Source organism: Prunus persica, chromosome G2 (assembly GCF_000346465.2).
Source record: "Prunus persica cultivar Lovell chromosome G2, Prunus_persica_NCBIv2, whole genome shotgun sequence".
In the NCBI taxonomy this organism is placed as follows: domain Eukaryota; kingdom Viridiplantae; phylum Streptophyta; class Magnoliopsida; order Rosales; family Rosaceae; genus Prunus; species Prunus persica.
The window spans coordinates 5,441,858-5,511,463 of NC_034010.1; the positions used below are offsets into that span (position 1 = coordinate 5,441,858).

The window sequence follows — 69,606 nt, forward strand, 5'->3', positions numbered from 1 at the left end:
AAAGATTACTTCTAAATAACTTGTATGCAAGCATAATCGATGAAAATAAAATATAAAATCTTACAAAATAATTAAAATCAATTGACTAACATGACTAATAATGCTCAATTTTTAAAAAACAATGAATTAGAGGAGTTTTTATACCTCGAAAATGACAGCAGAATGCAAATGTCTAGTCCCTTGCTTTTTGGTGTATTCAAGCTGTGAAATAAACAAATAATTGAATTATATTTGGATCGAATCACATTTTTAGAGAAATATAGGTTATCACAGGATGAGAAAAAGATGACAAAATTTTCATCACTATATGAAATCCTGCTTATATTTTTAACACCAACATAAATTTAGTTTTGTGTAAACAACTTCACAATTACAAATATCTATTATTATATCAAAGAATTAACTGAATTCTATAACGATCAAACAATATGCATATATTAATATCAAGCCTAGTTAAACAGATATGCACAGTGAGCACATTTGACTCAAAACTCATAATCAATCAAGGCCACCAAGTCAAGAAATCAAGTGAAATGTTTCCTGAGAACCCTAAAGAAAACCAATAGAGGTTAAGATAAAATCATTGCCAATTTCTATTTTGTTGAAACCTGATTGGTTTTGTTCAAGCATTTTATGGAATTTTAATGAGAGAAGAATAAGGTAACTTTTGGCTACGACACAAACACAACTAAAAAAGAATAGTATAATGATTTAGACCCAACAAAACAAAAGTACAATGCCGAGATAGACCCAACAAAAGAAAAGTACAATGTTGTCGTACTCATCACCTCTTGACCCATCTCTCCAGCTCACTCTATGTTGTGTGCACAGAAACAAAACTCAAAAGTCTCTTACACGCCTCTCTCTCTCTCTCTCTCTCTCTCTCTCTCACACACACACACACACACAGGCACACATAAACAGAGAGACCCATGCGCTTCACTTCTCTCTATAAAATCTCTTTCTTTCTAATTGGGTTTGTTGAGCTGAGGCATGGTTGCTGGCCAAATCTGGAATAGCCTATTTCATGGTTGTCTACCATTTGAAGGAAATCTTCTTCTTTGGGCAGAGCCCTTCCCGTCCACCAGCTATACCAGTGTCTAGCTCAACACACGGTGCTTTGTTTAAGGAGGTTAGTCGATAAAACCCATTTGATCAGTGACAGTGGAAGAGGCTTCAAATTAGTTGATGGATTTCGTTTTCAGAAATAAATTCTCTGCTCTTGTTTTTGTGAAAAAACTTGGTTTTTATGCTTTGACTGATCTGTTTATGTCACCAATGTTAGCTGTAAGTTTGGTTTGTGTTACCAATTTAATGGGCTTTGCATCATCTCTCACAAACTACACTCTGTTTTTCTCATACCAGTGGTGATATATTGCTTTGGTGGGAGAACAGAGAAGTCAAAAAAATTAATTGACAATTGAGTAGAAAAATTAATTGACAATTGAGTAAAAAAATTAAGAATAACAACGCTGGAAATACCTCAGCGAATCTGTAAGATTTAATCCCCTTCCTGATAGAACCCAAGGGAGCTGGAAAGTGAGCACTTTGGAAGAGCAGAGGAAGATGAGAAGAATGGAAACGAAGAAGGCAAGCAATTCGGTGGGAAAAAAGGTGGTTTTGTAAAACAGTGGAACCCTCCAGATTTAAACAGTGAAGAACCAACAGCTCTCCCATTTTACCCCTGTAGCTCTCCAACCAGCTAGTTGAAATCCCACCAGACACCTCTCAGCCCTAAACAACAGCTAGTTACATCCCAAGGAAAGAGAGGGCAAAACGGGAAAAATACAGAACAATCAGTCAAGGGCAAAATGGCAATTTTACTGTGCAAAAGGAGAGGAAAAGCTGGCTGCACAGTTTTAAATGGAGGCATTTTCGTAATTTTACTGTGCTTAGCTACAGTATTTAGTTGCATTGGGTTTTAGTATATATAGAATTTTGTTTTTCAATTTATAAAATTAGATCCAAATAAGATACCAAACATGTCATAAGGTTTTTTTTTTTTTTTGGGAACAAAAGGAGAGTTTTTTTTTTTTTTTTTTGGCTGCTTACCAAGGTCTTAAATATCGATAGTTTCGGAAATATCGGTGGTTCAAAAACACGGAAATATCGATGGAAATATCGGGAAAATATCGATATCGATAAAAATTGGATAAAAACCACGGAAATTATGATAAATACTTGGAAATTTTTAATGAAACTTTAGAAGAAGTTTATTTAGTCAATCATCTATTATTTTGACACAAAAAATTGGAAGAAAATGCATTGCATAGTGGGTTTGTGTGATTTAAGTTGATTATATTGCGACCTGACAAACTCTGTGACTTAGAAAATCTGAAGTAATTAATGAAAGAGAATTAAACACTCCTTAGTAATTTATTTATCATTTTTTAGTACAATATTTTACTCTTTATAAATTGCATGATAAGATACATGAGTAAACTTATTTCACGTTATTCACTGGACATGGTACACGTTGTTATATCTATTGAAAATTAGGCACTTTAATAGTGAAGATTGAAAATTAACTAAGAACATAAATAAATTTATCCAGTGAAGAATTAAATAGGAAATAATGAAAATGATTATAGAAATTTAAGTAATTAAGCAACAATTTATTTCACGTTATTCATTGGACATGGTACACGTTCTTATATTTATTATTTATCAAAAATTGAAAAATAATTAAAGATGTAAACCAATTTGATTTTTCATGAAAATTAGGCACTTTATCAGGCTTAAAAAATAATAGTGAAGATTAAAAATTAACTAAGAACATAAATAAATTTATCCAAGGAAGAATTAAATAGCAAATAATGAAAATGATTATAAAGATTTAAGTAATTAAGTAACAATTTGAAGGATAATTTAGTAATGTAAGTACTTATAATGAATAATAAAATAATCAATAACATTAAATGAATTAAATAGAAAAAAAAATAAATTATATTAAGTAATTAAGTCACATTTCCCACTTCCCAATTACTTTCACGTTTTCCTGCCTCCCTCTTCCACTTCCCAAGGTTTTTTTAACCTTTTTTTTTGTTTGAACTTCCCAAGGTTGCAGATACATGCAACCTGCCTTCTCTCTCTCTTTTGGGCATTCACCCATCTCTCCCTTTTTATTCTTTTTATTTATTCTTCTTCCTCTTCCGTTTCACACTCCCACTCTCTCTCTCTCTCCCCTTCTTCTTCTATCTCTCCGTCTCTTTCTCTTCTTCATCTTCCCTCTTCTCTCTCCTCCATCACAATCCAAAACACTTAAACATAAAGACCAACTCCACACATTTTTTCCCTCTTCTTCCCTTCTCTCTCTCGCTCTTCTCTATCTGCTTTTTTTTTTTTTTCTTTCTTCTTCTATCTCTCCGTCTCTTTCCTTGCTTCCTCTTCCCTCTTCTCTATCGCTTCATCACAATCCAAAATAGCAAAACATAAAAACCCACTCCATAATTTTTTTTTTCCTCTTCTTCCCTTCTCTCTCGCTCTCCTCTTTCTGCTTTTTTTTTTCCTGAGTTGAGAGACAGAGAAAGGCTGAGTTTCAGAGGCTGAGGGGTTCATCTGAAGGCTGAGTTTAATTTTGTAAGTTCATATCGCGATATTATCGATAATATCGCGATATATTGTCCATTTAAAGCTACAACTTGAACGAAAATATCGTTATTGAAATATCGGCGAAATTATCGAGGAAATTATCGATAAATTGACGATATATATATGGAAATGTGCTAAAATATCGTAGCCCCAAAAAAACGATAATTTCGCCGAAATATCGGCGAAATTATCGATATTTTGTTCTATGCTGCTTACAGACTACGCTTGAAAAGAAAAGTAGAAAAAAGGAAACAACCGACTAAGCAAAGATAGATACTTAAAGCGACACGTGTATGACACGTATACAAGAAGACTCCGAGCAGCGAAAGAGATAAATTCCCATCTGTCCTACAAGTGTCCTCCGCCGAAATTGAAATCGAAATCATCTTCTTCTTCCTCCTTGCGTCTGTTTATGCAACTCAACCTCTTCGTCTTCTTACCTTTCCTCGCATTCTCATCCTTGGCAGAAGAATCAAATCCCTCCCAACTCCAAAACATGGCCACTCTCGGCGGAGTCCACGAATCCCATGCCTCCCAGAACAGCCTCGAAAACCAAGACCTCGCTCGCTTCGCCGTCCAAGACCATAACAACACGGAGGTCTTTACTCTTTTTTGCCTTTTAATTTCTTCAATATTATGCTGGAATTTTAATTAATTAGATTATTAAGCAATTAATTGAAATTCTTACAGAATGCTCTGCTTGAGTTTGCTGGAACTTGCTCGTGTGAGTCTGCATGAAACTATAAATCAATGTTACATCTTTGTAAACAAAAATATAAAAGACATGTTCAGTCAAATTTCATTCAGTACTAAGGAGTACCAGTATGATTTCATTGAAAGTGCTGCACTATTACTTTAAGACTTGTTTTTTTTTTTAATAACATTTATAGCCCTCCTCCTGTGTTTCAATTTGGTACAAACTGTGCCAAAGAACTGTATTTTCTATCCACGAGATGGATTCATGCCGCCCTACGAATTAACTGTTAATAACATAACTGAATGTTGGTTGTGGCTTAAATGGAAAACAAGAAGCATCTGCATGCTGCAATTGGATATGAAACAATATTTATCCAAGAAGAGAAGAAATTGTGATGTTACTTCACAGCTCGTTTTTGTAAATCGGGACAGCTGAAATAATGAGGAAGCAGAAAAGTCTGTGTTGTGGATAAAATGTTTTGTTTCTGTCATATGTTTTTGCATTCCGCCACGGTCACTTACAGGATGAGATGATGTTAGAGAGTGAGTTTTATGGCTCGTGTTTTTTTCTCTGTTTTAAAAAATAGCCCAGGTGCTGGTTTTAAATATAAATAAAAGGAAGAACTTGAAACCATGAACATATAAAAATAAAAGCTTTATTATCAATTCCTCCCTAAATTCTACTCCCATAATTTATTGAGAATGTAATTTCATACCAATTTACAAATTCTACTTCCACAATCATCAGCCTGCTATAATCACTTTTGATAAAGCCCACCGACACAAAAAAGATCTTGAAACCATGATCATATAAAAATAAAAGCTTTATTTACCAATATAAAATCTTCTAACACAATAAGTCCGCCGACACTAAAGACAATGTGAGGAAGAACTTGAAGTGAGGAAGAACTTGAAACCATTACCATATAAAAATAAAAGCTTTATTTACCAATATAAAATCTTCTAACACAATAATGGAGGACAGCTGTATGACGAGTCTAATCGTGTGGGTTCCCCACGTTATTACAAACGCACTTGTCTTTTTGCAATAATATTCTCACTCGAAGACTCCAAGTCAATGATACTGAGAGCAACAGCCAAATCCTTTGCTGCAAAACTTGCTTCAAATCTTAACTCAAGTCCAAATCCTTTGCAAAGAATCGAAACATGGCTGGAGCTTTGGTTGGAGAGGCTATTCTCTCTGCCTCCGTGCAGGTGCTGTTTGACAAGATTGGTTCCAGCGAGTTCGTGGACTTGTTCCGGAGAAAGAAACTGGACGAGTCGCTTGTTAAGAAACTGGAGATAACGTTGTTGAGCCTTAATGCGGTGCTTAATGACGCGGAGGAGAAGCAATTCCTGAACAGCTACGTGAAAGAGTGGCTTGATAAGCTTCAAGATGCTGTCTTTGATGCGGATGACCTTCTGGATGAGATCAATGCTGAAGTTTTGCGATGCAAGGTGGAAGCTGAATATCGAACCGTCAAAACTCAGGTGTGGAACTTCCTCTCTACTTCTCTTAATCCTTTTTATCAAGGCATGAATGGTAGGATTCAAGAGTTGTTTGATAGATTAGAACACCTCGCAAAACAAAAGGATTTCCTTGGGCTGAGAGAAGGTGTTGTTGGGGGGAAGGTTTCTCAAAGAACTCCAACAACTTCCTTGGTGGATGAATCTTGTGTGTACGGTAGGGATGGAGATAAAGAAAAGCTGATGAAACTGTTGTTATCTGATGATGCAAGCGACAAGGATGTCTCCGTCATCACCATAGTGGGAATGGGCGGGGTTGGCAAGACAACCCTCGCTCAGCTCCTTTATAATGATGAAAAAGTGAAAGAGCATTTTAATCTTAGAACCTGGGCTTATGTTTCGGAAGCTTTTGATGTTACTAGGGTAACTAAGTCCCTACTTGAGTCAGTCAGTTCAAAAGCTTACGATAATAAAGACCTGAGTTTTCTTCAAGTTGAGCTAGGACAACAAATAAAGGGCAAGAAATTTCTGTTTGTGTTGGATGACCTTTGGAATGAGAACTATGGTGATTTGAGTCTCTTGCAACGTCCTTTTGCATCCGGGGCAAAGGGAAGTTGGGTCATCGTGACAACACGTAACGAAAGTGTTGCATCTCTCGTGCGCACCATTCCGATTCACTTTTTGAAACAGTTGTCTAATGAGGATTGCTGGTTGTTACTTTCAAAACACGCCTTCGAAAATGGAAACTCAAGTGCACATCTAGAGCTGGAAGAAGTTGGTAAGAAAATTGCTTCTGCGTGCAATGGTTTACCTTTAGCAGCAGAAACCCTTGGAGGCCTCTTGCGTTTCAACACAAATTATGAGCAATGGAATAGCATACTAAATAGCAATATTTGGGAGCTGCCTCCTGAAAAATGTAATACAATTCCAGCTCTAAGATTGAGTTACCATTATCTCCCAACTGATTTAAAACGATGTTTTGCTTATTGCTCAATTTTTCCGAAGGGCTTTGAATTCCGAAAGGAAGATATTGTTCTACTGTGGGTGGCAGAAAGTTTAATTCCACAAGCTGAGAGTGAGAAAAGTATGGAAGAGCTCACTAAGAAATACTTTGATGACTTATTGTCACGATCATTTTTTCAAAGATCAAGAAATGAGAAGTTCACAATGCATGATCTCATCAATGACTTGGCCATGTCTGTGTCAAGGGAATCCTGTTTGAGATGGGAAGGGGGCGAATCACATGAAGTTTTGAAAAAAGTTCGGCATTTGTCGTATGCTATAGGCCAATTTGATTGTGCTGCGAAATTTGAGCCATTATATCAGGTTAAGCATTTGCGAACCTTCCTACCTCTAAGAAGCAAAGAATGGTGGTTTGAGCATTATGTAATAAGTAAAAGGGTTTTACCTGAGTTATTGCCAAATTTAACATGTTTACGGGTGCTAACATTGTCAGAATATGATAATATTGTTGAGTTACCCAATTCTATTGGTAACCTCATTCATTTGCGCTACTTGGATCTCTCTAATACCGGAATCAAAAGGTTACCTTCTATAGTTTGCACTCTTTATAGTCTACAAACATTACTATTGGCAAGTTGTCGGTCTCTTTTTGAATTGCCTGCAGACATGAGAAAATTGATTAACTTGAGGCATCTTGATTGTAGTGGAACTCAAATTGAAGAGATGCCGGTGCAAATGGGTAGACTAAAAAGTTTGAGAACATTGACTACTTTTGTTGTGGGGAAATCTACTGGGTTGACTATTGGCGAATTGGGGGAGTTATCCCATCTTGGAGGAAAGCTTTCAATTTTGAAGCTTAATAATGTGGTTGATGGTAGGGATGCATTGCAAGCTAATTTGAAGAACAAACAAGATCTCAAGGAGTTAGAGTTGGCATGGGGCTCCAAAGATGCCGATCATTCCGAAAAGGTGAGAGATGTGCTTGACAACCTCCAACCTTGCATGAATTTGGAGAAATTGACCATCAAACGTTATGGCGGGACCAGCTTCCCAAACTGGTTGGGAGACTCTGCCCTCAATAAAATAAAAGTTTTGCTTCTCGAAGATTGTCGTTATTGTTTCGAGTTGCCACCGCTTGGACAGCTACCTTCTCTTAAGGAGCTCAACATATGTAGGATGAAATTTCTTAGGACGTTAGGTCCTGAGTTCTATGGTCAGCCATTTCAGCCATTTCAATCGCTGGAGATGCTGGGGTTTAGGGAGATGGCAGAGTGGGAGGAATGGGTACCAAGTGGAAGTGAAGGTCCAAACTTTCCTCGTCTGCGGAGGTTGATTCTAAGTTGGTGTCCAAAGCTGATAGGAAGCTTGCCTTGTGATCTGCCTTGCTTGAAGAAGCTTAGCGTGAAAGGGTGTGGGGTTTTACATGATCAAAGGGCCACTGCTACTACTAGTACTAGTACTAGTCTCAACTACAATTGTCTTGAAGAATTGGAAATAGAAGATGGATGCCAAACAGGTCTGTTATCATTACTAGAGACAAAGCTCCTGTCCCGACTTTATGTTACACGTTTTAATGACATACAGTGCTTGCCCAACATCAATCGTCTTCAAAGGTTGAGTCTCTCGAAGTGTCCAACCCTGTCGTCGTTCCCTGAAGATGGCCTACCCACTTCGTTGACTTCACTTAACATATACAGTTGTAGGAGATTAGAATTCCTACCTCATGAGATGTTGGCCCAATTAACATCGCTTTCCTCTTTGATTCTAGAGAATAGCTGTGATTCAATGAGGTCCTTCCCCTTGGGCATTTTTCCCAAATTGACGACACTTGATATTCGCAATTGTGAGAATCTGGAATCGCTTTGCTTGATTGAAGAAGAAGGAGCGGTCGAGAATCTCAGTCATCTCAATAATTTGAGAATCTCAAGCTGTCCAAATCTGGAGTGTTTTCCCCAGGGAGGATTGCCCACTCCCAACCTGACTTGTTTGGTATTCCGGAGATGCAAGAAGTTGAAGTCATTACCTGAACGCATTCACACCCTCACAGCCCTTGAAAGATTGAGTATAAGCGACGTTCCAAATCTGGAGTCAATTGCAGAGGATGGGGGTTTGCCTCCCAACCTCCGATATTTTAGCATTGAGAATTGTGTGAGACTGAGGGCTTCATCTTCATCAGTGGGAGACTACTGTAACTGGGGTTTGCAAGCAGTTGAAGAATTTACAATTGGTGGCAGGGGAAGTGATGAAATCTTGGAGACGTTGCTCAAGCAACAGCTGCTCCCTACCACTCTTCACACTCTCTGGATCTCTTCATTATCAACTCTGAAATATTTGGATGGAAAGGGACTTGCACACCTTACTTCTCTTCAAGAACTATTTATTGCTGGGTGTGACAGTCTGGAATTCCTGCCAGGAGAGGCACTTCAACACCTCACTTCTCTTCAAAAGCTAAATATTTGTAACTGTCCGAGTCTCCAATTCCTGCCAGAAGAGGGTCTGCCGCCATCTCTTTCTTATCTGAAGATCGTCGGCTGTTCTGCCCTGGAGAAAAGATATCAGAATAAAACGGGACAAGATTGGGCCAGCATATCTCACATTCCATACATCAGGATAAATGGTGAAGTCATCATATGATGATATGACCTCTCTCTCTCTCTCTCTCTCTCTCACACATTGAGGCAAACAAACTCTGGTCATGTATCTACGTCAAATAACCGCTTTAACTGCTTTTCTTCTAATTCAATACAAAAACTGAAATTCACTATTCAAATAACCGCTTTGACGTTTGTAAGATTGTTCTTCTATTTTGTTGTACTTTCTGAATCAGTAGTAACAAAAACAATTTCTTACCAGCGGTTATTGTATTATCTTACATAGTGCCATGTACATGCATACCAAATGGTTTTGTTCAACTGAAAAGATTGACATGGTAAATTTATTCAAGTAGTATAAAAACCTACATATGCCATCTTCTTTCATTCAATTTTCGAAAAGTGTTCATTCATCCCGTTCTTCTTCAAAAATTAATGGAGGAAGTTATACTAGTCGCATGGTTTGAAGAAGGCAACTTTCCTTTTCCCTGTCTCCCTGGTCCAGCTGCTACTTCATTACCTAGTAGCTTTATCTATATGATTGTGTGGATATGCATATAATCTCTTATCTGCAAATGATTTTTTTTTTCCGTCCCACGAATCATTCCTTCAGCTACAAAGTTCTATTTGATGAGACTTGAAATGTTGGATGTGTACTTGCAGACTTGAGAAACTTTCCCATGTTTGGAGGTCAAAGCAACTTGTATAGGCAACCATGCCCGAGGAGAGTTTACCATTGTATATGGATTTTTGTTTTTCTACAAACAAATTGCGGCAAAGAAGGGGAAGGAAATGTTCTCAAAGCAGAGCTCTAGAAAGAGACCAGCATTTGGACAATGTCGTAAACGGATCTCAATCTAACATAACAAGCATCACTTTCCATTCATGATTAGGTAATCTTTCATCATAAAATTCCTTTCCCTACGTAATAACTTGAAGACGTCATTTATGAGAGCTCAAGTTCTGGGACATACGACATTGAGGAAACTCCATGCTTGGTCTTGAACAATACTATGATTTTCCTCCGGTAGGGAATCACATAAGTGTTCCTTATGCAACGAATATTAATGCTGCACACTTCATTAATGACTTGTTTATTTAGAAGAAACATTTTTTAGTGAAAAAGATAGTAACATAAACGAGTACTCGTCCATCACAGAACAGGAACAGAGCTGATCTTAAGAGAAATACAACTGTAAGAGCTTTAACAGGAACAGAGCTGCCTTCCATCCTTGAATTGTGATTAAACCAATGCTCAAGGTGAAGATAGGAACCTCACCCTATTCGGAAGCTCTTGTTGGCGAGTCCTTACTTAGTTAGGATTTTGGTTCCTTATTTTATTAGAATTTTGGTTACTTACCAATCATTATTTAGTCCTATTGTAGTAGAGATTTACTTCCTATTGTAATTTAGATATATTTCCTATTTTATTTAAGGTTAACATATCTTTGTACTCGTATAAATACCTCTATATTGGAGAAGAATAATAATATGAGTGAATATGAGCATAATTGAATATTTTACGCTTCTTTGTTTAGCATGGTATCAGAGCGGCGATCTTGGAATTGCTGACTCTAGTTTCAAATCCCCGCCGCCGCTATGAGGGTTGATGATTTTTTCAACCCTCATGGAGGTAGCACCACTGACTTCTTCTCTTATTCTCAACCAACCATCGTTGAGTTGAGTGCCCAGATGGCTCAGCTCCTACAGATGCAGACTTTGACCCCGAACCCGATCCAGAATCAGGATCCTCTTTTGACGACCCCGACCCCGACCCCGACTATGACGACGACGACCCTGACCCCGACTCCGATGATGACCCCGACCCCGAATTTGGCTCTAATTCAGACCCCGATCCCGAATTTGACTCCGACTCCGGCCCTAACTCAGGCTCAGATTCCGATCCAAATTCCTACTCAACGTGTATTTTATGCATCTTCCGCTGCACAGATTATGACTTCTCGACTAACGACCCCGACACATAGACCAGATTGCGCATATTGTGGTGATCCGAGACACACTTGTGAGACTTGTTTTACATTGCCTAGCTATCCCAATTGGTGGGCTACTCTTACAGATCGAGGACAATGCAATATGGCCAGTAATGATACTGGTTATGGATTCCATACTTTCAATAAGATTGATTCCAGGAGCTGGATAATTGATTCTGGTGCAACTGATCATATGACGTTTGATCCTGATGATTTTCTGAATACTACACAACCTCGACGAACTTGTATTGCAAATGCCAATGGTGTCACTTATCCTGTGACAGGGGCTGGCACTGTTGCACTCTCATCCTCTCTCACACTGTCTAATACTTTACTTGTTCCATCTTTATCCACTAAATTGTTGTCAGTTAGTCAACTTACTAAACAATTGAATTGTTGTGTACTCATTTACCCGAGTTTTTGTTTGCTTCAGGATATTCACACTAAGGAGATTCTTGGTCGTGGTACTAAGAGAGGGAGGCTATATTATGTCGATGACTTCAGTCCCGGCGTGGCTAACTGTGTGACACATCCCTTTGATAGCAAACAAAAGCAAATCTGGTTGTGGCACCGTCAATTGGGACATCCGTCTTTTAATTATATGAAGCATCTTATATTTTGGCTAAGAGTCACCTTGTGCCCTACCCGTTGAGTACGAACAAGTGTACTACTCCATTTACGTTAATTCACTCTGATGTCTGGGGACCTTCGCCTACCACTGCTCCTTCTGGTGTTCGATGGTTTGTCACATTCATCGATGATTGTACACAGATGACATGGCTTTATTTGCTGAAGAATAAAAACGAAGTGTTTTCCTGTTTTCAGTCCTTCCACAAACAGATGAAAACTCAGTTTAATGCTCAAATCCAGATTCTTCGCTCAGACAATGGTGGAGAATTTGTCAATCATGACTTTCAGACTTACTTCCAACAACATGGAATTATCCATGAGACGACTTGTCCTCAGGCACCGCAACAAAATGGTGTTGCTGAACGAAAGAGTAGACATCTTCTTGAAACTGCTCGAGCACTTCTGATTGGTGCTCATGTTCCTCGCCATCACTGGGATGATGCTATTGTCACCGCAATTCACCTGATCAACCGCATGCCTTCTGGTGTATTGACCTTTAAAACTCCCTTACAGGTGCTTGCGCAACACAGAAAATTCTCACAAACAAATATTCTCTCATAGTTTTCATATTTTAGCATGGTATAAGAGCCTGGTTCCTAACCTGTGATAACCTCTGACAAATTGAGAGTCGTTGGCATTCCTCATTCCTAACCCATCATGGGTCTTCACCTTGCTGTAAATCCTCGTTTCTCCTTTCCTTAATAATCAACATATATTTCTTCTGCCTTAGCCATAACCGCACCTTTCTGCAATTTTACCCTTGTCTTTGTCCTTGCGGTGTTTATTTGAGTCATTACTGCTAAAATATGAAACCTAATACGAGAATATTTGTTTGTGGGAATTTTCTGTGTATTCTTCTCCTTGTAGGAGGTCATATTTATAATACAACAAAACCTGAATGGGCAAGTAAATAATAAATTCCTAAATCCATTTACAGTAGGAAATCAGGAATTAAAGTAAATCAATTACAATTATAATAGGAATTCTTGGTGTGTAAGGAAAGTAAGTCAATACCCACAAGTCACGCCAACACTCCCCTCACGTTGGTGCATAGATGTCGCCAATGCTCAACTGATCCAGTGAATTGTGGAATGCTTTACTGGAAATTGCCTTTGTCAAAATATCCGCCAATTGATCATCGGATTTCACAAAAGGAAACTGAAACACTTTAGCCTCAAGCTTCTGTTTGATGAAGTGTCGATCCACCTCAACATGTTTAGTATGATCATGTTGAACCGGATTTTGTGCAATGGCTATAGCAGCCTTGTTGTCACAAAAGAGATTCATTGTGGATGTAGGTTTATACCCAAGTTCAGTAAGCAGCTTTCTTAACTAAAGAAGTTCACAAATCCCTTTAGTCATGCCTCTGAACTCGGCTTCTGCACTGGATAAAGCTACTACATTCTGTTTCTTACTCCTCCATGTCACCAAATTACCTCCCACGAATGTGAAGTAACCCGATGTGGATTTTCTATCTGTTACATTACCTGCCCAATCTGCATCTGAATAACCATCAATATTTAGATGACCATGCTTTGAGAACATAAGTCCTTTTCCAGGTGCAGACTTCAAATATCTAAGTATCCGAAGAACTGCATTCATGTGGTCTTCACTTGGAGAGTGCATAAATTGACTGACAACACTCACCACATAAGCAATGTCTGGTCGAGTATGTGACAAATAGATCAATCTTCCCACTAACCTTTGGTATCTTTCTTTGTTAGTTGGAACTTGATCCGGATATTCTCCAAGATGATGATTCTGAACAATAGGAGTGTCCGCAGGTTTGCAATCTAGCATTCCTATGTCCGTCAACAAGTCCAAGACATATTTCCTTTGAGAGAGAAATATGCATTGCTGCGATCGAGCCACTTCAATTCCCAAGAAATACTTGAGTCCACCTAGATCCTTCATCTCAAACTCAGTAGCCAAATAGTCTTGTAGCTGTGATATTTCCTGTTTATCATTCCCAGTAATAATCATATTATCAACATAGATTATTAATGATGTTACCTTCCCTTTTCGATGTTTCAAGAATAAAGTATGATCTGAGTTGCACTGTTTGAAACCATTGTTCTTCATTGCCATGGTGAACCGTCCAAACCATGCACGTGGTGACTGTTTTAATCCATACAATGCTTTTCGTAACCTGCAAACTGTTCCACTCTGAGTAGTATTACATCCAGGAGGAATGTCCATGTACACCTCCTCCGTGAGTTCGCCATGTAGAAAAGCATTCTTTACATCAAACTGGTGTAGTGGCCAATCCAAATTAGCTGCAATGGACAATAAGACTCTGACGGTGTTTAACTTTGCAACTGGTGCAAAAGTTTCTTCATAGTCTATACCATAGGTCTGTGTGTACCCTTTTGCCACAAGTCTTGCCTTGTATCGCTCTATAGATCCATCTGCATTATGTTTTATAGTGAACACCCATCTACATTCGATAGTCTTTTTTTCTCGTGGTATAGTCTCCAATGTTCAAGTCTGATTTTTCTCAAGAGCTTTCATCTCCTCTTTTATAGCTTGGACCCACTTAGGATCTTTCAATGCTTCAGAGACCTTGGTTCGAATATGGATAGCAGACAATTGATGCACAAAAGCCTTGAGTGGTTCAGACAACTTCTCAGTGGATACATGATTTGCAATTGGATACTTGGATGTCTTGCCAATATCAGGTGAATAACGGTTTGGTGGCTTCCCACGATTTTGCCTGAAAGGTAATTGATATCCAATAGTTTTATCCTCTAAATGCACAAGTCTAGTAGGAGTATTTACCTCAAAGATATTCTCAGGAGATTGGTTCGTTGGTACTGTTGAATGAGAGGGGGGGTCTTCATCTTGTTGTTCTGAGTTATCTGTAAGAGTATGACTCGCATCAAAAACATCTTCGCAAGGGTTAGGCGATCGATCGTTGTTTGGCAGAGAGCATTCGCACGTGCCAGACTCGGGACGATCGATTGTTATTGTTTCTTGGCCGAGAGCAATCTTCGTGCATAGATGAATATCCTCATGTTCCAAGCTGCTCCAATTGAGCTCTTCACTCGGTATCTCCCCCTGAAGAGTAGAATTGGATGCTGGGTCATAGAAGAACATATATGATTCTAGAAAGGTAACATCCAAAGTGACATAGGTTCGCCGGGTAGGAGGGTGATAACATTGGTAGCCTTTCTGATGAGTGGCATAACCCAAAAAAACACAACGAAGCGCACATGGATCAAGTTTGCTTCGTTGATTTTTGTGGAGATGAACGAAGGTCACACAGCCAAAAATGCGACGGGTAAGTACCAAAACAGAGGGCAAAGGCCCGTGTTGCGCGAGCACTTGTAATGGAGTTTTGAAGTTCAAGACCCCAGATGGCATGCGGTTGATAAGGTGGACAGCAGTGACGACAGCATCATCCCAGTGATGACGAGGAACATGGCCACCAATGAGAAGAGCACGGGCTGTTTCAAGGAGATGACGATTCTTCCGTTCGGCAACACCATTTTTTTGTGGTGTCTGGGGGCAAGTTGTCTCATGAATAATGCCATGTGTCTGGAAGTAAGTCTGAAAATCATGATTAACAAATTCTCCACCGTTGTCAGAACGAAAAATCTGGATTCGAGCATTGAACTGTGTTTCCATCTGTTTGTGAAAGGATTGGAACACGGAAAATACTTCATTCTTATTTTTCATCAAATAAAGCCATGTCATCCGTGTACAATCATCTATGAATGTGACAAACCAACGAATACCGGAATGAGTAGAAATAGGTGAGGGTCCCCAAACATCAAAATGAATTAAAGCAAAAGGAATAGTACTTTTATTCATACTTAAAGGATAGGATGCTCTATGACTCTTAGCTAGAATACAAGTGTCACATTTAAAATCTGAGTCCTTAAATACAGAAAACAATTCGGGCAATAAGTGTCTCATATAACCAAAAGATGGATGCCCCAAACGTCGATGCCAGAGCCAAATTTGTCGGTGCTTGTCATCAGACGGATGCTTCACACTATTGGCACGTCCCATACTGAAGTCATCCACATAGTACAGCCCCCCTCTTTTAGTACCACGCCCAATGATCTCCTTGGTGAGAATATCCTGTAGTAAACAAAAATTGGGATAAATTAGTGCACAACAATTTAGTTGTTCAGTTGCCTGACTCACAGACATTAATTTATTGGACAAAGATGGAACGAGTAGAGTATTAGAAAGGGACAGAGAAGGTGAAAGGGCAACAGTGCCGGCCCCTGTCACAGGATAGGTAACTCCATTTGCATTGGCAGTACTTGTGCGGCGGGGTGTAGTGGTGTGTAAAAAATCATTCGGATCAAAGGTAATATGATCAGTGGCGCCAGAATCAATTATCCAACCAGTAGTATCTCGTAGATCAGAAGTATGAAATGCATAACCACAGTTACCTGAGACATCCGGAAGCGCGGGACTATCAGGAGGATCTACCTGCAGGAACAAGGCTAATGGGGGTTCGGTAGAGACAAGAGCAGCACGGCCAGAATTACTAGCAGTTTCTCTGAACTTGCGAGCGCGGAGGTCCTCCCACCAATCAGGATAACCATTTAGCTTAAAACAGGTGTCACGGGCATGTTTGACGTTGCCACAGTGCGTGCAACCACTTCTATCAGTCGGAGCCTTGGGACGGGAAGGTGGGATGGTTTTAGGAAGTGGCGCACCAGCAGCAGTAGCATATGACTGGATCTGAAGATGGGCTGCAGTAGAGGAATTATGGGGCTGTCCGGCACGAGTAGGGGGACCTGATCGAGGGGCACTCTTGGCCGCGAAGCCAGCACCAGTGGCTCGATCGGATGAACCCATCATCACTGCTTGTCGAACATCTTCACGGTGAACATAGGCATAAGCTTGGTCAACAGTAGGGAATGGAGTCATGTGAAGAACATCACTTCGGGCCTTATCAAGACGATCATCAAGGCCATCCAAAAATATGTAAACTCGATCTTCCTGCAGAATATCATTATAGCGCTTGATATCACTTTCATACTCCATCATATTTGGACGACGAAAATCAATTTCTCTCCATAAGCTTTGGAGAGTATTGTAATAGGTTTCAATGGAGCCACCAGCTTGCCGCATACGAGAGACTCGTCGTTTCAGATCATAAACCTGAGAAGTGTCAGTGCCATCATAGTAAGTTGTGGCAATTGCATCCCACATTGCTTTTGCCGTTGAAAATCGAATGAAATTGCCAATCAAGCTCTGCTCCAGAGAATTGATAAGCCATCCCTTCACAATAGAGTTCTCGGTGCGCCAGCGAGGAAACGTTGGAGCAGTCGAAGGGGGTTGCGGAAGATCGCCATTAATATATCTCAATTTGTCTTTGTCGGAGATATACAACTCTACAACTTGGGACCATAGGGCATAGCTGGTGCCATCCAACTTTATGCAAATCTGTGCAGCGAAAGCTTCATAGGTAATTGTCGTCGAAATCGTTGTCTGATTCGGGTTCAAGGTCGTCGTCTGATTCGAGGTCGGGGTTGTCGTCTGAGTCGAGGTCGGGGTCGTCTTGGTAGGATCCTGATTTAGGATCAATTTCGAGGTCTGAGTCTGCATCTGCATTAGTTGAGCCACCTGGGCACTCAACTCGGCTATGGTTGGTTGAGAAGGAGAGGAGGAAGCAGTGGTGCTACCGCCATGAGGATTAGAAGAGTCATCCTCCCCTATGGTGGCGGCTAGGGTTTAGAAACTAGAGTCAGCAATCCCAAGATCGCCGCTCTGATACCATGCTAAAATATGAAACCTAATACGAGAATATTTGTTTGTGGGAATTTTCTGTGTATTCTTCTCCTTGTAGGAGGTCATATTTATAATACAACAAAATCTGAATGGGCAAGTAAATAATAAATTCCTAAATCCATTTACAGTAGGAAATCAAGAATTAAAGTAAATCAATTACAATTATAATAGGAATTCTTGGTGTGTAAGGAAAGTAAGTCAATATCCACAAGTCACGCCAACAATTACCTTTCTTTTTCTCTACCTATGCCTGCTGCTGCCTTTTTTCTCTTACTTTTCATCTCTCTATGAGCTTGCTTTCTGCTAAAATCATATTGAGCCCATGTTAGTTTCAGTCTCTTGCGTTCACAGCCGAGCCTCTCTTTTAAATGTATACCATATGGGCAACACGCCCCTTGGTCATTGATGGCCTGATCTCTTTCCTCCGTGAGCCTCGTCACCGTTCACCTAGCCATCTCAAACCTCCGCAAGCCTCGTCACCGCTTGCCGAGCCTTCTCCTAGCTGGCCTTTGTCTCTCTGTTTATTTGGGTGTTACTTTCTCCAAATCTTGACTCTCATACATCATCAGATTTGAGGGGGAGTGACACTACTGCTCATCTATTCCATTGCAATTCACCTACCTATCTACCATGGCTAATTGTCCGTGCCTGTTTCTCAAGTACCATTGATCATATGGCTCTATCGACCCATTCTCTTCAGGGGGAGAGGGAGAGTGAAGAGAAGTTGTCTTTGTTGTTGCTGCTGCCACAGTTGTTTGCCCTGCCTTGTCTTGCTGGTGCCAGTGCCTTATATTGCTCTTGCTGGTGCCAGTGCATTGTGTTGCTCTTGCTGCTGTCAATATTGTTGTCTCTTGCTGGGGACATTGTTGTTGTTGCTTCTATTATGTTCTGCCTTATAAACTGCCGTGCTCACAGGGTTTCTGTGTTCTGCCTTATCTACTGCCGTGCTCACAGGATTTCTGTGTTCTGCCTTACCTACTACCGTGCTCACAGGGTTTCTGTGTTCTGCTATGTGCCCTATTTTTAGGGTTTGCTATTGTGTTTCCGCTGCGAACTTTGCTTTAGTTTGTCACTTGTTTCACTCGTGGTTGACGAAAAGACCTTCTCTACAATTGGTGCTTCTCAAGTATGGTGTTCTGTGACTCGCTTGTTAAGTTGGGCGTGCGAAATATCTTTGCCCAACTTGAGGGGGAGTGTTGGCGAGTCCTTACTTAGTTAAGATTTTGGTTCCTTATTTTATTAGAATTTTGGTTACTTACCAATTATTATTTAGTCCTATTGTAGTAGAGATTTACTTCCTATTGTAATTTAGATATATTTCCTATTTTATTTAAGGTTAACATATCTTTGTACTTGTATAAATACCTCTATATTGGAGAAGAATAATAATATGAGTGAATATGAGCATAATTGAATATTTTACGCTTCTTTGACAGCTCTTCCATCCCCAACCCCTTATAATTGTCGAAAACCCTCCTATTCCTCCCCTTCTGATGTTAGCCAACTCACTCCAGCCTTCCTGAATAACACATACCACAAATTTGAGATAACATCCATGATCTATTGTATTTCCCCATTGTTGTAATAGATAACATCCATGCCTTCTCATCTGATTTACTCATTTGCCAGAGTGGGAGGAATGAAGACCAGAAAGCCGGTGTCCAGATTTTCCTCATCTCAAGGACCTGACTTTAGACAAGAGTCTGAAGCTAAGAGGAAGCTTGCCTTCTCATCTCACTTGCTTGAAAGACTTAGCTTGTCGTCTGGGTGTGGGGTTCTACATGATGAAAGGGCCAGTACTACTTGTAACATGGAATAATGTCTTCGAAGAATTAGAAATATATGATGGATGCCCTATTTGATACGATGCCATTTCCAATTCAAAAACTTTTCAGGTATGTTAAGAAAGTATTACACAACTAGATGTTTATGATTCAAATTCAAAACAAAGCACAAATTGGATTCATATAAATCTACCTAATTGCCGCGCCATTGATTGTAACAATTGATAATTGAATATGCATCTTTCAGTGTCGTCCCCTTTAAGTTTTTAGCGTATCAATTAGTCTCTATCATCTCTATTTTCTTGTACATTACATACTTGTTGGTTGGAAATTAGTTTTCAGAAGCTACATGAGTTGGGGTTAACTAGAGAAATTAGTTTGTTCATATTCTAAGACGAATCTAACGATCCAAGTCTTAATGTCTTGAACTTAGGAGTGTCTTGTTGAGCTGAGATATGCATGAAAATGGAAAGCAATCGAGTTGAAATCCTCACTGGCTTTTCAAAATCTGATGAGGAAAAGTATGAGAAAACACATGAAGGTAAAATTCTGTTGGTCCTTTTCTGTGCCTTTCACATCCGAAAGGTTTGCTTGCTGCAATTATTCGAACTACAGTTCCATTTCATTAGAATTATTATTATTTTTGGTTGTATCTCTAGACTCTCTGCGTAAGATTCCCAATGGGAACTACCCCAACTTGACCCAATTTGGCATGGATTGTGTATTTTGAGATTTCAAGGTAACTGCTGCTAATGGAAGCCCTCCTTGTTTCACTTGTTAATTCTTAGGGAATAACAATTTTACCAACAAACTCAAGAAATGCATGCTCTGATGTGTTGAAGTTGAAGATTTTGAGAAAGAATGAAAGCTGTAGCAGAAAATGTCACATCCCGGGATCGGCTCCGCCGTAGCACGATATTGTCCACTTTGGGCCCCCCTCTCTGCCCTCACGGTTTTGTTTCTGGGAACTCACGAGCAACTTCTCAGTGGGTCACCCATCCTGAGATTGCTCTAGCCCCAACTCACTTAACTTCGGATTTCCTATGACTCCGAAGCCAAAAAAGAAAAGTAAGTTTGCTTTTTTATAATTGAAAGTTGGCATCTTAATCTTTCTGATAATTTACAAGGTCCCTTGATGGCTGTGGAAGGGCCACATGTTTTTTACTAAACGGATACTTAACGACAGCAATAAACTTAACATCCTTATTATATGCAGATAGTTCATTTGTGTTTGGAGGGGCGGCCTTCATCTGATCTGACCACATGGAAAAGCTCTCTTTGTGTTGATGAAGAATTCTTCATCTCAAACAAGATAGAACTGATGTTAAACCCTTGGGGCCACGTCTTCGTTTGGTTTTCTTGCAAGAAACTGATGATAAACTGATGTTAGTGCTCGTATTGTTGAAGTTCAATTTGCTCTTGTCCCGCATTGAAAGATTATAGCTTTGTCTATGAATTCTTCAAGGACAGCCAGTCCGATACTGATTGTTGTTTCCAACAAAAGCTCTGTCTCTACACATTATAGCTTATTCCTTGAATGTTACATATATTCAATGTTTCCATACATTTCAAGAATTTTGACAAGCAAACGGTCATTCATTGAAGTTCAATATGAAATCTTGTGAGGTTGTCTAAGCTATGGGATGAGCTGCTCATGTTATGACCCTTCTCTTCCTTGTTCCCATGACAATCACAATATTATGCCTCCACCTAAGCAAATTAGAAGACAATTTGGAGTTGTGATATTAAAAGTAGAATGTTACATGCACAACTGATCATAACATCTCTTAAAATTTTTGAGCGTTAACAAGTAAATAAACATGCACTTAAAAATTAAAGTAGTTGTGCATGGAAATATATTGACACTGATTTTATTTTGTACCTTCTCTTTCTTATTTCCATGAGTGAATGTATGTTTTGCTTGCTAATGCTCAACAATTTTAAGACAAATGCTAATCATACGTCAGTTCGATTTGTAGAATGGTTAGCTGAACTTATACATCAGTTTCAATTTGTCATCTTAAAGAAAAATTTAAGAGAAATTTCATTTTAATTTTTCAAAATTCATGATTTGTTGTTTGACTTTAACATTATCCAATTTTTCATATATTTTAAGGGTATTTTAGTCTTTCTATTTTCAAGGGTATTTTAAACATAGAAAATTCATTATAAAAAAAATGTATATCTTTTAAACAATTAAAATTGAAAAAAATAAATAAATAACCTTCCTCGATCCCTGTGTGCCATCAACAGCTCCAACCAACTTTGTCCACCTTGAAATCCATTCCCCCTTCCCTCTTCACAGACCCTCCATTTCCCCTTCCCTTCCCTCTACCCCTTCCTCCTCTCTCTACTATGGCACACCTAGCTTCCACATACAAATTCCCTCAGCCCATCCAAACCGAGTACACCTTCTTCTTTTTTCTAATTAAAAATTTTAGACATCCTCAATGAACACCATAAAAAAATTTAGACATGCTTAGAGAGAGAGAGAGAGAGAGAGAGAGAGAGAGAGTGGAAGGAGAATGATAGAAATGGGAGAGGGAGGAGAGAGATGGAGAGACGGGGGAGGGGAGAGATTGAGAAAGACGAGAGAGGGAGGAGATAGAGAGCGTGGAGAGAGGGGGAGGAGAGATAAAAAAAAAAAACTATAAATTATATATGATTTTTTGTTTTTAATAATGATGGTGTTTTTGAGTTTTTCTTGAATTTGAGTTTTTAAAAATGAGTCTACAAAAGAGTATTTTTTTCCTCCGTTAGTTTGGGTTTTTGTTTTTGTTTTTGTTTTTGTTTGCTTGGAAACGACGCTTGAATTAAAGAAAAAGAAAAGATTAAATAGAAAAAGGAAAACAAAAGCTTACCGACTAAGCAAAGAAAGATACTCAAAGCGACACGTGTATGACACGTATACAAAAAGACTCCGAGCAGCGAAAGAGATAAATTCCTGTCTGTCTTACAAAGTGTCAGAAACCCAAACACAAAACAAAAGCAGATGAAATTGAAATCGAAATCTTCTTCTTCTTCTTCCTCCTCCTTGTGTGTGTTTATGCAACTCATCTTCTTCGTCCTCTTACCTTTCCTCGCATTCTCATCCTTCGCAGAAGAATCAAATCCCTCCCATTTCCAAAACATGGCCACTCTCGGCGGAGTCCACGAATCCCATGCCTCCCAGAACAGCCTCGAAACCGAAGACCTTGCTCGCTTCGCTGTCCAAGATCACAACAACAAGGAGGTCTTTATTCTTTTTTGCCTTTTAATTTCTACAATTTTGTGCTGGAATTTCAATTAATTGAAAATTTTGCAGAATGCTCTGCTTGAGTTTGTGAGGGTGGTGAAGGCAAAGGAGCAGGTGGTGGCTGGCACTCTGCACCATCTGACGATCGAGGCCATCGATGCTGGAAAGAAGAAGCTTTACGAAGCCAAAGTCTGGGTGAAGCCTTGGTTGGGTTTTAAGGAAGTACAGGAGTTCAAGCACGCCGGTGACTGTAATGAAACGCCGTCGTTTACCCCTTCTGATCTTGGTGTTAAGGAAGGTGGGCATGGTCCCGGGTGGCAATCTGTGCCGCCACACGATCCTCAGGTTCAGGATGCTGCAAATCATGCTGTTAAGAGCCTCCAGCAAAGGTCTAATTCTCTGTTTCCTTATGAGCTTCAAGAAGTTGTTCACGCAAAGGCTGAGGTTTGTGCTTTTTCACTTCGTATTGGGTTTTTGGGGTAGTGTTTGGTTGTGCTGAATTGGGTGTTAAAAATAAATTTAAAATGCATATTGGAGAATTGGGGTTTGGTGGGTAAAATTTGGTTGTTTTCAATTGGGTGGCAAGGAGAATTGGGTATTGGAGGGTAGGTAATATTTGGTTGAATTGAATTGGTATTGGGGTAGTCTTTAGATAGTTCAGAAGATTGAAATGCATTTTGTTGTTTTTAAATGTGCATTTGAACTCAAATTGTGCTGTATAGTGCACAGGAATATTCTAATTTCTTCTTTTCTTCATTTGTTTCTGCTTTGAGATCAATGGGTTTGTACTGATTTGCATATGTTTGAACTATCTGTGTGAGAGCAGGTGATTGAAGAACATGCCAAGTTTAACATGCTTCTGAAGTTGAAGAGGGGAGACAAAGAAGAGAAGTTTAAAGTTGAAGTGCATAAGAACAATGAAGGCACCTTCAAACTGAACCAGATGGAGGCAGATCACTCCTAGTTAAGATATAGCAAGTTTGTAGCAAGCAAATGTTCTGGAACTAACGGAGTGTACAAATTGCTTTGGTTGCTGTTTGTATAACTTTTTATGTCCTGATACCAACACTTTGGTGTGTGGTTGTGTTTCCGAACTGTATGCGTATGTATAATAATGCTATTGCTACTTATCTTTTCTTTCAATTCCCCTCACTCCTGGAATGGGTTCGATTTGCCCATCGCATTCTCGCCCCTACGAAAATCCTAATCTGGCTCTGGTCCCTGCCAACCATAACAAAGTCCTCTATCCCTATTCCTGCCTCAGAAAGCGCGAGGGATTCTTACTCCCTTTCCTGGGTAACCTTCCGACTGCTGTCGACCATTTCGACACTAGATTTTTTTTGGTTTTTTGGTCAGAACCCACAGCCAAGCCCTTTCTGTTCCTAGCTACAACCGCAGCTTCCGCCTACTGTTGTCGATGTCAGTATGAGAGTTGGACGAAGACAAACTAAAAAATTAGTTGGAATTGCGGTTAAAAATCCTTTTTATTGTTTATTTAAATGATTATTTTTAACATAAATTTTTATGTATTTTACTTTTGAGACATACGGCTCCCACTATACTTCTATACGGAGAATAGAAGGATAAAGCAACAGAATAAAAGTTGGAACGAAGATAATTGGGTTCTAGGCAAAGAAATCGAAAAGAAAAATTCTGAATAAAATTGAGAAAAAAGACTACAAGTATTGCAAGGATACGTGCCATCTGAACCTTGTCAACTAGTAAACCTAAGTGACTTGAGGTTGGATGCTAATCAACTCTCTGGAAAATTAAACCAGAACAGGAAATTCAAAGAAAACCTAGTAAAAGAATAGACTAACGGGCCCAAGTACTCTTGGAGAGCCTTGTAGATGCTCCTGCATCAGAATAGCAACTAGCGGATGTCACCTCAGAACTCTCCACAACATCATCAGCAAACACAGGGATATGTTCCTTGGTTATATCGGATAAAATGATGAGCACATGCTGCTCAACCTTAACAACCATACCAGTTGCACCTTCCAGAGTACCAGATACAACTTTCACATGATTCCCAGGTTCGAAGTATTTGCAAAGCTCTTTTTCGTTTAAGGCAAGAGTTTTTGGAAGTTGTTTAATTTCGGGCCTGATATGAACAATCTCTCCCTCAACTTTCTCAACCCATCCTTTCAAATTTTTAAGATCTCCCTTGACAACAATAACTGTATCACCCTTCACAAAGGGTCCCTTCTTTCTGTTTGAAAATAAAGTTGACAAACGGGCACCATTCTCCCCGGGTTTCCGGAATTTTTCAAGTTCATCCAAAGTGGGACGTATGTTTTGAGAGCTAATTGATTTCATCGATACTGCCTTGTACAGGAAACCATCTTTAAACAGCATGCCATCAATACTCTCAAAGTAATCACCAGTCACCGGATCTCGTCTACGCTCTACACGAATATGCAGTTGTTTTGCTTCATCAATATTCATAAAGCGTGGAGGAGGAACAAATGCCTTCTTTTTCACAACTTGTCTGCCCTCCAGTTTATTTGCAATAGCTTGTAAATCAATCCTTGGAATTAATTTTACCCTGACTCTCTGCCGCACATCATCGACACCGACAACCTTGGCAAGGTCTCCTTTATAGGTCCCCATCTTCATTCTGACCCATGTGCCCCTAGAAACATCAATTGCCTTGCTTTCAACCGAAAGAACGTCAGTCATTTCTCCGATCGGAACACGGTTTACCTTATGTAGGGCAAGTATATTGCGCAGACCTTTGCAAGCCTCCCTCACATGGGCTTCGTTGTCGGCTTCAATGTATATAAAGCTTTTGAGGTGGTCTAGGGCAACAGCAGACTTGATGTTCAGTTTAGGTTTATCAATATACTTTTGCATTAAGCAAACAACTGCCTCTCGCTCACGACCGATCGCGCATTTCACCATCCACAACTTTGGGTCCCTAACACAAGGTAAAAGAGCTTGCTGATTCACCACCAAATCAGTTGTCTCCTCCTCGTCGTATTCTGCACGACTAGGTGATGACCTTGCATACCGCGCTTGAATTCTTCTCTCAAGCGCTTCAACATCTTCTTCTTGCTCATCTTCTTGCGGCCGCAATGGACGATGACGATGCATCCTTCTACCATCATGTTCTTCTTCAGGGAGATCAGCTCCAGTATCAACAATGAAGTCGTCCTCGCCCTCATCTTCCTCTTCCTCCTCCTCATCGTTATCGACCTCGGCCTCGATATCAAAAAACTTTGACCCAATAGGCCTCTTATTCCTCCGTTTACGACTCACACCACCACCATAAGCCTCATCATCGTCTCTGAAATCCGATCTCCTCCGCTTCTGTCTGGATATTTGTCCTCCCTGCTCCTCCTCATGTTCCTCTTCTTCATCCCCATCTAGAACTTGGTCTGGTTCGTAGTCATCTTCATCTCTGTGACGAGCCATAGCTGTCTGTGTGCTGATGGGATCAAGTTTGGGGTTCTAGGGTTTTTGTTGGGTAGTAAGAGCGTAGTGGTGCTTTTTATGACATAAGTCTCCTGTTGAATTGACAAAATTGGACTAGGAAACTGCTTTCCTCCTTGCCCAAGGAAGGAGGCATTCCTATCTCCTCTAATTCACAGATTTACAAATATTATGTAAAAATAATTTATAAAAAAATATACGAAGAAGAAATCTTGACATACATGTCACACGGCATGAAATTAAGAATTCCTACTTCTTAAAAAAAAAAAAGGCAAGTATTTTCGATTAAACTAGGAGGACGTTATCGAAATCCCACCTAAACTAAGTGGTGCACTATTCTCGCAATTTTGCTACAACAAAAAAGTCTTCCCAAAACTTACGGACTAAGTTATTTCATATAAAAAATAAAATTCAAACAAATAAAAAATCTTACAGACTAAACAAAGAGAATCGTACACGTGTCCCAAATTCGATGGGCGATATAGCGAAGTTTCCGTGCACACAGCATGTCGAAGAGTCAACAGAATTGAAATCGAAATTTTCATCTTCCTTCCTCCTGTGTGTATTGATAGCCATACAACTCTCTATCTCAAATCCAAAAGCCTCAGCTCGCAAAAACCAATTCTCACCCAAAAATGGCAGCAGTTGGCACAGTACGCGAATCTCAAGGTTCCGAGAACAGCGTCGAAACCGAAAGCCTGGCTCGTTTCGCCGTCGAAGAATACAACAAGAAAGAGGTAAACAAAAAGCCCTTTTTCTATTTGTGTGAAGCAAATATTGTGGGTGGGTTTTTGGTTAATTGATTGATTGAATAACTAATTGTGCAGAATGCTCTGCTTGAGTTTGTGAGGGTGGTGAATGAGAAGGTGCAGGTGGTTTCGGGCACTCTGCACTATCTGACGATTGAGGTCACCGACGCGGGGAAGAAGAAGCTCTTTGAAGCCAAGGTCTGGGTGAAGCCTTGGGCCAACTTCAAGGAAGTGCAGGAGTTCAAGCCTGTTGCTGACTCTTAGTTTGTCTTGAGAGGTTTGTGGGCTTTCATTTGGTTTTTTATTTATTTATTGCTTTTTTCTAATTACCTGGTAATTTGTTTGGAGAATTGGGTATTGGAGTAGGATTTGGTTGTGTTGATCTGTATCTTGTAATTTTGTGTCAACATGTATGGAAGTATATGAAATTGTAGATTTGCATTTCTTGTTAATGTAAATTTCTCAACTGAGCTTAAGAGTTTAAGATTTTGAAATTCAATTGAAAGCAATTTACACAAAAAAATTCACTCATTGTAGACGACTTGGATCCTCTCCTTGGCATTAGTTTTCCTGCCTCCTTGTTTTCTAATGAAAGAGAAACCGAAGATTAAAAATATGCATGCTAGTTTATGAAATTCTAGGTTGTTTTTTAGCCTTCATTTCATGTCCTTTTTCCTCACTCCTCTTTCAGAAGATCAGCCCTGTTTCCTTTCATTTTTCTCTTCCACTCCTTGGAAGAAAATAGATGATTCATGTATGTTTTCAGAATTATTCTTACCACGCCATTGAGCTTTGCAAATAAATTTGGTCTTAAAAATGGTTAAATCAAGCTCAAATGAAGTACATTAAGACCTTTTAGCCAAGCTCTGCAAGAACATCATTCAGTCTGGTAGGCACAGTCTAGGTGTCTCTGCTTGTTGGGTGCTCTTGATCTTTCCTGGGTAATCCAACTGCTCAAAAGAACGTAATCACTGAAGTTATAATCTCAATGGAAAACATAAATTTTTGTTTAGTAAAAGGATGATAAAGAAATCAACAAGGTAATGGTAGTTATGAACTCATATTGCTAATGTTTTGGAGTATATTTCAGTTCCTTGAATGGCTCCTTTTCTTCTTGGGATGCAACCATAAGTGATTGAATATACTTCTTTTCTTTCTTGAGTGTTTCCCACTTACACAATTTGGAGCCACACTTGTTAGGTTCTTTATAGTAGTGCGTGAAGATGATAAAGAAAAAAATTTGTTATGCATTTTTCTTCTTTTCATACTTGGGTAGGATAGGAAGGAGACTGTTCATCTTCTTCTTGTTCAGAGAGAAGGATAGGAATATGTCAATATAGTAATAAAACCATTTAAAAACTTATGGTCTAACTTGTCATATTTTTAACCTTCGGATACGATTGGTCTATATTAGAACCAATTGGTAATTTATACTTATTTCTATGTGTTTAAACTGTGAGAGCAGGTGATCGAAGATAATGGAAGTGTAACATGCTTCTGAAGGTGGGGGAGGCAAAGAAGATAAGTTTAAAGTTTAAGTGCAAGAATAATGAAGGTAAAGTCTGAATCAGATGGAGCTACACCACTGTTAATATATGAGTCTGTAGCATGCCAATCTTCTACAAATTGGGGTGTATACATGCTTCCGTTGTAGTATTTATCTTGTGTCCTAATTAATACCAACCCTAATCACTCGGTATTGTTGTGTACTTATTTTTCCAATTTGAATGCAATGTGTTATAATTCTATTCCCTAATCTTTGTCCCAATATCTCCCCACTCCCTCGACATGTAATGTGTTTAAACTTAGTAACAAGTGAACAAAGTGACTTAAGAGTGGCCATTATTTTGTTATAATTCCAGTTCTTAGTCTTGTTTTTTTTTAATAATCCTCAAAACTTCCACAAGTAGTGAGACTGAGAATGAGTGCAACTGTCATCTTTTTACCAAAACTCAAGAATTTGTTTGAAACGTCATCATTTTCACTCTGTTTACTAGCAATCCTACACATGCACAAATATTACTGGAGAAATAAGAGAAGAAAGATGAAAAAGTAGTGAGAGAAAACATTGGTGAATTTATTTTATTTCTATTTTTTGAAAAACTAATTTATAATTACTGTGGTACCCCTAATATATTAGGCTTTTCATTATTTGTGATTGTAAATAGGGACACAATTGGAACATTACTAGTATGGGTCAATTTCATTTAGTAACATTATTTGATTTGATATTTGTTACAACACCAAAGCAACCCTAGTTACATTATTTCCTTTTGAAGCGCTAGAGGTAAAAGGGATTAGAAGGCGTGGTTAAATTCCCCTTCCTTTCAAGGCTTGAAGGGCTTTCATGGAGAGACGATCTATTTTCTTAGCAATTTGATCACCATTTCCTTGATGATCAAGAGTGCGTTTGTCTTCCCCCTGTTCCTTGATCCATTTTGTGAAGTCAAACATGGATGGTATTCTCCTGTGTGACGCGAATGTTTTTCCTGCCTCCAACCATTTCAAGTAACAGCATTCCAAACTGTGAATATCTAAACAATGGTCCCACCCTGGCAGACTAGCAGTGGTCATGGAAACTGCAGTTTGATCCTCAAATCAGAATTTTTTTGAATTTTAATTTGTAGAAGTTGTCTTTCAACAAAACATTATGAGGTTTGATATAAAAAATGAAGGGTTCGTTGGTCACATCCGTGCCTCAATTCCTTTGGCTATGATGAGAGTAATATGCTGCAGCTTCTCCCAGCCAAGGAGATTGTTCTTGGTGTCTGCTAATGATCATTTACAAAAGCCAACCAGGTCGGTGAACTAAAGCTCTCCTAAATCCATCAGCGCAACCAGATCAGTGCATTGGTTCGTCACAATGTTCCCATTTTATTAATAAACTCTTTTCCAGTTCCTTTGCAATTGTTGAGGATCTTTGTTGCAACAAGGATCGAATTGGAAAGGTTTCCTTTGAACACTGTCCCAAAGGTACCTTGTCCCAACTTGTGTTCTTATTGGTAATAAGAGTACCTTGTGGGCTTGAGAGCTCTGTTATTTTCCAAACATTTCTTCAATTATGGCTCGATTTTCTGTTCTGTCAAAAGTATATACATGACAGAGTGCAACAAATGCAGGCACAGGTGAAAATAGACTAAGGACTAGAGTTGCTTAAATTTTGCCTCAACTCCCCTGTAACACCTAGTTTTTTTTGTTTTTTGTTTTGTTTTGTTTTTTTTTTTTTTTTGAGGTACCTGCAAAAGATCTGAACACCAGCACTTTTTCATGTCCACAGTGAATCATTATGTAGTGCTGGGAGAAAGTTCTCATACTTTTGGCTATCTATTCATTTTCTCTTCTTCTTTTCCTTTTCTCGAAAATTCAAAATTTATTATTGCTGAAGTTCAGCTATTGCAGAGAATGTGGTGATGCTTAAATAGTTTGGTACATGATTATTTGAAAACTGTGACAGAAAATATGTAAAATTGCATGTGGATGAAATACCAAACCTTGATAGAAACACTCACTCGTTTCCAATTCTCTATTATTCAGATTTTTCTATATTATTCAAGATACAAGTGTGCATTAATTTTAATTTAACAGATATAAAGAAATTTTGTGGGCAGGAATTTATTTGTCAACATGGAATTTTTTTAATGTATTGTTAACTTCATTTTCCACAAGGTAGAGTTGATTTGTCAACACGGAAATGAGATTTTATTTGTCTTAACTTGTGGAATAATGTTGCCAGTGGATAAAAAAGAGTCATAGGAGGATAAGGTTTAGACCAATTCTGCTGCTTTCAAAAAGATGTATAGAAAAACTGGTTGGTGGAAGTCAACAGTCAAGACCACATGATACCTTATTTTAGATAACATGCTGTGAGTATGATTAGATGTTCAAGGTGCAGAGAAAAGCTGAGTATTTCGTCAGAGATGACAATTTCTTTCTTCATCCTGTTGTTCATGGTAGGCTTCAAAGTTAATACTGGAGCATGCCAAAATGAGTGCTCAGAATTACGCTGTGGAGACATACCTATCAAATTCCCTTTTCGACTCAAAGACAAGCAGCCTGATCACTGTGGCTACCCCGGATTTGATTTATCCTGCAATGGAAGCAACAATATGGTGCTTGAGCTGCCAATTTCAGTGAAGTTCATCGTCACTGATATCAACTACAAATCTCAGGTAATTCAAGTGGTTGATCCAGATGGTTGTGTTCCCAGGCAGCTTCATAAACTTAATCTGTCTGCCTCTGCCTTCCAATTCAAAGACGAAGGGAACTACTATACTTTATTCAATTGTTCACCAGCAGATAGAAATTTATTGACGAAGCCACCAATTTTTTACTATCAAATTCCCTGCCTTAGTGAGACTAGCCACCAAATGTTGGCTATATTTTCAGATTCTTCCATTGACGAAGCTCCCATTTCTTCTTGTACCAAACTGTATAACCTTCCAAGTGTTCCATATGGTATATTATTCGAGTCAGAGCATGTTAGTTTGGAATGGTTCAAACCAGCATGTAAACAATGTGAGAAGAAAGGTAGAAAATGTAGACTGAAGAACAACAATCACACTGAATCAGAAACGGAGTGCTTCAAAGTGGACAAACAAGGTATAGTCTTTCATCCATATCACTATACAAGTCAGGCATCACCCCTTTGCTCCCCATCAAGAATTTATTCAATTAAATATCATATGTCGCATTAGCTACAAAGAATTAGATAGGAAATGCAAAGAAAGAAAAAAAGAAGTGCGAAATTTCTGGCATATAGACTATAATGCATCATATAACATAAAGATAACCAAGAATATGAAATTTCTGCAAATATATATAATGATTGAATGATTTTGGGGACATGAGAATCTAATGGCATTCAAATCTTTTACAGGTGCCTCAACAAAGCTAGTGGTTATAGGTGAGCTATGCATGCCCCTTGTCCTTTTATTTATTTATTTATTTATTTCCAAAATCCCTTTTTTTCTATAAAGATAGAGGTTCGTGGCCGAATATACAATCTGTAGGTGTGATCCTGGGTTCATTTTCATTTGTGGTTGCCCTTGTTTCTCTCCATCGGCTGTACACTTCTGACAGACAACAAACCATGATTGAAGAATTTTTGGAAAATTACAGAGCTCTCAAGCCCACAAGGTACTCTTATGCTGATATAAAGAGGATCACCAATACGTTTAGAGACAAGCTGGGACAGGGGACCTTTGGAACAGTGTACAAAGGAAAGCTTTCCAATGAGATCTTTGTTGCTGTAAAGATCCTCAACAATTCCAAAGGAAATGGGGAAGAGTTTATCAATGAAGTGGGAACATTGGGTCGAATCCACTACGTCAACGTGGTTCGATTGGTTGGCTATTGTGCTGATGGATTTAGACGAGCTTTGGTTTATGAATTTGCACCAAACGGTTCACTGCAGAATTTTATAACATCAGCAGACAGCAACAACCATTTCCTTGGTTGGGAGAAGCTGCAATATATTGCTCTCAGCGTAGCCAAAGGAATTGAGTACCTTCACAACGGATGTGACCAACGAATCCTTCATTTTGATATCAAACCTCACAATGTTCTTTTGGATGAAAACTTCAATCCAAAAATCTCTGATTTTGGTCTTTCCAAGTTGTGCGCCAACGATCAAAGTGCAGTTTCCTTAACAACTGCTAGGGGCACCATGGGTTACATCGCACCTGAAGTCTTCTCTAGGAACTTTGGTAACGTGTCCTACAAGTCAGATGTGTACAGTTTTGGAATGTTGTTACTTGAAATGGTTGGAGGCAGGAAAAATGTTCACGTCACAGAGGCAAACAGCAGCCAAGTTTACTTCCCCGAATGGATCTATAATCTTCTAGATCAAGGAGAAGACATCCGCATCCACGTTGAGCAAGAGATTGATGCTAAAATCGCAAAGAAACTCGCAATTGTGGGGCTATGGTGCATCCAGTGGTACCCGGTAGATCGTCCTTCCATGAAAGCTGTAGTTCAAATGTTGGAAGGAGAAGACAATGTAAGAATGCCTCCTAATCCTTTCTCATCGACTGCTTCAACAAGAGACAATGTTACAATGCCTGCAAAACGCCCCCGCCAAGAGTTACCTGTAATATTCGAATTAGATTGACGAAGTTAGAATGATTAGTCAGAAGTGCAATTGTTTTTGTAACTTGTGATTAATATCAAATAAACTAGGCGTCGGGGAATAAACTGATGAGAAAGTAGTGTTAGATAATGAAAAGTAGTGTTAGTCTGTACTGCCTAATTGTTCTTCTTCGTTGGTCATCTATTTTTATTTTTCTTTTATTTTGTCAAAATTAGGAAGGATGAGGGATATTTTCTTACACAGACTGCCCATGTGTCATTGGGCTTTAAACCTGAGACTACTAGTCATTAAGTCAAAGTCATTTTTTTTACCGAATTGTACAGATTTTGATGGCTGAAATCAGGTCTGGCCCACAGGGTGTGCAGGTTAGGCGACGGCACAAGGCCCCCAAAAAAATAGGGCCTCTTACACACTTCCAGTCCAATAAGTATATTAGCCAAAAACAGCCTTTTTATGTGTGAAACTAATGTTTTTTTGGGCTTTATTTTGAATCTTTTTCTTTATCTTTCATACAATGGGCCTTTTTAAAAAAAAAAAAAAAAAAACTTAAACTAACCAATTTACCAACTAAGTTTGAATATTTTTATTATAATTTTTGTTCAATATGAGGTAAGTGTTAAAAAAAAAAGCCACATTTTTCATTTTTGCCCAAAACCTCCAAAATCAATGGGACAACCCTGACTGAAATGATGTGTATGAAAAATGGAGGATTTAGATATAAGTTTCGAGTTTTTCAGATTTTCTTTGAGTGAAAGTTTTTGATAGTTGTAATTGATGGTAGAAAATAGGGAGATTAGGTTTTATTTTTTGCATGCAAATGGGTCAATGGCCTTTAATTCTGTCCACACATCTGAAAGGATATATCAAAATGAAATTGAACCACTACTTCTGCAGTATTCTACAAGCAATGCTCCTGTGGCAGCTTTTCACTGTATTACTATTATATAAAGTCCACATATCACAAGCAATACTCAACGTTTGGAAGCTCTCTCTCTCTCCATGGCTGCAGGAAGAGTAGCTTCTCCATCACAATTATTCATAGCCCTCCTCTTAGTTCTTAGCTTATGCTGTTTGAGTTGCAATGCTAAACAGTGTGAACCTTCATGGTGCGGCAAACATAACATAAGCCACCCCTTCCGACTAAAACATGATCCAGAGAAGTGCGGTGACTCAAGGTATGAGCTGTCTTGTGAGAAGAACAACCTTACAGTATTATACTTGTATTCTGGAAAATACTATGTGCAGGCAATCAATTATAATAACTACACCATCCGAGTTGTGGATGCCAATCTTCACAAGGGTAACTGCTCTTCAATTCCTCATTATTCCTTGTCTAGTTATAACTTCAGTTACGAGGATCCGTATAGGATTTCTCAACGTAGAGGTAAGGGGTCATGGTGGCACAAAGATGATGTGAAACTGTCAAAGCCTATAATATTTCTGACCTGTGAAACCCCGGTGAATTCGCCTCTCTATGTGGATACTGCTCCTTGCATTGATGCAATGAGTAGTTCCAATTCTAATGGGCATTCATATGTTAGTGTTGGACGATTAAATGCGTCAGACTTGAGGGAGTTTTGTCACGTAGAGCTTATGGTTATGATATCGTCGCAGCTTACAAAGAACAATTCCTACATAGACATCCACAATGAGATGATCTATGGCTTTGAACTTTCATGGCTGCAGTGGGGTTGCTACATCGACAGTGATACCAACAAAGTTAATTGCTTTCGTGCGCGTTATTTTCGTAAGTATATCAAAGATTTCTTCATTTGTTTTCTTCTGGTAGCATAACTGTAGGCACATGTTCTGTTTTTTAACATGTCAAGATTCTAAAGTTCAAACTTGATGAAAACTTTTGACTTTGATGATGCAGGCTTCATGTATTATCTTTACGGTGAGGACTCTCAATCCTATATTGTTTTCAATTTCTTCCAGTCTAAGCTGCATTTGTTATTATTATTAATTAATTCCCTCTGTTTCTTGCAGATTTCCGTGTCTACCTTTGGTTGCTTGGTGAGTTTCATCTCAATTTATTTTTTCATCTCAATTATTATCCTCAGCAAAAAGTATGATTATATGTTTCAAGTGAGAAAATAAAAATTACTCTTTCCAGGAAAGAAAATTCATGCAGTGTTAAACAATTGGTCTCTAATATTCAATTACATATACATTCTGGTTGTAGCAGCAAAACTTATTTCCATGATTCATTTCGACACTTCCTTACAGGACCAGCAATTGGAGCACTTGGAGCAAGGGCTACACTTGGGGCTCCGTGTCTGATTGCGTTTTTAATTTATAAATTCAAGAGGCGGCACTTATCAATGTATGGCAATATTGAAGAATTCTTACAAAGTCACAACAACCTCATGCCAATAAGGTACTCCTACTCAAATATCAGGAAAATGACCAAAGGATTTAAGGACAAATTGGGTGAAGGAGGTTATGGTTCTGTATACAAAGGGAAGCTCCGAAGTGGCCGCCTTGTAGCAATTAAGATGCTGGGTAAGTCCAAAACAAATGGGCAAGATTTTATCAATGAAGTTGCTACCATTGGAAGGATTCATCATGTAAATGTGGTGCAACTAATTGGCTATTGTGTTGAGGGATCAAAGCGTGCTCTTATATACGAGTTCATGTCAAATGGATCTCTTGATAAACACATATTTCTTAAAGAAGGACCCTCATCCTTAAATTACAAGAAATCATTTGAAATTTCGCTTGGTGTTGCTCGTGGTATTGACTATCTTCATCGAGGATGTGAGATGCAAATTTTTCATTTTGATATCAAGCCTCACAACATTCTTCTTAATGAGACTTTTGTTCCAAAGGTTTCTGACTTTGGGCTTGCAAGATTATGTCCATTAGATGAGAGCAGTTTAACTTTAACTACGGCAAGAGGAACCATCGGATACATAGCTCCAGAGTTGTTTTACAAAAATATAGGAGGAGTGTCAAACAAAGCTGACATCTACAGTTTCGGAATGCTGTTGATGGAAATAGCAGGAAAAAGAAAGAATCTAAATGCAGTTGCAGCTCATTCAAGCCAAATATACTTTCCTTCATGGGTTTATGACCAATTCAGTGAAGGAAAGGACATAGAGATAGAAGATTCCACTGAGGAGGAAATGAAAATAACAAAGAAGATGCTTATAGTGGCATTATGGTGTATACAAATGAAGCCTAGCGAGCGTCCTACTTCGATGAGCAAAGTAGTACAGATGCTTGAAGGAGAAACTGAAGCCCTTCAAATGCCTCCAAAGCCTTTCATGTATCCACAAGACAAACCAGTGGTGGATGATGAAGACAATTCAGAAACAACATGGCCATCGTCAACACAATCTAATGAGGACTCTAAAGACTCAATAAGCTTAATTCAAAATGCTGACAATTAGCCTGAATATATGTATAGTATGCCCGAGGAAAGGCTTCATGGCCAACATTTCAACTCTGCAGGGGCAGTAATGGTTGTTTCGTTTTTGGTAGGACGAATATCCTTCTTGTAATATATTTCTGTCATGATTTGTAAACTTGTTTTCAACAGTTTTTGGTCCTTCCTCCTTTAAATTGAAGTGTAAGGTGCCCTATACTCTTCCTTCAGTTTCCACTTGCTGTTGATGGAAGTTTTATTTTCTGAATGTTTTAATGGATTGTAAACTTCAATATTAAGCTTAGTGAATTTACCTAAGTTTTGTTAAAAAGATCTTTTTAACATCTTTTTTTTTCCTTTTTGGTAAAAAAAAAAATAAGTAAATTAATATTGATATCAACTCAGTTTATTAAGCTTTAGGTAAATCGACTCCATATTAATAATCTACCTCAGATTATTAAAAGATTGTTGCAAATGCATGAGTTGGTGGATGACCACCATACCTCTTAGCATTCACCCTTTCTAATTTTATGTAACCTATACACTAAATACCATAGTTATGGGCTTGTAATTTATGAGTTGTTAATGTCTTCTTATCACTGTAAGCCTATAAATAAGAGGTCTTACCAAGATGAGATAGACAAGTTGATTGAACAATTTCTATTGTCTTCCTCTACTCTTCATTTCTCCCTACAAATTCCCTTAGTTATATAACACGTTATCAGCACGAACCTCTAAACATTTGAGGTTTTCTTTTTCTATCTTACAAATAGAATAGCTTCCTGAAATTACCTGTAGGATGACTAAAAATGCCTAGAGGGGGGTGAATAGGCCAATTTAAAATTATAATAACTTCGGTATCCGGATTGATATGGCTTATCAATCTTGGAACATGCTGAACATAAAATAAAGGAACACCCAAAGAATTAGTTTACATGGTAAAACCCCACATCTGGGGAAAATCCACGGTACTCTTTAGTCCAACACAAATCCACTACAGAACAATGATTACAAGAAGTACTCATACACTTATCCCAGACACATTCTAGATAATGTTTACTAACTTCTTCGTAACTCAACTTCTGTCACGGGATGATCTTCGACACTCCTTATATTGAACGCAATACTGATTATGATTGCTTCAAGCTCGTAGGAGGAAAACTGCCACCACGGTCTTGGTGCCCTCAACCGTATGAGTCACCAAACAATGCAAATGAATGCAATATGAATGATTAAGTGTTTGATAAATCACCAAGTAAACATGGAACACTTGATGATTTATCTTAAATATATGCACAACAGCTTAGTAGGAATTTTAGATGCTCAGATAAAAAATGGTAGTTATGAACTCATATTGCTAATGTCTAGGAGTATCTTTCAGTTCCTTGAGTGGCTCCTTTTCTTCTTGGGATGCAACCATAAGTGATTGAATATACTTCTTTTCTTTCTTGAGTGTTTCCCACTTACACAATTTGGAGCCACACTTGGTAGGCTCCTTTTAGTAGTGCATGAAGATGATAAAGAAAAAAAATTGTTATGCATTTTTCTTCTTTTCATAGTTGGGTCGGATAGGAAGGAGACTGTTCATCTTTTTCTTGTTCAGAGAGAAGGATAGGAATAGGTCAGTATAGTAACAAAACCATTTAAAAACTTATGGTCTAACTTGTCATATTTTTAACCTTTGGATACGATTGGTCGATATTAGAAACGATTGGAAATTCATACTTATTTCTCTGTGTTTAAACTGTGAGAGCAGGTGATCGAAGATAATGGAAGTGTAACATGCTTCTGAAGGTGGGGAAGGCAAAGAATCTAAAGTTTAAAGTTGAAGTGCAAGAATAATGAAGGTACCCTAAGTCTGAATCAGATGGAGCTACACCACTGTTAATATATGAGTGTATCATGCCAATCTTCTACAAATTGGGGTGTATACATGCTTTTGTTGTAGTATTTATCTTGTGTCCTAATTAATACCAACCATAGTCACTTGGTGTTGCTGTGTAATTATTTTTCTAATTTGTATGCAATGTGTTATAATTCCATTCCCTAGTCTTTGTCTCATTATCTCCCCACTCACTCTACATGTAATTTGCTGGAATTGTTAAGGCCCTTCTGATATCAATTGACTTCCCCCATGCACGGACTCCGATCTTTTAAGCTATGAAGTTTAGGACATACATGTACTAGATGTGCAGAAAACCTAGTAATAAGTGAACACAGTGACTTAAGAGTGGCCATTATTTTGTTATAATTCCAGTTCTTAGTCTTCTTCTTTTTTCTATAATCCTCAACACTTTCACAAGTAGTGAGACTGAAGAATGAGTGAAACTGTCATCTTTTTACCAAAACTCAAGAATCTGTTTGAAACGTAACAACAAGAGGTTTCTTAGCAATTTGATCACCATTTCCTTGATGATCACCAGTGCGTATGTTCCTTGATCCATTTTGTGAAGTCAAACATGGATGATATTCTCCTCTGTGACCTGAACGTTTTTCCTGCCTCCAACCATTTCAAGTAACAGCATTCCAAAACTGTGAATATCTAACTTGTACGATACGTTACCCAAGTTCATGGAGAACACATTAGGTGGAATGTAAACAATGGTCCCTCCCTGGCAAACTAGCAGTTGTCATGGAAACTGCAGTTTGATCCTCAAAATCAGAATTTTTTTAATTTTAATTTGTAGAAGTTGTCTTTCAACAGAACATTATGAGGTTTGGTATAAAAAATGAAGGGTTCAATGATCTTATCCGTGCCTCAATTCCTTTGGCTATGATGAGAGTAATATGCTGCAGCTTCTCCCAGCCAAGGAGATGGTTCTTGGTGTCTGCTAATGATCATTTACAAAAGCCAACCAGGTCGGTGAACTAAAGCTCTCCTAAATCCATCATCGCAGCCAGGTCGGTGCATTGTTTCATCAGAGTGTTCCCATTTTAACAGTTTTTGGTTCTTCCTCCTTTAAATTGAAGTGAAATCTGCGATATGGTGTGCTACTTTTCTGTATGCTGTTGGTTTTTGACAAAGTTTTGGCTGGAGAGAAGATATTAGTTTATGTATTTCTTAGACTACCAGTTTTTTTTTCCTTTCAAGTATAAAACCAAACAAAAAATGGTTTTAAGGAACTTCTTTGCAGTTGGTTTTTGTCCCATTTGAGAAGGAACCCGTTAGAGACTTCATATGAATTTACCAAGCAATGCTTGAGGCAGAAAAAGTTCTGTGCAAGGAAGAATTCCCACTCAATCAGCCACCATTGCAGCCGTTGTCCCATCACCATCCACTTCATTGAAATTAAGCAAATCATTAGCAACTCATATGTAAACCCATTATAGGACTTTTTTAGGAGCTAAAGAAAGCAAGGGAGCAAAGAGATAGAAATCCAATTTACTGGTCAGAAGATTAATTGAAGACCTAACCGAACCATTACCTTACACAAGATAACAACGAACAACACAGCTACTTTTCCTAGAATCTATAACAAAGCATAACAAATTAAAAAGGCCAACCACTCATAGGGCAATCCACCGCTATCCAAGGGTGCCATATTCTTCATACACTTCTAAGAGTCAAACTGCAGAGGCTATCCTCTCTGCCATTGTTAGGAAAAGCTACCTTCTGGAAATGGATGTTAGCAAATGCTATGATACTAACATTTCACAGGAAACGAAATTCCAACTTCATTGGGACAAGTGCATAGGCCAGGCCATGTCATCTCCAATTAGGTCACTATTCCAGCTTTTGTATACTTTTATTTAATTTTTCCTTCAACAGCTTCCCATTGATCTTGATCCCACTAACCTACTTTGGGATGATAAGCCATCAAGAGGAATTTAGCCCTCTTCGTCATAGTCTTCCTCATCCTCGTCTATCCTTCCGCTCAAATGTGCAAGTTGAAGAGGGTCAATGGCCATTTTATCCACATCAGAGAGAGACCACCCAGGATATTCTTCATGTTTAATCTCAGAAGTAGGTCCAGCAGACGAGGTCGGGGCTGCTGTTGCTGCAGCTTGGGATGCTGTTGCTGCAGCTTGGGATGCTGTTGCTGCAGCTTGGGTAGCTGTCGATGAAGCTTGGGCAGCTGTCGCTGCTTGGGCTGCTGTCGCTGCAGCTTTTGTATCCTCATTCTCAATTACATCGGCATTCAGATCAAAATTTCGAACTGCAGGATCAGACTCATCAGGGATAACAGCATTTTCCTTCATTTCCTCCTTTGACTCGGAAGCGTCATCCACCACCATTCCAGGATTTGGATTAGGTTTGGTGGCGTGCTGAAGAGATGTGCAGGGTTCAGATTCAGTCTCATGGTGCAGGGTCTCTCTTTCACTGGCCCGCCCACGTCCACGGCCTCGTCCTCGACCCCGACCTCTTCCTCTGCCGCTGCTGCTGCCATGGTTAACCTCAAGCTGCGGAGAAGTAAAAAAAAGATTTTGACATCAGTGGAACTCTTTGCATTTTGCATTTAGTGTTCAGCTAATTCAGCCCAAGTACAAACAAAACCAACCGAGAGTCATATGCAAACTTGTTTACTATTCAAAAAATATTTCAGTCCAACATCAACCTGGGCATCCTAAAAAAGCCAAAAGAAATGTCACTCCAGTTGAGGGTGTTTCAGCGATGAAGTAGAACGAAGAACACAAAAAATCAGAGTTCTCAATAACTGAGAGTAGACATAATGAGCATGGCAGTTGTTTTTATGTTAAGAACAAAAAGATTGTAGGGTGCCATTATAGTTACCATCTTGCTCCTCTTCAACTCTTCATCACTGTCGATGCATTCATCACCTGGTGGTTTCCTGACAGAATAAATACATCAGTGAATAGATTCAAATAACTGTACAACGTCGACTTATGATAATACGAAATAACAAGAATAGACCATCTAATATACCTTCGTTTTGAAATGGCTCGATCCTCGCCAGCTGCATCAGAATGACCATGGCCATAGTCAGGAACCCTGCTGACGATGTCCCTCAGAAAATCAAACACATTATAGCTCTGTACACAATGCTTTCTGCAATCAAGGTAGAGAAATTAGATTTAATAAATTTAATACAAACGAGAAAGATATGTCCTTGTCTGTAGACAGTCAATATTCCAGAAAGATGTGTTCTCACAAAAAGTGAAAAAGAAGAATGATAACAATGAACCATGAAACTATTAAGTTTTCTCTGTATAAAGACGTAATTTAGCACACAGTTGATGTTCAAGAAGTTCACGCACATAGCACAAGGAACCTAATAAGTAGGAGCTTCAACATGGCCAGTCCATATCCTTTTACATTTTTTCTTTTCCTTCAGGACTAAAAAGGCTCCGTATGAAATACAACTTCAAAACATTACTTGGTCAATCCACTTTTGCTTACTCATCCAGGCATGCTACTTTTGTATTACTATTCACAAATTGGACCAATTAGATTTGACTCATTTAACAGGGACCCCATGATATTATATATTCGACTTCGGGACAAACAATTTTTTTGAAAAAAGTAATATGCAGTAACCAACAGATTTGAGTGAATATGTTAACTAGAAAGTCTAGTATACTTCCTGTGCTTCAGTCTGTCAAAGAATAATTACTTATCCCAAATAAATAACTTGTATGTGGAAGTTACATTAAGTCTTGATTCATCTGATAGTATAAGCTTAACATAAATTTGGATGAATAACACAACAAACTAGAGAAAACAGCTCAGCCGGTCAGCATAGACTTATGGCATGTTACAACATAATAGGTCCTGGATGCTAATGGGTAGCACGCTAGCTTAGTGGTTAGAGGTTCAAGCCACAGTCATTGGAATGATATTTCAAAAGGACTCAATTCATTCTCTCATAATTTTCATTTCGTTGTGGGGAACAATAAGTGCGTTAAACTTTGGGAGCGCAAATAGATTGTATAATCTATTGATGATTGATGAACTTTCTTCTTTATTATATTTCATTTTAAAATACCATAAAAGATGTGTAAACTGACTCTTCCAGAATTACAGAACTTTCTCGTGTAAATCCTGTTCTAATTGGTTGACTGATGAACCATCCAAAATGATTTGGAAAGATAAACTGCCTTGCAGTTGCTTAAATAATTGTTTAAGGATTAATACTTGTTCTAATATTCAACACAGGAGACTTAATGTTTGCACATCGCCTTCTTGGCATATTATGAGCAAGGAAACAGCTAAGAATATTGAACATCTATTCCTCTATCATCCAGTTGCACTGATGACATAAGCGAACACAAGGTTAGTTAAGCTGGGTGAATCCCGCTTATTGTGTTTATCTACTTATTGAGAATTTTTATGCTTAGAAGAAAGTTTTGCAACCTATATTTAGGATCTTTCTAGTGAGATAGGGAATGCACTTTTAAACTTCATTTTGGGTATTCTAAAAATTTTAAAGATAAGACCATTTCCTTTTATTTATGCAAATTGGGAAGCAGCTGTTTCTGGATACTTTTGTGCTTTTGCACATGTATATGTTGTATTAGCTCTAAGCCCATTATCTGGCCAATAAACTTAATTACAGTACATTTCATGGACTACTCGCTCACCATTGTTGCACTTACTTAAACACAAAGTTGTTCTGTTATTTATCCCTTAAAATAAATAAATGAATGAATGCACAAAATTCAATCTTTCACTTACAGATGCACTGCATTCATGGTTTTAGCTCCTCTTTGGAGGGTTATCTCATAGGTACGGTCACAAAGGTCTTGCAAAAATAACTCCAATGCTTTAGCTGCATAATATGCAACAAGAGAAGTATAAGCAACAAAAATAAAAATAAAAGAACCTGCCATACTACTATCTTACTAGCGTAAGAAAGTCAGAAGTACTCACAAACTAAAACAGGCACTGCTAATGCTATCTTCCCAACATCCTCATCAGCTTGCATAATCTTTTTAATACGAGCCTGCCAAATTAAAATTTTGTATCAGAATAGGCTATACTAAACGTCTCAGTGGTTAGAAGGGATGAGATACATGTAAAACTTTAAAACTCAACTACAGTCAAACAACTAAACATCATTTCTTCTAATCAGAAGCACAAGGCAAATATATCTTTGCTTAGTGCTTGTCTGGCACAAGGGAGTAACATAGTTAAGGACAAGACAAGGAATTCTCTAGAAATCAGTGCATTCATACACAGCCTCTCTTGGGGTAAAGGACAAGTGCTATCAAAGAAATCCACTTGGAAACGAAATAGGAAACTCCCACGCTTGATGCAAATATGATAACCATAAGAAACTCGGGAAAAAAAGAATATTTTCTACACGACAAACTCAACAAATATGATATAAACATACACAGAAAGATTTTGTTTTTGAAGATACAAAGTAATTTTGTGATCATAAGGATTATCTATAGGGGAGAGAGGCAGCATTTGACAACAAAAGAAAATCGTATCCAAATAAGAGAAACTATAAAATACTGAAACAACAACAGCACTCCATAAACTACCAAATTGTACGTCACGCATGTAAATTTCAATCTCGAAGTTACCAATGCATAACTCAAATTTTCAAGAAAAAAGTGTTTCTTGAATTCCTTCTTTCCTATTTTTCTTTTTGAAAGTTTCAAAAATAAGGTCCACAACTCTCGAACACCTAGGGCAACACCTCACAGAGCTATTCTCTGAAATCTAGTGTAGCATATGGATCACTAAGTAGCTGAGGAAGCGCAAACTCAACTTTTTTTCCTTTTTCTTTCAACCCATGAGATGAAACTCTCAAATGATTTTACAATCTTAAAAAATAATCCAAGTACTCATGTGAAAATAATATTTAATATAACCAGATCAGATTTTACCCTAGGGGCTTTACAAGTCATTCACTTATCAACTCATCTTGACCAAAATACAAAACCACAACACGATAAGAGCAAAGAGCATGTGTATCCATATAAAATTCCCATAATTTAAGTAACAATTTATTTACTTTAACACGAGGCAAAATCATCGATAAGAATAAAATCCCTAAACCAAACCAAATCACCCAAAACAAAACAAAATCCCAATTCTACCTAAAATCACAATCACAGCAAATAAAAAGAAAATACAGTGTAAAGAAATCCAACCCAGATCAAATATCTCAGAAATCCCCAAAAGATTGAAACTTAACCTAATAATTCGAATCAACGAAACATGCTTTATTACTCTAGCTAAGAAAACGCACGATAAGCAAAAAGAAACAGCAATAAATAAATAAAAAGGTTTCTCCTTTTCCCCATTTTCCTAGCAACCAAACAAATTAAATCTCAATCGAAAGAAAAACCCTAAAAAAAAGAGCGGAAAGAGTGAGACAAAGAAGGGACTTACAGCAGGAAAACGGGTATCGAGCTTCTTCCTCATGGCGTCAGATTTGAAACATTAATTAAATCGAAAGGCAAAGACAACAAAGAAACCCGAAAGAGAATCGAATTTTCAGAGCCACAGAATGATTGATTTCATCATTGTCGTATAAAATCCATCAGACCCATCTCAGATCCGAAACGTTTCTTCTTCTTTTTTTCTTACTTCGAAAAAAAAAAACGAAAATCAAAAAGATATATAATAATAAAAATAATTAGCAAACGAATAAAACTGGTTTTTGGGTTCCAACAGAATATCCGTCCGTACGAGTTCGATGAAATAAAAACAAAAGCAAAAGAAGATATGATATATGAAGATCTGATGGACCGACTGTGAAATTGGGTTTTAGGTAGAAGACCAGCTAATCAAGTCAGGACATTGCAGCACCGCTTCACAAAATTTAATTCAAAGTCCTCAGTTTATTCACATGTCACGTTTTCATTGGTCCGTTTATTCAAAGTTCGAGACATCATACTTTTGCCATACCGAACTCCCAATCTTAACCGTTGGATGGTTGGGATTGTGCCACATATGTCACATATCCTTGCGCAAGCCTCTTCTCTGTTTGGAAATTAGCTTTTCAGGTTTTCATGGATGGAGGATTGTGGAGGGTTTTACTGTGCATCATGTCTAAGGCATTATTAAAAAGTCATCAAAACTCAGAACATCTCATTAAAGAACAAACTTAGGGAAAATTGAATTAGTTAATTAATTTTTTTAAAGTAAATTGTGTCTAAACCTCCGTTTGGATGAGAAAAAATAACTAGAAATTTAGCTAAAAGTCGGGAATTTAAGAGGAGAAATTGACAATTCTCTTGTTTGGCAACTTAAGCGCTAAATTTATTAAATGACTCGCGGAAAAAATGTGGAAAAATTGAGACATCAAATTCCCGAGTTTAATTTCCACCAAAATAGGTGTCATTTCACAATTTTCATAGTGCAGGAATTCATATTTTCCAGCGTGTCATAACTTACATAATAAAAAGGCCAAACTTTTTTTTTTTTTTAAACGCCAAAATTCATTTCACAATTATTGTTTGTACAATGATCTCTATATTGGTTATGCTAGTACAATGGTATTTATGATAATTTTTGTATTAAAGAGCCTTCACATGATTGGGATGAAGAAATGTGATCTTATTTGAACCGTATGTACAATCAAAAAGAAGTTGACTGTATTGATCAATTCCGAATTAGCAAAAGTACATTAAAAAAGTATGCATAATTTTAGAAGAAAATGGTGGGTTGGTTTGAACAAGAAATATTTCAATTGAAGAATCTGTAGCAATATTTTTTTTTTTAAATAATTGCTCACAACTTGAAATACAGAGTCATTGGTTTTAACAGAGTCTTATATGCAATGATGAGAATTAGTGAAGATTACGTAAAATTTCAGCCAAGTATTGTTGGGAGTTACCAAAGAAGCAAATGGTAGTGGTTTGAGGTACCTATATAACTAGAAAGAAAAAATATTTTTATTTTATTTTTCAACTAGTTATCTTAAGTTTCATACTTATACTGTATTATATTTCATGTTTAGAATTGTCTTAGAGCACTTGATAGAACTCACATTCCGGTAACAGTATCGGTCGAAGAAAGACCAAGATATCGAAATATTTAATTTCTGTCATTTATAATTTACATGAGCTATCTAAACATTGAAATTTTGAATTTCTGTCGTTTACAAAATTCGACATACATAAATACAAACACTGAAATCTTCAATTGCTAGAATTTAAAATGACAGAAATCCAAATACTGTCATTTTAGAATTCTATCTAATTTGCAATTCCTCATTCCAAACGGAGGAAAGGTGTCAAGCGGGTTGTGTCTAGAGTCGGCCACTTAATGAAAGGGTTAGGTTGAGCATGTCCATTCATAAAAATTAATAAGTCTTGTGGCCCTAGCTCATATAAGACCGGGCTTGTATGGACCACTGAACGGGCCAATATGGCCCACCCCAAGCTCAACTTATGTATTGCATTTTCTGAATTTTTATTTTTGACAATTTCATTTCAATCTTTTTTTAACAATTATATATATACTAAAATTATTATTTAATTTATATTTTAAAAAATGTAATTTTTAAAGTGTATTATTAGAAAAAAGAAATATACTTAAATTTAAAATATAATATAATACTGTTATGTATTACTTTTATCTAAAAACAAATATAATTGAATAAATGAGCTTTAAATAGGTTAGCTCAGCTAGTGTTGAATAAATGGGCCTTTTTAATTAGACCAGACTCATGTCGTACTGAGTGTTTTTTAATCGAGCCAAACTAGTGTTGTGCTATAGCTTTTTTTAATCAGGCAAGACTCATGTCATGCTCGGGTTAGCCCAATCTATTTGATATCTCTATTCAAATTCTAGTGGAAAGATATTTCTCTTTAGGAAGGCTGGGCCCTACAGTACTATTTCGTAAGCTCGTTTCATCTGAACCATTTATCTCATTCTAGATCAAATATGGACCATTAATCAAATCAAAGACTTTTGACTTGATATAGGCCTTTGGATTGGTAGCTAGGAATGCATCTGGGCTATCTAGTTTGAAGCTACCATGGACCTCCCCATATTTGGTTGAAAACTCATCTTTTGATATGAGCCTTTGATTAAATATTCAAATTAATCCGAGCCATTAGGGAATTCTATAAATACCTCTCTTCTCCATTTTTCTTCACACCAAAACCTTCAAACCATTACTCCTTCTCCTCCACCAAAATCACTATTCTAACCTTCCTCGAGTCACTATTCAACTGAGTTACTATTCACATACACTATTCATCTACTTTCACAATTCACTTCCCTAAGCTAGTAGCTACAGTTCCCTATTATTTCCGGAAGTTACTATTCACATCAACTTTACTATTCATCACTTCTCCAACCGAGGTAATCTCTATTCCTCATCTCGTTTTTCATTTGCTTTATTTTCGTATTCCTGTTCCTAAAGCGTTATTCTACCAAATTTAAATTGTCAAACTTAAATTAATTTCATTTTCTAACTGATCAATTTTCTTAGTTACTTCTAAAAATAAGATCCTTATACCGTTACTCTACCCAATTGAATTCTTATCAAACTTAAGAATCTTTTTTTTTTTTGGTCGAAAAACTTAAGAATCTTATTGCCCTATATTTTCCCGTTTTCTTTGACCGGACCCGATTATACCTTTTCATATTCCTCTGGTCCATATGTGGAAAAAATAATAATAATTTAAGTTTGACAATTTTAATCAAGCATAATAACGTTTTACATACATGAATATAGAATTAAAGAAAATGAAAAACGAGATAAGGAATAGAGATTAAGGAACTCAGAGGTATTTTTGGTGAAATTTCAAAGTAGGGAAAACTAAAATAGAATTGACACGTGGCATTTTCTGATTGGTTGGAACACATCACACGACCACGTGTCATTGTGTGATTGGTTGGCAAATATCAAATCATTGATTAAGTCTTTGACTAGGTTCTATAGTACTATTTCGTGAACTCACTTCATCTCAACTATTGATCTTATTATAGATAAGATTTGGACCATTGATCAAATCAAAGAATTTTGACTTGATCTGGCCTTTGGATTGGTAGTTGGGAATGTATCTTGGTCGTCCATCTTAAAGCTACAATGGACCTCCCCACATTTTGTTGAAAACTCATCTTTTGATCTGAGGCTTTGAATTAAATATTCAAATCGATCCAAGCCGTTAGGGAATTCAATAAAGACCTCCATTTTCCTCTATTTTTCTTCACACCAAAACTTTCAAACCATTACTCCTACTCCACCAAAATCAATATTACGACATTCTTGGGGTCGCTGTTCATCTAAGTTATTATTCACAGACACTACTCATCCGATTTCACTATTCACTTCCCTAAACTTGTAGCAATCGTTCCGTATTCATTATGGAAAATTACTATTCACATGCACTTTTCACATCGGGTTTCATTATTCATCACTCCTCCAACTAAGGTAATCTCTATTCCTTATCTCGTTTTTTGTTTACTTTAATTATGTATTCCTATTTCTAAAGTGTTATTCTGCCCAATTTAAATTGTCACACTTAAATTAATTTTATTTTCTGAATGGTTAATTTTCTCAGATATTTCTAAAAATTGGATCCCTATGCCATTACACTGCCAGTTTGAATTCTAGTCAAACTTAAGAATCTTAGGGCATGTTTGGTATGGCTCACTAAATGGGACTGTGCTATATTGGACCTGAAGCCCATGTTTGGTTAGCAAGAGGACTAACTTAAATGGGACAGTAGAGCCCAACAGTAAAAAAAATGCCTCACTCGTTCTCCTTATACAAAGAAGCTCAAAATGGGTTCGCAAAATAAGCCTTCGCTATATTGAACACGCCTCTCTCCAGTTCGCGACTCCTTCTCTGCGACTCCGTCTTTGCGACTCTACCTCTCTTTCGTTCAACATCGACTCATCTTCTTCGAATCTTGACACAGGTAAGTTTTTCTGGTCTTTCCCTTTGGATACCTCTCTTATTCCTTCTTCCATCTCTTTGATTTTTGCAAATCTCCTCAACAATTTTGACTGTGCTCTGAGAATCTCTCCTTCCTTTTCTCTGTTATTTTCTTATTCTCTTCTCTAATTTTCGTAGAATCTGTAGTGACATATATATATATACATGATGTTAATTGGCAATTAATTTGCAATTGGGTATTTCAGAAAACCTAGAAATTCAAAAGTAGAGTAGACTTTTGGCATGAATCTTGACCCAGGTAGTGAAAGTTTGGGTATAGCTGTTTGTGTGGTTTTGCTTTGGTTATTGTCAAAGCTCTGGTTGTTGTCAAAGTCTGGGTATAGCTCTGGTTATTGTCAAAGCTCTGGTTATTGTTATCATAAATTCTCTCTCTTCACAAATCATGCGATCATAACAGAATTAATGGTTTGAAATTGTTCTGAATGATCTGGAATAGTATGTTTCTTTTAAGCCCTCTCGTGTCAAGCATATGAATTTTTGTCATTCATTTTGTTTTCTCATGGTAGAGCACAAAGTTGCATTTAGTTTCCTACAATTTTCACATCAGCACTAGCTGAATTATTTTTTAATTGTAAATTGTTCCAGGTGGCGGACAATTTCTATAGACCCAATTTGAAGAAAGCAGCTCTTGCCAGGGTAAGTGTTGGTCACAGGAGTCTCAAGGTCTCCGAGTCTGGTGTCAAGAAGAGGAATAGGCAGGTTGTCAAGACCCCTGGTAGGAACAAGTTTTTTTTTCTTCTTCCAATGTATTAATTTTTGAGAACCGATGATTGCTTTTGTACTTAACATAGCTCTAACTGCAAACTGGATTTCCATCGCAATTGTCCAGTGTTATATGTAAGTATACTTGTAGGCAAAGGTGAAATTTGGAAAACGTGATTATGCTACCTATACCCAGCAATGAACCAATGACAAAATTTGCTTGAAATCGTGGTACTAATTTAGTTGTGAGATTGCTTGTATGAGAAAAATTCAATTGTTGATCATTATTGGTTTCTTGGATAGTTGTAGACTTACATATCTATTAGTGGGGAAGATGCGTCATCTTCTACTATGTTCATTTGGTGTTTTTAGTTTTACTTTTCCAAGTTCAGAGAGATATGATTTCCCATTTTATATTTATCTCTAGAGGACTTTGGAAACTTTTGCCCTTTTAATGAGAAAGGGAGGCTCCCTGTTTGTTTTTTATCACCAAATTTTGCTGAGGATTGATTTGGTAATACTATGCTCTAATATGTAGTTTTCAGAAATGTCTTAGTCATAGAGTTTTGGATGCAACTCTTGTTTAAATCCTAATTCTAGTTTACCAGGTTAAATGCAAGGTATAAAGAATGTTTGCCTATATTTTTGTCACAATTTTCTGAGTTATCTATTTTATCCTCAGCCAACATATTTTGGTATAATAACATAATATCACATGGTAAAGATTCAATTAATTAAATTCTTTATGTTTGCATACAAATAATCATGCATAAAATTGGTGGAATTTATAATTTTAACAACAAATAAAAAGCCTTTGGTTTGGAGGAAAGAAATGTACATGTCAATTTGGTAATTATAATAACAAAAAAAATTACATTAATTATTTAAAAATTATTAATTTTAAATATTAAAATAATTATTTTTTAGTCCGACACAGCACCAAACATAGGTCTTCCCTATTTTTACAATCCAGTTTCTTAGTCCGACGCAGCACCAAACATAGGTTAGTACTTAATCCAGCTTAGGCCAATCCGAGCTAATCCGAGACAGTTCCAGGATTTAGTCCAGTCCATGGCAGTCCGCCGTGCCAAACGACCCCTTATGGCCATATATTTTCCCGATGTCCTTGGACTATAATATCCGGACCCGATTATACCTATTCATATTCCTCTGGTCCATATGTGAATAAAATTCATTTAAGTGACAATGTAAATTGAGCATGATAACGCTTTAGAAACATGAATATGGAATTAAAGCAAATGAAAAACGAGATAAGGAATATAGATTAATTTGGTTGGAGGAGTGATGAATAGTGAAACCTGATGTAAATAGTGCCTATAAATAGTAATTTCTCGAAATGAATAGGGAATGACACCTACTAGCTTAGGGAAGTGAAGAGTGAAATCGAATGAATAGTGTGTGTGTGAATCTACTCATATGAATAGTGACTCGAAGAAAGTCAGAATAGTGATTTTGTTGGAGGAGACGGAGTAATGGTTTAAAGGTTTTGGTGTGAAGAAAAATGGATGAGAAGGGAAGTATTTATAGAATTCCCCAACAGCTCGGATGAATTTGAATATTTAGTTTGAAGGCTTAGATCAAAAGATGAGTTTTGAACCAAATGTGAGAAGGTCCATGGTAGCTTCAAGATGGATGGCCCAGATGCATTCTCAACTATCATGGACTTCCACATATTTGGTTCCAAACTCATCTTTTGATATGAGCCTTTAAATTAAACATTCAAATTCATCCGAGTTACTATTCACTTCCCCAAGCTGGTATTCTAGGAAGTTACTATTCATGGGAGACTATTCACATTGGGTTTCACCATTTATCTCTATTTTCTTATCTTGATTTTCATTCGCTTTAATTTCGTATTCCTGTTTCTAAAGGGAGAAGGAACTGCGTGAAGATTGCAACTACAGCATAGATGTTTCTTAGAAAAGTAGTGTTTTTCGCCCTTCGTATTCCCAAATAGGATTTGTATCCAAGGGTGACGGTCTTGCAAGTTCTTTATAACCATTACAAATAGTTTTGCTATACAGTGCACAACACAAGCAAACAAGGTCAAACTTGTAATGCATCCGTCATTGACTAGATTTATAATCAAAACTAAGATAAAAGAGGCTTCAATTATTTGAGTCAATATCCATGCCATTTACGGATTTGCTCATTCTAAAATCAACGACAGCCTTGTCAAAAGTGCTCCTCACGTGTTGGCAAATCACCATGAGATCCTGGCATGAATCGTTGAACACATCTTTTGCTGCATCACCTGTTATAACTACCAGTCTTGATCTCTTGGACTACAGAGGTCCAAGAGATTTGTAGTCACTCACCGTTGGATGTAAATTCAACGGTTCACTCACTCTTGCACTCCTTTTAAGAAACTTTTTTGAACCATTGGATTAATATCCAACGGTGGGTGACCACAATCTCTTGGACTCCTGTGGTCCAAGAGATCGAGACTGTTATAACTACTTGACAAAAACCAAGGAAGTTAGTATAATTTTGATTTATATAACTACTTGTCATTAGAGACGAAGGCTACATTTTGGTAAATTGGAAGGGATCGAACCCCTAACGTATCCTAGTCATAAACCTTCTTCCCCACTCCCCCCATTTCATCACCATTCACAACCAGGGCTAGCCCCAAGGTTAGATAACCAAAGCAGGACACCTTGATGCATTAATTACCAAAGTAGAACTTTTAATGGGTACAAATAAATTATTCTTGAGATTCAAATAGGTCTCTTCGCATACATGTTCAAGTAAAAACTCCATTAGAAGTAACAGAGAGCCCACAATTCTGTAGTGTACCAATTAAGCAGCTGTTTCTCTGGGCATCTAAAACTGCTCCTGTCAATTACTTGTTTCAGACTCCAAAACTTTGCTCCAATTAAGAGATAAAGTTTAAGCAAAGTATCAAATACACAACTGGAATATTTTGGAGGTATGACCAACTGAATAGAAAATATTGTTGTCATATCGACAATGTAAGCAAAAATCATCAGTATCAGATCTCTACCATAAAACAAATAAATAACCAACCAAAAATAAGCTCAAGGCTGCAATCATGGGACACATAGTTGACAGAAAGAAGAAAATTATACTAGTTCGTATACATTGCTTACGGCAAGGCATTTACCTGTTGTCTGAATTCTGATATTAACTCGGTTATCCGAGGGATGAGGAATGCTGTACCCACAAAATTTTGTTCTTGGACTGCAAAACATTACAACTAAACTGTTATTGCCAATGCCATCACTACTAATTTTTTGATCACTACTAATTACATCATCATTTTCCACTTAATCCTATCTTATAGCAAGATTTACTTCAACACAGAAAATTTGATAAGGATTCAAAGGATGGTATGTATCAATAAACTTGTAAAGCTTTATGATTTATTTCAATACCCAAAAAAAAAAAAAAAAAAAAAAAGTTATAGGAGAAGCAGATTATTGATGCATAGCAACAGTAAAAAATTTACTAAAAGTACTTATAAAATAAGTAGAAAGCACTTGCTCCTGATTCAAAGTGAGGCGGCATTTGCAAATGTATAATCCTCATCAACCAAAGAAAATGTAGATTGGCTGGGATCAGTTAAGGACCCGTGTTCCATTTCTTACAAAATCCCGCCTACCAAGAAAAAAGAACAATGTATGCTCTCTCTCTCTCTCTCTCGAGCGTTTAGGCCTTTAGGGTTCATGGTTTTGGTTGTGCATTTAATCGAAGTTTTCAAGATACCGATATTGCCCTCATTTTTGTAAAATGACATTTTTGCCCTCCACCTTACTCACTCTCCTTTCGGCCGGTCTTCAAACTCAAACCTTGCGTTTTGGGTTCTCTCCTCTGCCCACTGCAGCTTGTTTCTATCAAACGAAAAGCTGATCTTTACTCTCTCTCCTACCTACAGGTACCATTCTCTCTGTACTCAAATACCTTCCTTTTCCATTTACTTTTTCTTTTCTTTTCAAAATTATAATATTAAGTTAGGGTTTTATGTGTAGAATTTTTTCTTTCCTGCATTTTCTATCTTGTATAATTTTCATGATTTGGGGCATTGTCATGATTTAGGGCGAATATATACTTATGGGTTTAGGATATTTTTTGCTCTATGCATTTTCATGGTGTAGGGCTTTAGTATAACTGTAAGGCTTCTTGGTACAAATGGAGATAGGAAATATGATTGATTTTTTTTTATAGAAAAAAGTCTCGCAATTTGATGATAACAGGAACTGAGAGACATATCTTGAACTTAGTTTGATTTTAGTGTTATTGGTCTGAGTTTGAGTTGGCAAATTAACCATCCCAATCAAATTCGAGATGAACTCGATTAGGGGTTCAACGTGCCTAAGTTCCTTTTTGGTTGGTTGACAAAAATTCTGAGCCCTGACGTTAAAACCTTTATCCAAAAATTTATGTTCCTTAATCACATTCATGGTTGTAACTCTGACTGCAAGTATAATGAAGAAGCAACATGTAGCAATGTTGTATTTGATGCTTTCTAAAACTTCAAGCACTTAGAAAAAAGTTCTCAGTAAGAGGCTGAAAATTTATGCACTCACTGAGTACTTTTTCCAGTCATAAATCTCTGCTTAGAGTTAAGTTTTTGCCCCATACATGACAGTGAGAGCATGGTTTCAGTTGCCACGTGGATGTTAGAAATGGGCCACCAAGTTTTTTGGTAATCTTTTACTCAGATGTGCAGGTGAAATTAACTAGGCATGCTCTTGAATATCCAAGTGAAATTCCAATACAATTATCCCACTCGAAGTTATAACTTCAATCTCACTAAGACAAAGTATGTCTATTGTCAACTTAACGCCAATTCAAAAAATCAACCGAAGTATTTTCGTTTCTGCCCCTAATGAGATTTCTGTCCAGTCAATGTAACTCGTCTAAAATTTTAATCTTAACGTCACCATGTATTGAATATGGAATGTGAGAGAAGCCCAAAGTAATACCATGCGCCTATCAAAGTAAATTAACAATCTCTTCAATATTTTGTACCAAATCTGGTCCTTGATTTACTGTCTTCTTAGTTTGCAAGGTTTTGGATTTGAGTAGGCTAGATTTACACTTTGGGGAGCTGAATTCAGTGTTGTTGTGTGTGTGTGTTCAATTCTTCTAGATATGTATGTACACACTCATTTGTTTATACACGTTAATTTGAACAATTCTATTCAACAGAAGATGGCATGGAGGCAAATGCTATTCAACTCAAGAGCAATTTTGGGACCATATTTAGCAACCGGATCCGCCAGATTCTCCACAAAATCAAACCCATACCTAGGTAAGTAAAGATTTTGATTTTAGGCTTTAATACGCAATTATTGATCCTTCCACTTGTCTTTGGTTCCCAAGAAAATGATAGAAAATAAGATTTCTGGGTTTCATGAATTTGTGATTTCCTTTTCTTCAAAATTAGAAGATACACTTTTTATTTGGTTAAGTAGCTATGTGGCAGTGGAGGTTGTGTTTGGATGCTTTAAAAATGAAAGAAGATGAAAAAAATGGGAACATAAAGTTTGGGTTTTGTTAATGCTCTATATTTAGGTTTCGATAGAAATGAGAAACTTTGTTGGTCACTTCACCAAAAACAATAAAGAAGAATGGCCCAAGAAGTGTTGTTATGCTTCTGTTGGCTCACCACTCAGTTGCTGAAAAAGTTGGGGATACAAAAGGGAGGCAGGTGAAATCTTGGGTTTTGTAAGGTCATGTTTCTTGTTTATTTAACTGTCAATTTAATGAGTAATTTTTTTCTATTATTGAACATCACACTTGGCTTCTGTTTTGTTCTTTTCGTTTCAATTAAAAAAAGTTGTGCTAAGAGATTGAGAACATTGAAGGGCATGGAAGGTGAATCATTTTGTGTAAAGCTTAGCTTATAGTTATATGTTGTAGGCTTAAATGCGCAGTCCAAGTGTCAGAATAACAAACTTTTCTTGACGTTTTATTAGAAATTTAGGAGATAAATTTTCGAAAATTGGGTTTAATTCAATGGAAAACCTTCAAATTGGGGTTGTGTGGTTGTTTTTCTTGCAGTGAAAGTTGGAATACCAGAGTTTTTGAATGGAATTGGCAATGGAGTGGAATCCCATGTGGCCAAGCTTGAAGCTGAGATTGGTGACTTCCAAAAGCTGCTTGTCACTCGTACTCTCAAGCTGAAGAAACTTGGTGTCCCTTGCAAACATGTAATCAATCTCTGAGTTGATCACTTACTTCGCAGACACACACACCCACCGGAGATTAATATATTAAAGTTTCTGTTTCTAAATTCTTGCAATTTAGGAATGTATAGCTATACTATACTAAAGCCTTGGAATCATCTTTATTGTTTCTTGTTTGCTTTGGATCCGTCTCAGTAATCCTTCCTTTATGCTGATGAACAGATGGAAATAATAACTTTGTTTCTTCTTTTTTCTTCATAAAAATGAAAGAAATATAATTCCGAGGATCTTAATGTTGTTTTCTTGGTGGTTTAGAAATTTGATATTGGATTTCTCTTTTTGCAGAGGAAGTTGATCTTGAAATACACCCACAAGTATAGACTGGGACTCTGGAGACCACTAGCTCAGGCGATCAAATCTTAGTTAGTTTTGGAGTAGTGTGTAGTTTACACAAAGATTTTGTCTGCTGCCAAATGTTACTGGCAGACACTCGATGTATGGAGCTGTGAAAGAAGAGAGTTTTTGTTTTCATGATATTCTAGTCTTTCTTCACCCTATTTAAGTTTCATCATAAAGTTCAACGGTAGTGTATGATGTACTGGATTTAATTGAGCAATCTACCTAGGTGGTTTCACCAGAATCCTTGTTTCATATCTTTGGTGTCCAAGTGCTCTGACTTATAGCAAACTGGTTTAGGAGGATTACAAAATCTGTTGGTATTGAAGGGTCAAATGTTTATTGATTTGTTAAACCTTTTATCTATGTGACACTGACTGTAGTTTTTAATTAAAATACCAGATTATTTAAAAAATTCTCTGCTCAAGTAATAAACAGTACATATTAGCTTATTCAAATTGGTGAGATTATTCAGTTATAAGTGGCTGCAGATTGGCAACATCTCATCCTTTTCCTTAGCATTGTTGCTTCTCTTTCCTAGATTTCGTATTTTCACCAAGTCTTGGTTGCTAGCCTCCATATGCTCTTAGGATCCAGTAGCTCTGCATGGTTGAACATTTTTTGTGCCTATTTTCAAGAGTTCAGACTGGCTCGAGTTCAGTTCAACCAGGCTAAGGTGCGATTATGATTTCAGTTACGACGTCCTTATTAACGTCTTGTTCTTTTTGTTATTTTAAATACAAGCGATAGTCTAAATGTATGGTTCTCAAAGTAGAGAATTTAGCCAATTCCTTTTCTTGTTTTTTGTAATCAAAGTAGACCGTGGTACTCATTGACTTCCAAGGTTTAGTCATATAATTGTGTATTTTATGTAAATCATCAATTGCTTATTTATTTATTTTTCTGTTAAAATCATCAATTGCTTATTAGTTCCGTAGTAATTGCATATATTTTAACTGAAAAAAACTCATAACTCCAAAAAGATTTTGTGTTAATCATGCAGGTAACAGAGCATTAAGACCCCATTTGACAATAATATGCCCAGCATAACTGCTATTAATTCCAAGGGAAATGACAAAGAACTATACAACCCTGTATAAATACATGTTTTTAGATCCCCCTCCAACCATCCCAATCTCAACAAGCTTCCACTGTCTCTCTGCCTGGCTCTTTCATATTAATATATATATATATATATATATATATATCCTTCCAATTTCTGCTATGGTTATGATGAAGAAGAAACCAGGCCAGGGACGCCAAAAGATTCCAATTGCCAAAATAGCCAAGAGAAGTAATTTACAAGTCACATTCTGTAAACGTCGTTCAGGGCTCTTCAAGAAGGCTAGTGAGCTCTGCACCGTTTGTGGTGTTGAGATTGCAATAGTTGTCTTCTCTCCTGCCAATAAACCCTTCTCCTTTGGCCACCCTCATGTTGAGTCCATCCTTGACCGCTTTCTTTGCACTCCAAAACCTTCCACAGACTCTGATTTCACTTCTCAACAACTACTTGTTGATCAGGCTCAGGGCTACATGAGTGACAGTGGTGTTCATGAGCTTAATATGGTATTAATTCAGACTCAAAAACATTTGGAGGCTGAGAAAAAGCGAGGACAAGAGCTTGACGAGATGAGCAAAGCCGGCCAGGGATCATCGAGACGGTGTTGGTGGGAAAACCCAATTGATGAAATGGGACTGCATGAGATACAGATACTGAAGGCTGCAATGAAGGAGGTCAAGAAGAATGTGATTGAACAAGTGAACAAGATTTTGAAGATCCAGTCTTGTGCTGCCATCAATTCTCAGTACCACTCTTCGGATGAATGGTAATCGCTAAACAAAGTGATGATCATCTATTTGAAAGCAAACCCGCAATCAAATTAGACCTGCTGGTTCTTTGATCCCTAGTAGTGCCTATAACTTTGGTTATGTGCATGGTCTTGTCTGAATTTTCCTTTCTGTTAATGCTTTTCCGTCTTTTGAAGGCAGTGATAAAGCTAGCAGCTCGTTAGGCTAGCTGGTAGTCTTGCATCTGAGTTCGATCCCCTTCCTTAGAAAACTTAAAATTATCGCTTGTATAAAAACAAATTTTGAAAAGTTATATTATTATCATCATTATTAGTATTAGCATTGATATCTATAGCTACTTATTTTTGGTTGTTCTCTCTTTCAGTTATGGTTGTAAATGAATTAATAATTACAAGTTTTTAATTAGGAGATTCACTATTATACCAAATATAAAGCATTTACACTGGCTAGTTAATAACGTAATATATACAACTATAAAATGAGATTTTCTATAAAATCATAAGATATTATGCCTATAAACCAAAAAGAAGAGAGAGAAATTGGAATGAACTTGGCTATGCTCCTGGAAGACAAAAATATTTTTCTTATATTGTCCAAACATCGGCTGTATTTTGCAAGTCGTCACATATTTATTCGTCACATTATATATTTTTAGAGCGTCGCGGATAATTGCCGGAAATCTTGGCGCCCAAATTGTCAAGCCCGAAAATGTCATTGGGGTAGAGCCCCGAAAAGAAAAAGAAAACAAAAAAATACTTCCCCAACCCGTCCCGTCCAAACCTAACCATTGCTTCACTTCCTTCATCTCCCTCTACAGCAGCTCCGGTTCCATCTTCCTCCAACCACCAACCACCAACCACCGGCTACGGCGACCACTCCTCCTCCTTTCTCTCTCTCCCTTGCTCGCGCTCTGGCTTTTTCTCTCTCAAACACCCACAGGTAGTGTTTTTGAAATTCTTATTTCTCTGTTCTATTCTTGGTTGTTATTTGATAAATTTTGATTGGGTTCTTTTTTTCTGGATATTTGAGGTAAAATAGAATTTGAAACCTGATCAATTTCTTGTGGGTTTTGCAGTGCTCTGCCTCAGTTTGTTTGCTTTGGCTGTTTTCCGTTCCGGGTTGAGGTAAATTTCTTTTAAAATCTGCCTCAATTTGTAATCTGAACAACGTGGCAAGGCAATGCCTAGGAGTTTTGCCTTTTGTACTTTTGCAATTCTACTCTTCTATGAATCTGGGCAAATTTTATTTTTAATGGCAGTGGAGTAATAGATTTTGGTTTACATACCCAAGTTTTCAATTTGATATATGATAATGTTGAATTGAGTCTATAATCAAATCTATTTTATGATGATGAAATGAGATGACAAGAAATGATGATGAGGACAAATTGAAATGTTGAGAATTGATGACTTGAATGGATGGGAATTGAAAAATAAATTGATGATGAATTGATGAGAATGTTGATGATTTGAATTTGTTTAATAATGAAATTTGTTTTAACAGATTTCTTTATATTATGATGTTGATAATGATGATGTGCATGATATGATAATAATTAGTGAAACAATTATAGCTGGATGATTGGTTAGGATTCATTTTTGGATTGATAATGATGTGTTAGCTGCTGATTGGTTATAATGTTTGGTGATAATTGAATTTATGGGGACTTTGTTTGTTTGGTTGGTATATTTATTTATGATAGGATGGAGGCTAGCCAATCCAATACGCTAAATGCCTCAATTAGTACACCTTCTATTAAACTCGAAACCCAAGCTCAACCCCAAACACAACCTCAGGACCAACAAATAAATTCTGTCAATGTGGGAGAGAAGAGGAAACCCTCAAAATCTGTGGTGTGGTTACACTGCAAGAAAATGATAAAGAAAGATGCTCATGGGGTAAAGGTGATTGGGGTTTGCAATTACTGCAAAGAGGAAATGCCAGCTGATTCTAAGAAAAACGGGACAACTGGTTTAAAAAATCACTTAGCGAGGAGATGCAAGCTCTCTCCTCTTTATCAACGGGGTGATGAAACTCAATCGGTCTTAAATTCTGAGACCATGGGTGGTGGTTTGTTCCCCCAAACTTTTAACCAGAAGAGAAGTGAACTCAAGTGTGTTATGTTCCTCATTAAGGATGAGATGCCTTTTAGAGCGGTTGAGGGCTCCGGGTTCAGGGACTTCATTACTGAACTTCAACCTAGTTTCAAGATACCTAATAAGAAGGAGATTGCGGCGGGAGTGTGGGATTTGTTCTTAGTGGAGAAGGCTAAGATCATGAGTTTGATAGGTGATCAAAGAGTAAGTATCACAACCGATACTTGGACATCAATCCAAAACATCAATTACATGGTAGTCACTGCTCATTTCATGGACAATGACTGGAAGTTGCATAAAAGGATCATCAATTTCACAAAGATCACTAGTCACAAGGGTGATGACATAGGGAGGTGCTTAGAGGCGTGTTTGAATAGTTGGGGGATTGACAAGGTCTTCAGCATTACAGTTGATAATGCATCCGCAAATGATGAAGCGGTTGAGTACATGGCAAAGAGCCTCAAGTCAAAGAACACCATTATGCTTGATGGCAAGTACTTGCATATGAGGTGTGCTTGTCACATCCTTAATCTAATTGTTAAGGATGTGTTGAAGGAGCTTTATAACTCAATTGAGGGGATAAGGAATTGTGTGAAATACATTCATTCATCCCCGGAAAGGTTGGCCAAGTTTAGGGACTTTGTCTTCTTAGAGAAAAATGAGAAAATGGCAAATGTGCCCATGGATGATGTTACTAGGTGGAATACAACTTATAAAATGCTTGATGGTGCATTGAAGTACAAGAAAGTGTTTAGTAGGATGGCAGATGACAATGCTTCCTTTGTGGTGTATTTTAATGAGTATGAGAAGGATGCAAAGGAAGGACTTGTGAAGAGAGTGGGCCCTCCAGTAGAGGAGGATTGGGAGAATGCACAAGCCTTGGTGCATTTTCTTAAGAAGTTTTATGATACAACTCTTAAGCTTAGTGCAACCAAAACGTGTACATCCAATCTAGTATTTACCGAAATGGTTGGGTTACAAGTTGAGATTGAGAAGAAAATGAAGGATGGTAGGGATCCTAAATTGCAAAGGGTGGCTTTTTCAATAAAGTTAAAATTTGAGAAGTTTTGGGGGAGCTTTGAGACTGTAAACAAGCTTGTCTTTGTAGCCCATGTTCTGGACCCTAGATATAAATTGCAAATGCTTAAGATCATCTTTCGAAATCTTGGAGCCGAGCCTACTAAGATAGACTTTGTTGTTAGTGAGGTTAAAAAATGTATGCTCACTTTGTATAATGAGTATAAAGGGTCTGCTAGTATTGGGAGTCTACAATTGTTTGATTTACAAGATGAGGATGCTAAGGATGAGCTTGATGGTGATGATGCTCAATCACAATTGGTAAGGGACCTTTTGCAACAAATAAAGGAGGAACAACTTGCGGACATATCCAATGAAGTAGATAAATACTTCGCCGATCCTTTTGAAAATGCTTTGAACAAAGGGTTCAAACTCTTGGATTGGTGGAAAGGGAATCAATCAAGATATCCAATCCTTTCAAAGATTGCCAAGGAAATTTTTTCAATCCCAAGTTCTACGGTTACTAGTGGGAATGCTTTTAGCCTGGGTAAGAGGACTGTGGATCCTTTTAGAAGTTCATTGACTCCTGAAATGGTAGAGGCATTAGTGTGTACTTGTGATTGGCTTAGAGCGGATGAATTTTGCTTCTACAAAGAACCTACGGACGAGGAGCTTGAATTTTATAAGCAACTTGAAGAAATCCAAGCAAGTAAGTTGAAATTTCATTTTTTTTATTTTTAAAGTTGATATATTCATGTTCAGTGCTTAATGTAATGATATTTTTCTTTGTTTTACATTTAGTTTCGTCTACTGCTCAAACTTCTACAAATCAGCCGCCTCCTCTACATTCATCTTCTACATCATGAGCTTCAAGATTTGAACACTTTCACGGGTTGTAATAAGTTTTGTTATTTATGGATTGTAATAACTTTTGATTGCAATTCTCGCATGGAGGTGAAGTTGCTGGAATAGTATTAGGAACACTTAGCTTTTGTCGATTCAATGGAGTCTTAGGGTATGCAACTATTCCATCTTTAGAACGATAGTAAGACTTTTCAGCAGAAATGCGTAATCTGATATTTCATGTATGAAATACAAGACCTGCCTGGAAATGATTTTGTACAGAGTGGAGAAATATGACCCCTTGCCTGAAGCAGGACAACAATGCATTTATTTGAAACCTTTGAAGATAATATTAATAGCACTCCCTTCTTTGTAACCTGAGATAGAGAGGCATGAATTGTAAAAGTGAAGCAAATGTTTTAGGATACAAATGTGGATCCTGATTGTCGTGACGTAATACTGTACCTCCCATGGGAGATTAGTTACCTAATACTATACAAAGGGTATTTACTGCTTTGAGTTTAGACACACTGCCATATGTTTTAAGCTTTATTGTTTAGTAATGCATCTGTTAAGCGCTTTATTTATTTATTTATTATTGTTAAATACAGGCGCTATTGGGAGAGGGGAATTGAACCTAGTACCTCGGGTGCATGATTAATTGCTCTTAACCACTTGAGTTACAACCCCTTGCATCTACTAATTGATTTTTTTATTTTTTATTTCCTTGAATCCATTTGTTTACAATTGCCTGTCAAGAAAGGTTCTAGATAGTAGAAAGGAAAAACAGTAACCCAGTTGCCATTCAAACCTTACAAGAGGGAAAAATTGTAGCAAGACAAAGTAGTTCCCTGGTTCATTAGCTAACTGTCCACAAGAATGAGCCCCAAAATGTCAAGCACATTCATCTGCTAATGAGAGGAAAACCATCAGAAAATCTACTCTTCAAACAAAGAAGCGAAGCCTGCCAAACCAGTGAGTGCAGAAACATGACACAGTTAACCCAACAAACAACAACAAAACAAAATTTGGACCGCCTTATAAACGAGAAAATGAAAAAGGTGAAGGAAGAGGGCAACCATGGAAGGCTCTGAAGGCCAGATTTTACAGCCTTTAGGGTTTGTCTTGAGCATCGGTGGCTCGGCCAATGAAAGCAGAGTTCCCAATCAGAGATGGGTATTTGATCGAAGCTTGTTCAAGAGAGCTTGAAAACCCTCTTCAGTAGCTTCAAAATCAAGTAACCCAGGTAAAGAAAAGTTGTCATAAATTGATAACCTTGACCAGGTCTTTGAATGCCTCTTTCCCTTTGAAGAAGGCATCTGTGAATACATACAATGCTAACCAAGTTGGTGTTGGGTGACAGAAAAAGTGAGATAGAAAGAGAGTAACAAAATTTGCTCTAGAGTTTAATAACATTTGCCTCCATGCCATCTGCCGCTGAATAGAAATGTTCAAATTAATGTGTATATACATACATGTGCATGAGTGTGCATACATTATACACATACACACTGAATTCAGCTTACAGAAGCACAAATCTGTACTTCAAATCCAAAACCTTGCAAACAGATCAATGGAAGACCGTAAACTGATTGTTTCACTACTCTCGCAAACTTTCCAAAGCCCATAATTTATTGTGAGAATTTTTTTTTATTGCCAAATTAGTCACTGTATAATCAAACTTGTACAATTTATAAACATGGTGGCTGTTTTTCATTGAATAAACCTGATGAGTGACATTTAAAGAAGGGTTAAAAATCTTTTTTTGTCCTTGGATTCTACACAATATTTCACTTTGGTCACTAATAAATAATTGTACTCAAATTGGTTACTATATTAACCCAAATAACAAATAACCATATATGCTTCGTATTAACTATTCAGCCCAAACAAATCAATATATTTGTTTCTGTCACGTGGCGGGAATAGACCGCGGCTCTTTGCAGGAAAAACAGTAGGCCTTCCCACATCTGATACTTGTTTCCACGCCGTTCGTCTCATCCCCCTCTCTCTCTCTCTGTCAATCGCTTCGCTCCTCTCTGAGCATTCAGCCACGCACGACCTCATATCCGCCGTCGCCTCCACCGACGCCCTCTCTGAGACGTCACCCATCCCTCTCTCCCAGTCTCTGATTCATAGATATTAGAGATGGATGCTAAAGCCAGGAATAAGGCATTGTTTCGTGCTAGATTGAATGCCCAGAAGAAGGAAAAGCGCATAGACTCTCCTCTTGTACGGTCAGTGCTCACACCTCCTCTTTTCCAATTTTGCTTTTACACACACACACACACACACACACACACATATATTATTATTTGTAACTGGGTACTACATATTTGTACTTATAAGAACACAAATAAATTTTTTTAGACTAGGGACTTTCAGTTTAATGTAATATTATCATTTAAATTGCATTCTGTAGAACCCTTTTCGTAAATTTTGTTTTCAATTTATGTTTTCGAAACATAAATTGATTATTTTTAGTATTTAAAATTGGGACACCTAATGTGCATTTGTTTAAAATACATAATTTCATTTTTTAAGTAGTAGTTTTCTAGTTAAAAGAAAAGTTAAGCAGTGTTTATTACTGTTGGTTCTGTCAGAGTCTTGAATGTTTAATTGGTTTCATGTTAGAAAATCATGCTCTCAAATTTTGATCCTGTTAAAACTTTGAGCTAATCAAGCACAAAGTATGAATTTGGTTTAGCAGTCCCTTTTAACTGTTTACAAATGCATTATTCTGTTCTAGCTAGTAAAATATAATTTGTTAAGTAGTATCTAATTCCTTAACCATAATTTGAAATGAACCTCACGAGAACTCGTTGGGAATCAGCTAAGAAGATGCGGATTATGGAATGTCAAACAATCTTACTTTTATCTTTCCTGATTGTATCTAGGAATTTGTTATGTATACTATCTTTCCTTTACCTTTTATTTGATTTTTTCACTTGTTACTACTTCCGATATCTTGTTTTCTACTGATGAAGTTGATTTGTATATTTAAATTGCCAAGACAGAGTTTCTGACTGCTTCATCCCTTTCGTGCGATACATACAGGTATAATGAATCTGACCAGCCCGTATGCAGGGTTTGTGACATCGCTCTGAAATCTGAATTTCAGTGGGAAGCACATCAAGCATCTCGTAAACATCATGAGGTGATAACATTCATATAGTACTTTCCTAATCATAGGATTAAGCAACTAAGAGACCTACAAACATCTTGTAATATGGAAAATCCAAAGTTGATATGAAAGATCTAAATTTTTTTAACTAATATGAATAGGAGAATGCATCAATTTTTCCTGCTTCTTAACAGTTATAGAAATAACACATTTGTTGTCAATCAAATCATGTATTGTGATGTTGGAACATTACAATACTGTTGAATTCAATAACACCATTTTAGCTCTTGAAAGGTGGTTTTGTTACCATCTTGAATGGTTCCCTCTGTCTCGTTGCTCAGCAGTCTAGGTCTCATCCCATCCCTCTAAATGTAGGCAATGTCAAAATGATCTTGTTCGGTTACATCTTATTTCTCGTATACTAATTTGGCTTGGATAACCCATACATTTAATCTATATTTGGCAGAAAGAGGAAGCATTTCCTTCTGTTAGACTCTCTAGATTTGAACCTGGGATGCCATGAATATAGATGTGTTTCCTTTTTCTTTATCTTTAATTTAGTTATCTGGCTGAGTATTACTGAAGTGATGTTTCTATCGCAATAGGCAATAAATAATCTCAAAGCTACAGCAGCTGGACTAAACCGAGTCAACAACGCAAAAACTGAAGTCCGTCCAGAATTGTTGAAACCTGAACCTGAACATCCTCCGGAGTTGCATATCCCAAGACCTGAACGCTCTACAGAATTGCCTAGACCTCAAACGTCATCTGGGCTTCCTCCAGATTTTTTTGACAACCATGAGGCACAAAAACGAAATACTGGTGAGAATCTATTTCGTTTATATTACTATTATCACCACCCTATTGCTTAGTTTGATTGCCTGAGGAGTAAGGGCTGTATCATCTTTTATAGAGGATACAGACTTATATAAGGGAGAGACTGTATGTACTAGCCTTTTTGCACGGGTGTAGCTTGCTCTTTCATTTATTTGAACAAAAGGAGGATAGTTCTCCTCAACTATGCAGAATTCAGTTGTTGAAAAATATTTATGTAGTTAGCCAAGGGAAAGAGTAAGAAACTGGGTCAAGGGTGAGTGCATTCAACTTCTTGCTTTCCAGATTACAAATATAAGTGTAGCACTCCTTATGAATATAGTTATTCCAATATGTGTGCACAATCCAAATCTTTATAATATTTCGTCTTTTTTTGCATGGGTTTTTATCACAAATGGTCCCCGAGGTTGGCAAAATTATCACACCTTTGGCCCTTTATGTTTTTTTCTGACATTATTGGTCCTCTATGTTACTCACACATCAATTTGGTCCTGCTGTTTAGGTTCTGTCAAAATTTCTGTTAAATTGATGACGTGTCATGTATGTGGTGCCCACATATCCAATGAGATAATGACACGTGGATCTAAATAAAAAAAAAATTTAAAAAAAATTGGTTTAACATTTAAAATCTAAAAAAATTAGAAACTTAAATAAAGAAAATAAAAAATAAAAACTGCAGCAACTCTCCCCCTCCGCCCCTTCCCCTCATGTCCCTTCTGTCTCTCACCCTCTCTTTTTCTCTAGCCCCACCCGAGAAGGGACGAAATTAACCAAAATTTAAATAAAAGAGAGAGAGAGAGAGAGAGAGAGAGAGAGAGAGAGAGAGAGAGAGAGAGAGAGAGAGAGAGAGAAGGGAAGAAGAGGAAGAGGAGGGAGAGAGAGGCAAAGAGTGGATCTACTAAAGGGGGAGGGGTTGGCAAGGGGGGATGCTGACGTGTATTTTTGTTTTTGTTTCAGTTTTAATATTTTTTATTTATAAAAAGACTTAATTTTCTTTTTAAAAAGGATTTTAAGTTTTAAAATATTTAAAATATATCATATATTGTCTTTAAAGCCACGTGGCATTATCACGTGGTCACATCGCCAATTTAACAGAAATTTTGAAGGAACCTAACGGCATGACCAAATTGATGTGTGAGGTGTAACATAATTAAAGGACCAATAATGTTAGGAAAAAACATAAAGGACCAAAGGTGATAATTTCGCCAACCTCAAGGACCCTTTGTGATAAAAAGCCCTGTTTGCATTTCTGTTGCTAGGCGTATCCTAAGTATGCTTTATTGCTTTCCTCGTTGTGAATACTTTCTTATTGAGGAGTTCCTCTCAGGTAATATAATAAATAATAAGTGATAATAATTGTATTGATGGAAACAGAGTTTCACAGCACCTGTGTCCTCAGCAAAAATGTAGAAAATATCTGTGTAGGATAGCATCTGAAGCTGTACAACTAGTTTTTGAATTCATTGATGGCATTAGTTATATATAGGCAATTACCTATCTCCTTACTTTCAGAATTTTGTGATAATTGGCTGCTCTGAAGAGTTGAGCCCTTGCACTTATGGTGGATAGCCTGCAACTTTATGATTGGATTAGTTACACAGTATTTCTTTTACTATTACATATAATTAGGTGAGTGTATAACTTATAAGCTTATTCCAAAGAAGTCCTATGGCTGCCCTACCCAAAAAAGAGTTCTAGTTGAGCAGTTTTACTCTTCATGCAGCCCCAGAATTAATATATTGCAATAGATGATTGTAACTGCTTTTGGTTTGCCTAACTGGAAAAAAATTCAGATACGCTTGTGTGGATCTTCTCCTAATTTATGTTTCTGTTCTTGGAGGAAATATAGATTAGTTGTTACTTCATGATTTAAGATTCCAATAGTTTTTTCTCCTATGAAGCAAATAATAAGTTGTGCTTACTTGAAAAATTAGCATAATTGAATAAATAATTTTTTTTGCCTCCCATTAATTGTTTTGGTTGACGAAGCATATTAGGAGCTTAATTGTTTAATTTACATGAAGTCACTTTTTATATCAAGGTTTTGGGACTCAATAATTTTATGATATGATATCTACCAGTTGCAGTTTTTTTCCCGTATTATAAAATTGTGGATAATCTTGTTAAAATGTGAATCTGCTTGTTGTTTGATTTGCTTAAGATTACCTTTAAAGAACTTTTGATTATCAGTAGAATATTTTCTGGCCTTTTAGCTTACCTGCTCTATGTCTTTTAAGTTGTTTGTCTCATGTCCTGTGGTTGGATTAAAACACTCAGTTGAGATTAGGCTTGAACCCCTTGATCTTCTTCTTGTGGGTGCTCTCGGAGGGGAGTGGGTGATTCCTAAAGGGTGTTTTGAGCTCCTTAGTATCTATCTGAGGGTTTTGGGGAAGGGGAAGAGAGCTGGAATCCTTCGCGATTGTCTAGTTCATGCTATTTTCTGGAATATCTGGATGGAGCGAAATCGAAGAATTTTTCAGGGTCATATAGGAGTAAGGGTTGAGGAATTATGGGACAGAATTAAATTTTGGGCATCCCTTTGGGCTTCAGTTTCGGGGCAGTTCAAGGACTATCACTACTCTACCATCATGAGAGACATGATGGCAGTCTGAAGATGATTTTACTGAAGTTTTGTGTTTTTTAATTACAGAATTTTTTCAATCTTAGTAGGTCAGACACTCTTTATTTTTGGTCTTCTTGTTTGATCGAGGATTTTTCCTCTTGATTATCAATACAATGTTTCTATTCAAAAAAAAAAAATTATTGTCTTTTTTTGGGAGGAAGAATATTTATAAGCCCTACATTAGAATTCTCCACCGAAACACACCCACCAGATTAATTCTTAATCCATAGAATTCAAAAAGCATATTTCTCATGCAATTTAGCCCAATAGTTTGTTTTATTAGTTTAACCCCTAACTTGATATGACTAAAGTGCCGATAGGCCTGAGATTTTTAAATTTTTTTTCTCAACTGAAAATTTTTCATGTTGATTTTTTTCTTGGAAAGTTCCAATTAAAACTGCAAGTTTTCTCTTGCTTATTGAAAAAACAACTAGATGTGTAAATATATATGTTCTTGCTTCTCGTTTTCTATTAGTACAATTGATTTATTTGATAAATAAAATGCTAAAAAAGTACAATTCCCACCATCAATAGTTTTTCCTGCTTTCATTACATCATTAGAAGTATATGAAATTAAAAATGTTAGCACTATAATCTAATTAACCCCAGGGTTCCTGAGATGTAACCAGGCCAATAATCAATGATGGTTGATACTGGAGAAGATATTGGCAATGGGGTTTGAATTGTTATTGGAATTTTGAAATAGCGAAACAAATTTTATTAGTGGAAAAACAGAAAACAAATTGGTGTCCCCCTCATTAAGCCTCTTTCTTCGCTCATAATCAAGTGAATCAAGTGAAGGAAACAAG

General features: G+C 37.3%; 9 protein-coding genes and 2 long non-coding RNA genes across 16 annotated transcripts in view; 8 read left to right on the forward strand and 3 right to left on the reverse strand.

Annotated features, from left to right (window-relative positions):
- On the forward strand, positions 1,178–20,277 carry LOC18786362 (putative disease resistance RPP13-like protein 1). 5 transcript variants are annotated; one of them, XR_002270045.1, is made up of 6 exons: positions 1,178–1,877; positions 3,810–4,189; positions 5,385–9,334; positions 9,972–10,111; positions 19,313–20,008; positions 20,141–20,277. XR_002270045.1 is itself a non-coding variant. In XM_020556358.1 (5 exons), the coding sequence occupies exons 3-5, from the start codon at positions 5,455–5,457 to the stop codon at positions 19,370–19,372; spliced, it is 4,080 nt and encodes a 1,359-aa protein (XP_020411947.1). In that variant the 5' UTR covers positions 1,178–1,877; positions 3,810–4,189; positions 5,385–5,454; the 3' UTR covers positions 19,373–20,277. The 5 variants fall into 5 exon arrangements, 1 of the variants encoding a protein (XP_020411947.1); XR_002270044.1 differs by having other exon boundaries at positions 19,313–19,578; positions 19,901–20,277; XR_002270046.1 differs by having other exon boundaries at positions 9,972–10,201; positions 19,313–20,277.
- On the forward strand, positions 22,414–23,845 carry LOC18785448 (cysteine proteinase inhibitor 12). The gene is made up of 3 exons (XM_007220470.2): positions 22,414–22,699; positions 22,772–23,146; positions 23,529–23,845. Exons 1-3 carry the CDS (start codon positions 22,460–22,462, stop codon positions 23,664–23,666), a joined length of 753 nt encoding a protein of 250 aa, XP_007220532.1. The 5' UTR covers positions 22,414–22,459; the 3' UTR covers positions 23,667–23,845.
- On the reverse strand, positions 24,407–26,561 carry LOC18787073 (putative transcription elongation factor SPT5 homolog 1). Its single transcript, XM_007218616.2, has one exon. It carries the CDS (start codon positions 26,117–26,119, stop codon positions 24,518–24,520), a length of 1,602 nt encoding a protein of 533 aa, XP_007218678.1. The 5' UTR covers positions 26,120–26,561; the 3' UTR covers positions 24,407–24,517.
- Positions 26,655–38,168, forward strand: LOC18785245 (cysteine proteinase inhibitor 6). 2 transcript variants are annotated; one of them, XM_020556514.1, is made up of 3 exons: positions 26,655–26,874; positions 26,965–27,163; positions 38,101–38,168. In XM_020556514.1, exons 1-2 carry the CDS (start codon positions 26,773–26,775, stop codon positions 27,148–27,150), a joined length of 288 nt encoding a protein of 95 aa, XP_020412103.1. In that variant the 5' UTR covers positions 26,655–26,772; the 3' UTR covers positions 27,151–27,163; positions 38,101–38,168. The 2 variants fall into 2 exon arrangements, with proteins under 2 accessions (XP_020412103.1, XP_007220494.1); XM_007220432.2 differs by lacking the exon at positions 38,101–38,168 and adding an exon at positions 28,352–28,654.
- LOC18787035 lies at positions 30,675–36,590 on the forward strand. Its single transcript, XM_007219853.2, has 7 exons — positions 30,675–31,485; positions 31,763–31,789; positions 31,863–32,994; positions 33,925–34,721; positions 34,851–34,871; positions 34,964–34,990; positions 35,204–36,590. Exons 1-7 carry the CDS (start codon positions 30,756–30,758, stop codon positions 36,367–36,369), a joined length of 3,900 nt encoding a protein of 1,299 aa, XP_007219915.2. The 5' UTR covers positions 30,675–30,755; the 3' UTR covers positions 36,370–36,590.
- LOC18786464 (dr1-associated corepressor homolog) lies at positions 39,657–45,064 on the reverse strand. The gene is made up of 6 exons (XM_007218639.2): positions 44,650–45,064; positions 43,174–43,246; positions 42,979–43,072; positions 41,230–41,352; positions 41,077–41,134; positions 39,657–40,745 (listed from the first exon to the last, which is right to left on the reverse strand). The coding sequence occupies exons 1-6, from the start codon at positions 44,680–44,682 to the stop codon at positions 40,173–40,175; spliced, it is 954 nt and encodes a 317-aa protein (XP_007218701.1). The 5' UTR covers positions 44,683–45,064; the 3' UTR covers positions 39,657–40,172.
- LOC109947582 lies at positions 47,887–50,166 on the forward strand. Its single transcript, XR_002270344.1, has 2 exons — positions 47,887–49,139; positions 49,763–50,166. It is a non-coding gene; the product is annotated as an uncharacterized LOC109947582 (long non-coding RNA).
- LOC18785264 lies at positions 51,874–53,104 on the reverse strand. The gene is made up of 2 exons (XR_002270017.1): positions 53,028–53,104; positions 51,874–52,154 (listed from the first exon to the last, which is right to left on the reverse strand). It is a non-coding gene; the product is annotated as an uncharacterized LOC18785264 (long non-coding RNA).
- On the forward strand, positions 53,671–56,710 carry LOC18785703. The gene is made up of 4 exons (XM_007219426.2): positions 53,671–53,798; positions 55,076–55,178; positions 55,931–56,079; positions 56,401–56,710. Exons 2-4 carry the CDS (start codon positions 55,079–55,081, stop codon positions 56,476–56,478), a joined length of 327 nt encoding a protein of 108 aa, XP_007219488.1. The 5' UTR covers positions 53,671–53,798; positions 55,076–55,078; the 3' UTR covers positions 56,479–56,710.
- Positions 57,069–58,539, forward strand: LOC18786037 (agamous-like MADS-box protein AGL61). Its single transcript, XM_007220953.2, has 2 exons — positions 57,069–57,127; positions 57,455–58,539. The coding sequence occupies exon 2, from the start codon at positions 57,523–57,525 to the stop codon at positions 58,279–58,281; it is 759 nt and encodes a 252-aa protein (XP_007221015.2). The 5' UTR covers positions 57,069–57,127; positions 57,455–57,522; the 3' UTR covers positions 58,282–58,539.
- The window catches only part of LOC18786975 (zinc finger protein 830), a 7,575-nt gene continuing 2,109 nt past the window's right edge, over positions 64,141–69,606 (forward strand). The window contains exons 1-3 of the mRNA XM_007218673.2: positions 64,141–64,453; positions 65,274–65,373; positions 65,946–66,162. Of these exons, the coding sequence (XP_007218735.1) occupies positions 64,365–64,453; positions 65,274–65,373; positions 65,946–66,162 (406 nt within the window). The 5' untranslated portion in view covers positions 64,141–64,364. The remainder of the gene's footprint in view (positions 64,454–65,273; positions 65,374–65,945; positions 66,163–69,606) is intronic.

Coding starts and splice junctions, on each gene's coding strand:
- LOC18785245 (XM_020556514.1), top strand. CDS start 26,773: ATGGCAGCAGTTGGCACAGTACGCGAATCTCAAGGTTCCGAGAACAGC. Junction 26,875..26,964: donor AAGAATACAACAAGAAAGAG/GTAAACAAAAAG, acceptor CTAATTGTGCAG/AATGCTCTGCTTGAGTTTGT.
- LOC18786362 (XM_020556358.1), top strand. CDS start 5,455: ATGGCTGGAGCTTTGGTTGGAGAGGCTATTCTCTCTGCCTCCGTGCAG. Junction 9,335..9,971: donor TCCATACATCAGGATAAATG/GTGAAGTCATCA, acceptor GTGTACTTGCAG/ACTTGAGAAACTTTCCCATG. Junction 10,112..19,312: donor GGGAAGGAAATGTTCTCAAA/GCAGAGCTCTAG, acceptor CTCATTTGCCAG/AGTGGGAGGAATGAAGACCA.
- LOC18786037 (XM_007220953.2), top strand. CDS start 57,523: ATGACAAAGAACTATACAACCCTGTATAAATACATGTTTTTAGATCCC.
- LOC18787073 (XM_007218616.2), bottom strand. CDS start 26,119: ATGGCTCGTCACAGAGATGAAGATGACTACGAACCAGACCAAGTTCTA.
- LOC18785448 (XM_007220470.2), top strand. CDS start 22,460: ATGAAATTGAAATCGAAATCTTCTTCTTCTTCTTCCTCCTCCTTGTGT. Junction 22,700..22,771: donor AAGATCACAACAACAAGGAG/GTCTTTATTCTT, acceptor AAAATTTTGCAG/AATGCTCTGCTTGAGTTTGT. Junction 23,147..23,528: donor TTGTTCACGCAAAGGCTGAG/GTTTGTGCTTTT, acceptor GTGTGAGAGCAG/GTGATTGAAGAACATGCCAA.
- LOC18786464 (XM_007218639.2), bottom strand. CDS start 44,682: ATGAGGAAGAAGCTCGATACCCGTTTTCCTGCT. Junction 41,353..42,978: donor ACCATGAATGCAGTGCATCT/GTAAGTGAAAGA, acceptor CCTTGATTGCAG/AAAGCATTGTGTACAGAGCT. Junction 40,746..41,076: donor AGTTGAAGAGGAGCAAGATG/GTAACTATAATG, acceptor ACTTCTCCGCAG/CTTGAGGTTAACCATGGCAG.
- LOC18787035 (XM_007219853.2), top strand. CDS start 30,756: ATGATTAGATGTTCAAGGTGCAGAGAAAAGCTGAGTATTTCGTCAGAG. Junction 32,995..33,924: donor GTAATATTCGAATTAGATTG/ACGAAGTTAGAA, acceptor TATTATATAAAG/TCCACATATCACAAGCAATA. Junction 34,722..34,850: donor CTTTCGTGCGCGTTATTTTC/GTAAGTATATCA, acceptor TTGATGATGCAG/GCTTCATGTATTATCTTTAC.
- LOC18785703 (XM_007219426.2), top strand. CDS start 55,079: ATGGCATGGAGGCAAATGCTATTCAACTCAAGAGCAATTTTGGGACCA. Junction 55,179..55,930: donor AAAATCAAACCCATACCTAG/GTAAGTAAAGAT, acceptor TTTTTCTTGCAG/TGAAAGTTGGAATACCAGAG. Junction 56,080..56,400: donor TTGGTGTCCCTTGCAAACAT/GTAATCAATCTC, acceptor CTCTTTTTGCAG/AGGAAGTTGATCTTGAAATA.